General features: G+C 44.6%; 1 protein-coding gene and 1 pseudogene across 1 annotated transcript; both read right to left on the bottom strand.

The window, feature by feature from the left end:
* Positions 1–18,865: 18,865 nt before the first annotated feature.
* LOC132344433 (zinc finger protein 280B-like) lies at positions 18,866–32,382 on the bottom strand. Its single transcript, XM_059884007.1, is given in 6 exon segments — positions 18,866–18,877; positions 20,856–20,945; positions 21,682–21,754; positions 21,756–22,450; positions 22,453–23,039; positions 32,376–32,382. Coding segments are annotated over 6 exon segments (1,464 nt in total).
* Positions 32,383–40,171: 7,789 nt separating this feature from the next.
* Positions 40,172–53,984, bottom strand: LOC132344434 (zinc finger protein 280A-like; annotated as a pseudogene).
* Between the last annotated feature and the right edge of the window lie 18,105 nt (positions 53,985–72,089).

The raw sequence follows: 72,089 nt of genomic DNA on the forward strand, positions 1-72,089 counted from the left end.
ATCACATGGTCCTCAGCTCTATGAAGGGCCATTAGGGCAACAAAAGCACAGGTCCAGGAAAGTTCATTGTTAACACCTGCAGCCCTTCAAAGGACATGTAATAAAAGCAAAAATAAACAAATGGGACCTAATTAACCTTAAAAGCTTCTGTACATCAAAAGAAACTATTAGCAAGGTGAAAAGACAGCCTTCCGAATGGGAGAAAATAATAGCAAATGAAGCAACTGACAAACAACTAATCTCAAAAATATACAAGCAACTCCTACAGCTCAACTCCAGAAAAATAAACGACCCAATCAAAAAATGGGCCAAAGAACTAAATAGACATTTCTCCAAAGAAGACATACAGATGGCTAACAAACACATGAAAAGATGCTCAACATCACTCATTATCAGAGAAATGCAAATCAAAACCACTATGAGGTACCATTTCACACCAGTCAGAATGGCTGCGATCCAAAAGTCTACAAGCAATAAATGCTGGAGAGGGTGTGGAGAACACTCTTACACTGTTGGTGGGAATGCAAACTAGTACAGCCACTATGGAGAACAGTGTGGAGATTCCTTAAAAAACTAGAAATAGAACTGCCTTATGATCCAGGAATCCCACTGCTGGGCATACACACTGAGGAAACCAGAAGGGAAAGAGACACGTGTACCCTAATGTTCATCGCAGCACTGTTTCTAATAGCCAGGACATGGAAGCAACCTAGACGTCCATCAGCAGATGAATGGATAAGAAAGCTGTGGTACATATACACAATGGAGTATTACTCAGCCATTAAAAAGAATACATTTGAATCAGTTCTAATGAGGTGGATGAAACTGGAACCTATTATACAGAGTGAAGTAAGCCAGAAGGAAAAACATAAATACAGTATACTAACGCATATATATGGAATTTAGAAAGATGGTAAAAATAACCCGGTGTACGAGACAGCAAAAGAGACACTGATGTATAGAACAGTCTTATGGACTCTGTGGGAGAGGGAGAGGGTGGGAAGATTTGGGAGAATGGCATTGAAACATGTAAAATATCATGTAAGAAACGAGTTGCCAGTCCAGGTTCGATGCACAATACTGGATGCTTGGGGCTAGTGCACTGGAACGACCCAGAGGGATGGTATGGGGAGGGAGGAGGGAGGAGGGTTCAGGATGGGGAACACATGTATACCTGTGGCGGATTCATTTTGATATTTGGCAAAACTAATACAATTATGTAAAGTTTAAAAATAAAATAAAATTAGAAATAAAAAATAAACAGATGCTAGATGGATGGGAAAAAAAAAAGGACATGTCCCAGTAATTGATAAAGAGTGTAGATTGTAAGTCCTCTACCAACTTGAGAAACTGTGTCAACAAGATCTCTGAACCTCCCATCTTAGCCAAGCCTAAAAGACAGAATATGTGCATATCAGGCCCAAGACACATTCAACGGAATATTTGGAGGTAACAATACCAGGTATAGAAAAAACTATCATGTAAGAAATGAGTTGTCAGTCCAGGTTCGATGCACGATACTGGATGCTTGGGGCTAATGCACTGGGACAACCCAGAGGGATGGTATGGGGAGGGAGGAGGGAGGAGGGCTCAGGATGGGGAACACATGTATACCTGTGGCGGATTCATTTTGATATTTGGCAAAACTAATACAATTATGTAAAGTTAAAAAAAAAGAACACTATAGAGAAGGCATACACAAAAATGAAGTAATTAAAAAAAGCCTTTTGTGCCAGTTTCAGACCGAAAATGTGCATTTCCCAGATGACCAAGTTGATAGTATTCAAGTCACTAATAACACTCAACGTAGCCACATGTCAGTGCAGATTCCCACTAGGTAACTTCAGAAGCTTCTATGCAGGCCTGTCTTCAGCCTCTGCTTTCCATTCATAAGTTGTGTTCATTCAATCAGCAGACAGAATGAAATATAGGCAATGGGTATATGCACCTGAGGAAGATGATGAAGACTGTAAGAACAAAGTATCTTTCCAGGGCAAGGGACAGACAACACCACAGCTTGGTGATAAGATGGAAGAAGTTGGAGAGGAGAAGGAAGGGCAGATTTCAGATCTAGCTTCTGGACATTTAGGGTGATGGCAGCTGCTCCAGACCTGGCTGCAGGCCTTGAGGAGATATTTCCAAATGTAATAAATTAATGTGGTCTCTGTCCTCTATGAGCTTTTACAACCTTAAAGCCTCAGCCTACGATACTATACCAAGTATGGAGACATAGCTTAGAAATTCAGGAGATGTTAATTTAGGGAGGGTGTGTGAGACTTGTAGATGTGTTCTATCAGACGTGTTCTAACATTTAGCATAATTAATTGGGCTCAAGCCAGGACTCACTTATATGCATGTAGACTGTTCTCTTAGGAATATTCCAATTATGAGATCATATAACCTCATATGTGGGATTTCACTTTCTTGGTGAGTACTTCTTCACTTATAAAAAAGGAAGATAGCACTAGTTTAGAAGATACATATTTATATTAGGACTTTATCAATTTCCCAACTCTACCAATTGTTCTAGCTAACTTCCTGCCACTACTAAATATGGCCAACTATGTAGTATCTCCTCCTGCCATACCAGAGGCATTACAGTAAGTGTAAAGGCAGATAACATACAAAAGCACATTTACAGCTCATGATTCTCTGCTAATTTTCTTTTCAGTTGATGTATCCATAGGTGTGAGTGGGGTATTAAAATTCCCCATTATAATTGTGGTACTGTTAACTTCCCCTTTCCTACTTGCTTGCATTTGCCTTGCATCTTGAGGTGCTCCTGGATGGCACAATGGACTAGTTACACCTAATGGTTATGTGTAGGTATTACACTCATTAGTAATGAAATCATCTTTTTTCCAGTGAAGTCCTCAGCCCACATCTCAGTCCCTGCACAAAAGCAGGCTGGTCCTTCCCATGTTCAAGCCCCGAGAAACACTCCTGAGCCCACATCTCGGTCACTGCACTGAACTAGGCTGGGTCCAGCACTTGCTCAAGCCCACAGTAAATACTTCTGAGCCCACATCTTGGTCACTTCAGTGAACCAGTCTAGGTTCTGCCCTAGTTAGTCCCCGAACACTTACCTCTGAACCAACATTTTGGTTCCTGCACTGAAGCAGGCTGGTCCTTCCCATGTTAAAGCCCCGACAAACACTCATGAGCCAACCTCTCGGTCACTGCACTGAACTAGGCTGGGTCCTACACTTGTTCAAGATACCGACAAACACTCCTGTGCCCACATCTCTTGCCCTGCACATGATCCAGTCTGTGTCTTGCACTTGATAGATCCCCCAACACATACACCTGAGCCCACATCTCGGTCTCTGCCCTGAAGCAGGCTGGGTCCTGCCTTTGATCAAGCCTCTGACAAATAATAGTAAGCCCACAACTGTCTCCCTGCCCCTGAAATTAGGTGTGTCCTGCCCTAGTTCAACCGCCCAGGAAACACTCATGATCCCGCATCTCACTCCCTGCCCTGAACCCGCCAAGGTCCTGCCCTTGTTCAAGACACCGACAATTACTCCTGAACCTACATCTCGGTCCCTGCACTGAACCAGTCTATGTCATGTCCTTGTTAGATCCACCAATGCATACTGCTGAGCCCACATCTCGGTCCCTGCACTGAACTAGGCTGGGTCCTGCCCTTGTTCAAGACCCCAACAAACAGTCCTGTGCCCATATCCCATTCCCAGCAATGAACCAATCTAGGTCATGCCCTTGTTGGATGCCCCAACACATACTCCTGAGCCCACATCTCGGTCACTCCACTGACCTAAGCTGGGTCGTACACTTGTCCAAAACCATGACAAACACTCCAGAGCCAACATCTCATTTCCTGCACTGAACTAGGCTGGGTCAAGCACTCGCGCAAGCCACGGGCAAATGCTCCTGAGCCCACATCTTGGTCAAGGCACTGAATGAGTCTAGGTTCCATCCCTTGTGAGATCCTCCAACACATACTCCTGAGCTCACATCTGAGTCCCTGCACAAAAGCAGTCTGGGTCCTGCCCTTGTTCAATCCCCCAGGAAACACTCTTGATCCCACATCCCACTCCCTGCCCTGAACCCACCAGGGTCCTGCCCTTATTTAAGACCCTGACAAATACTTATGAACCTTCATCTCTGTCCCTGCACTGAACTAGGCAGGGTCCTGCCCTTCTTCAAGACTCCAACAAACAATCCTGTGCCCATATCCCATTCCCGGCAACGAACCAGTCTAGGTCATGCCCTTGTTGGATGGCCCAACACATACTCCTGAGCCCACATCTCGGTCCCTGCCCAAAAGCAGTCTGGGTCCTGCATTTGTTCAAGACCCTGGTAAACACTTCTGAGCCTGCATCTCAGTCCCTGCACTCAACTAGGCTGGGTCCTAGTTCAAAACCCAGACAAACATTCCTGAGCCAACATCTCCATCCCTGCACTGAACCAGGATGATTCCTGCCTTTGTTCAAGACCCCGGCAAACAATCCTGAGTGAACAACTTGCTCCCTGCTCCTGAACTAAGGTGTGTCCTCCCCTTGTTCAACTCCCTCAGCAAACACTCCTGATCCTGCCTCTCACTCCCTGCACTGAAGCCGCCTAGGTCCTACCCTTGTTCAAGACCCCAACAAATACTCCGGAACCCACTTTTCGCTCCCTATATGGAAGTAGGCTGGGTCCTACACTTGTTCCAGATCCTGACAAACACTCCTGAGCCAGCATTTCAGTCACTGCACTGAACACGTCTGCTGCTACTGCTGCTAAGTCACTTCAGTCGTGTCTCACTCTGTGTGACCTCATAGATGGCAGCCCATGAGGCTCCCCCGTCCCTGGGATTCTCAAGGCAAGAACACTAGAGTTCAAGGGTTGCCATTTCCTTCTCCAATGCATGAGATTGAAAAATGAAAGTGAAGTCTCTCAGTCGTGTCCGACTCTTAGCGACCCCATGGACTGTAGCCTACCAAGCTCCTCCATCCATGGGATTTTCCAGGCAAGAGTACTGGAGTGCGGTGCCATTGCCTTCTCAGACTGAATGAGTCTAGGTCCTGCCATTGTTTGATCCCCAACCCATACTCCTGAGGCCACATCTCGATCCCTGCACTGAACTAGGCTGGGTCTTCCCCTTGTTGAAGACCCTGACAAACACTCCTGAGCCAACATCTCATTCCCTGAACGAGGCTGGGTCAAGCACTTGCTTAACTCACCAGCAAATGCTCCTGAGCCCACATCTCGTTCCCTGCACAGAAGTAGGCTGGGTCCTTCCCTTGTTCAAGCCCCGAGAAACACTCCTGCGCCTGCATCTTGGTCCCTGCACCAAACTAGGCTGGGTCCTGTCCTAGTTCGAGCCCCAAGAAACACTCCTGAGCCCACATCTCTGACCCCATACTGAACTAAGCTGGGTCCTGCCCTTGAAAGACTCCTGAGCCCACATCTAGGTCCCAGCACTGAACTAGGCTGGGTCAACCCTTGCTCAAACCCCTGACAAACACTCCTGAACCTGTATCTCTGTCCCTGCACTGAAGTAGGCTGGGTCCTGCCCTTGTTCAAACCCACGGCAAACACTTCTGAGCCTTCATTGCGGTCCCTACACTGAACCAGGAAGGTTTCTGCCTCTTTTCAAGCTCCGGCAAACAATCCTGAGCCGACACCTCGCTCCCTGCCCCTGAAATAAGTTGAGTCCTCCCTTTATTCAAACCCCAAGAAACAGTACTGAGCCCTCATCTCACATGCTGCACTGAACTAGGCCAGGTCCTGCCCTTGTTGAAATGCCCCCAAAATACTCCTGATCCCACATCTCGGTCCCTGTACTGAACGAGTATAGGTCCTGCCCTTATTAGATCCCCCAATACATACTTCTGAGCCCACATCTCGGTCCCTGCACTGAACTAGGCTGTGTCCTGCGCTTGTTCAAAACCCTGACAAACACTCCTGAGCTAACATCCAGGTCCCAGCACTGAACTAGGCTGGGTCCTGCTCTAGTTCAAGCCCCAAGAAATACTCCTGAGTCCACAGCTCGGTCCCGGCATTAAACTAGGCTGGGTCCTGCCCTTGCTCAAGCCCCCGACAAACACTCCTGAGCCCATATCTCGGTCCCTGCACTGAACAAGTCTAGGCCAAGCCCTTGTTAGATCCCGCAACACATATTCCTGAGCCCACATCTTGGTCCCTGTACTGAAGTAGGCTGGGTACTTCCCATGTTCAAGACCTGATAAAAACTTCTGAGCCCACATCTCGCTGCCTGCACTGAAGCAGGCTGGTTCCTGCACTTGTTCAAGACTCTGACAAACTCTCCTAAGCCCTACAGTGCAGCAGGCTGGGTCATGCCTTTGTTCAAGACTCTGGCAAACAATCGTGAGCCCAAAACTAGATCCCTGCCCCTGAACTTAGGTGTGTCCTCCCCTTGTTCAACCCCCCAGGAAACACTCTTGATCCCACATCTCACTCCCTGTCCTGAACCCGCCAGGGTCCTGCCTTAATTCAAGACTCTGACAAATACTTATGAACCTACATCTCTGTTCCTGAACTGAACTAGGCTGAGTCCTGCCCTTGTTCAAGCCCCTGAAAAATACTCCTGAGCCTGCATCTCTGTCCCTAAAGTGAACCAGGCCAGGAACTGCACATGTTCAAGTCCCCGACCAAGACTTCTGGGCCTGCATCTGACTCTTAGGCTGGTTCTGGCTTTATTTAAGCCCCCAGCAAACAATATTGAGTCCACAACTCGCTCCCTGCTCCTTAACTAAGGTGTGTCCTCCCCTTCTTCAACTCCCCAGGAAACACTACTGAGCCCATATCTCGGTCCTTGCACTGAATCAGGTGGGTCCTGCCCATGCTCAAGGTCTTTGTAGAATGCACATATTGTGTATCAGGACTATAGGATGGCTGGCTTAGTGTGATCCTGTGCTGCTCCAGGCACCACAGGGCAGGCTGGGATGTATTCTCACATGGAGAACAGAACCACTTTGAAAGGGCCTCAATATGGTAAATGGCAGACATGGATGTCTCCGACACAGGTGAGTCGTGGAACTTAATGAGGAGCTGTCCTTAGCATCTCCCTGGCAGGCATGCTTCGCATCTCTTCTGAGCGCTGGTGTCCAGAAAGTGGCAGATGGCAACAGTACTACTTAGAGAGATGGAGACACAGACACCAGCACCAGCTACACACACAGAAGGATTGCCCAAAACAGTGCTATGCCAGAAGCAAAGATAAAGAGACACAGAGCGAGCTCTGTACCCTAAGGCTCTAGTGTCCCCAAACAGTGGCAATCAACTGTAGCAAATGGTGGGGTTTTTCCCTACTCCCCTAGCATCCGGGCAGCAACAGGCTCTCTGTCCCATGAAGAAAAGTATCAGACACTTGGCACCCCTGTGTATCCTTTGGATACTCAGGGAGAGCTCCCAGTTATTGCCAGTCACAGGGGACACAGGAGTGTGCTGTTTGGATTGCGGAGCAGGAACCTGTGGTTGGAATTTCCAGAGCCAGGTCAATGACAGCACCTGGGGCTACACCAGTTCAGTTCAGTTCAGTTGCTGAGTCATGTTCGACTCTTTGGAACCCCATGAATCGCAGCACACCAGGCCTCACTGTCCGTCAGCAACTCTCAGAGTTCACTCAGACTCATGCCCATCGAGTCAGTGATGCCATCCAGCCATCTCATCAGCTGTCATCACCTTCTCCTACTTCCCCCAATCCCTCCCAGCATCAGAATCTTTTCCAATGAGTCAACTCTTCGCATGAGGTGGCCAAAGTACTGGAGTTTCAGCTTTAGCATCATTCCTTCCAAAGAAATCCCAGGGCTGATCTCCTTTAGAATGGACTGGTTGGATCTCCTTGCAATCCAAGGGACTCTCAAGAGTCTTCTCCAACACCGCAGTTCAAAAGCATCAATTCTTCAGCGCTCAGCCTTCTTCACAGTCCAACTCTCACGTCCATACATGACCACAGGAAAAACCATAGCCTTGACTAGATGAACCTTTGTTGGCAAAGTAATGTCTCTGCTTTTGAATATGCTATCTAGGTTGGTCATAACTTTCCTTCCAAGGAGTAAGTGTCTTTTAATTTCATGGCTGCAATCACCATCTGTAGTGATTTTGGAGCCCATAAATATAAAGCCTGACACTGTTTCCACTGTTTCCCCATCTATTTCCCATGAAGTGGTGGGGCCGGATGCCATGATCTTCATTTTCTGAATGTTGAGCTTTAAGCCAACTTTTTCACTCTCCACTTTCACTTTCATCAAGAGGCTTTTGAGTTCCTCTTCACTTTCTGCCATAAGGGTGGTGTCATCTGCATATCGGAGGTGATTGATATTTCTCCTGGCAATCTTGATTCCAGCTTGTGTTTCTTCCAGTCCAGTGTTTCTCATGATGTACTCTGCATATAAGTTAAATAAACAGGGTGACAATATACAGCCTTGACAAACTCCTTTTCCTATTTGGAACCAGTCTGTTGTTCCATGTCCAGTTCTAACTGATGCTTCCTGACCTGCATGCAAATTTCTCAAGAGGCAGATCAGGTGGTCTGGTATTCCCATCTCTTTCAGGATTTTCTACAGTTTATTTTTATCCACACAGTCAGAGACTTTGTCATAGTCAATAAAGCAGTAATAGATGTTTTTCTGGAACTGTCTTGCTTTTTCTATGATCCAGTGCATGTTGGCAATTTGATTTCTGGTTCCTCTGCCTTTTCTAATACCAGCTTGAACATCAGGAAGTTCACGGTTCACATATTGCTGAAAAGCCTGGCTTGGATAATTTTGAGCATTACTTTACTAGTGTGTGAGATGAGGGCAATTGTGCGGTAGTTTGAACATTTTTTGGCATTGCCTTTCTTTGCGATTGGAATGAAAACCGACTTTTTCCAGTCCTGTGGCCACTGCTGAATTTTCCAAAGTTGCTGGCAATTGGCAGGCTCCAAAGGCACAGCTGAGTAGGTTCTGGGCAGGGCCACACATGTACATGTTGCAGCCATGCCTTTAAGTATCTCCTTCAGGTCTGCATCTGAGGAGGAGCAGCACCCAAGGCCTCTGAGTCAAGAATGACCATAGATGGTACACCAGAGCAGCATCGGCAGACAGTTGTTATTGTAAATATGGGTGATCCCAGTATATCTTTGAGACATGTGAGTCATTCACATACACACACACCACAAAACACACACACACGTACACACACACACACACACACACACACAAGAACCCCTTTGCTTTCAGACATGGTTTGTCACAAGGACTGCAAGTCTGAACCATGTAAGCAGTGACATGCCACTACCCAGCATACACAGGTCTGGAGGAAAACAGTAGTGGTCAGAAACAGCCCCTGCTTGGGGAATGAAGATGCACAACACCACAAGGAGCCCAGAGCCATTAGTGTGTCTGATGGTATGGCAGGGCCTGAGGACATCAACAATGGCCGGGCAAGAGGCAGTGCCCAGCTCCTTGCAGATGCCTGTTCCAGTGTCCTTGTTACACCCCCAGACTAGGGCTGATGCTCCTGGCTCTTCTTGGCCTGGCATGTGGCCTGAATGGCTCCTTGACCTAAAGCGGATTATGAGCCACCCTCAAGTTTCCATCATGATCAGTGACCAAGATCAAGACATGATCGACTTGAAGGTCAGTGAGGGAGATTGAGAAAGGGTGGTTATGGGTCCTAGCGGGGAGTGGGAGTATCGGGTTAGCCATGTTCCTGCACTGTGAGACTTTGGAGAGGCATTGTGGAAGCTGTTAATGCCTGTTTGGGAGGCAAGCTGAGGCCCCTACAAGCTTGCACCTTTTCCCTCCTTCCTATCCTGGCAGATGCTGGTGCGGAGCCACCTGCAGTCCCGCTGCAAGCTAATATTTTCCTTTTGGGACAACCCCTACTTCTTGAACACGGTGATCATTAAGGAGTATTACCTTGACATCACTGGTAAAACATGGCTCCCGGGGTGATGAGTGTGGGTGTGCAAGCGTGTGGATGATCCATCTACGGAGCCTACCCCAGTCTCCCCTGTCTTTCTTCAAGGTACAGGGCACGTCTTTCCACTACAGCCCACTTATTCTGGGACTTTGAATGGGGGAGCACGCAGCCGCAGGCTGGATTCCAGCCTTAACTCTCCCAAATGGCTGTCAGGCCACAATGCCCAGAATCGAACAGGTTTGCTGAGGTGGGATTGCTGAGTGGGGTTGCTGAGGTGGGCCTGCACACAGTTTGTGATGGATGTTGGAGTTCTGGGCTGCTCATGGGAGGGTTCGGGGCCTGGTCAGCCCCAGGCTGACCTTGCTCATGTTGCCAGCAGATCATTGGCAAGACATGTGGGATGATCCCTTGAAGTACTACCCCAGGGAGGAAGGTTCTTCCATGAGAGTAACTGACAGATACATATGTGGAGAGGGGGTCTGGAAGTGAGCCCTGAAGGGACAGTTGTATAGTATCAAGGACACTGTCCTTTTCCAATTGGAGATGCTCAGAGTCACACAAGTTGGCTGTGGAGCCTGATTTTGGGTCATGCATGTAGCAGGTGACCTCCTGAGACTGTGGATTTGGGGACTTGGTGTTTCCGTGAGTGAAGCAAGTCTACCTCTATCTAATCAGCTGTGGTTGCATCACAAGAGTCTAGGTGATACTACCAGAGGCAGGGTTAATTATCTTTTTCAGAATCATCCTTCCATGGGTCCTGCCATCCCCCGGTGCCTGCTACTCACTGATTTTGAGATTGCCTGGGCAGTTCACTCCTGCCCTTTACCCTGGGAAGGCCTATCATTGAAAGGGTGTCCTCTCCAGGGTCCCACTGCACCTGTGTGCTGACTTTGGGATCTTCTGTGAATTTCCACATTCATATCTTGGCATCTCACCACCACCAGAAATGCTGTGCTCAAAGCAGCTTCAAGCTGCTTTGGGAAAATACGGCAGAATTCAGGGAGGAGGTGGACAGGGAGCCCCAAGGGCAGGAAATGGTGCCTACTGTTGCCATCTCCAATATTGATGGACTTGGTCATCTTCACCTCCTGAAACACCGGTGTTCCCTGTTTACATTTGTGTCCCATGCTGAGCATGTTTGTGTACACACGCATGTGCTTGTGTCAACTGTGTTTATGTGTGTGTGTGTGTGTGTGTGTGTGTGTGTGTGTGCAGCCCAGGACAGATGCAGATGAAGGCGACAGGAGAGGAGGTGCTGAACAACCAGAAGAGGAGGCACGAGGCTTCCCCATTCTGAAGGTGGTTTGTCGCCATACCTCTGCAGTGACCCTGTCCAGGATGGGAATGAGGAAAGGATGGCCAGTGATAACTCTCGACCTTGGCTCCAGATATCTGCAGTTAGACCAAACACAAAACATACTCATCATTTCTACTGTGTTGTTGTGTGTGTTTGGACTGGGAAGAGGGGGCTCATGGTCTGAACAGGGCAAATCAGGTGGGGTGGGGCTTTGAAACCACTGCCTGTGGAGCCCTCAGTCTGGGAGTTCGTGACAGGCCAGTTGAAATGGTGGACGTGGCTATGGCAAGACCCGGGATGGTGAGGAGGCTAAGGTCCTGCTGAGTTGGGCAGAGACCCGAAAGAGAGAGAGGCACAGATTGCCTGCTGCACTGGAGACTTGCTCCACACACATGAGAAGGAGAACTGGGAATGTCCTGGGCCAGTGCTGTCCAGGAGCAGCCCATCAGCCAGCACACTCCCTCCCTGAGGGTGGCACACACTGGGACACAAGACATGAGACATGCTAAAGTAAGCTGTACCTTCAAAACCACAGGCATCCTAGGAGAGACAGGATGTGTGCATGGCATGCCTCCAGGCACTTCCAGCCTGCCTCCCTGGCAATGCAGAAAGGCGAGGAAAGCGTAGGTGGGTGTACGTGTGTGACCCTCTACCCAGATGAGCCTGTGAGGGAGGGAACAGGGAGGGAGCAAGGAAGGTGGGCTAACTGCATGTCCCAAGGGACCTCAGAGAGTGGGAGACAGGGAAGCCCCTGGGGCAGTTCGGGGCATGCTGGTTTTCAGGGTCCAGGGTCTAGGCAATAGCTGTCCTGCCAAAAATACCCCATGGTTCATGCTGAAAGTCCTGACGTGAATTCCCTCTTTCTTCTGGGGTGTTGCCCCTGGCTTTGGGGGCCTGAGGGGCAAAAGTGTGCATCTGTATCTGAGAGAGGATTCTGGCAGTCTTGCTGCAGCAAAATCTTTGATTTTGTCATAGGGGATCTGCACCAGGTGACACTCAGAGGGAAGCTGTCTTCCAGGTGACAATCTTGGATGCTCCCGGGCCCAACCCAGGGCTGGCTTCCTTGGCACGTGGGCTGTGTAGGCAAGCAGAGATGCATGACTGTAGGGAGTCCTACCCGGGCATAATGAGAGCAACTGAAAGAGAGTCTTGGCATTTGGCCTGGGTGGTTCAAGCCCTCTTGGTGCATTTGTGATAGAAAAGCTGCTTTCTGCCCAAGGGAGGCATGAACTGTGGGCCCAGAACAGGAAGGTTTTCCAGGGCATCCTCTGTTCAGGGACTCTGTGTGCATGGGTAGTGTTAAACAGAAGGGACAATGTGTAGGGATGCCACCTTACCTTTATGGCCTCAGGTACGATTCTTTGTATCAGAAGAGACCCTGTATCCATGTGCACCTTCTTCACAACATTGGATCAGGTCCAGGCCTATCACAGTCTCTTGGGGCTCTTGGAGGCTCAGGGGTCTCTTTGGCCTTTTCCTGCTACATGGACATAGCACTTGGGGGCACAAGTAGACAGGTGCACACAGAAAGCTACACAGATAGGAAGAACAAGGGGCCTCACTCAGAATGTTGTGGGCCATAAGGAGTGCTAGGCTAGCAAGAGGGGCATAACATTGACAAGGAATGACTTAGATAGGTGCACACCGATAAAGCGGTTCTCCAAGTCAGCTGAGCCCAGAGGTCCTTGTCTTCTGGTCCCCTTAAGGAATGCACAGGCAATGGATCAGGCCAACGTGACTGGTACTGTGACCCTGTCCACGGTGATGGGAGAATGCAGAACGCAGGCGCATGTCATACAGCTGTTCATGGCGAGCACTTCTAACCCTGCCCACTGCTCTGCAGGTCGGTCCGTGTCACTAGCAAATGCCAAGATTTTGTAACCTTTGAGGATAAGTCACAGAGTTAGATGGAGAAGGCAATGGCACCCCACTCCAGTACTCTTACCTGGCAATTCCCATGGACAGAGGAGCCTGGTAGGCTGCAGTCGTGGGCTCGCGAACAGTCAGACACGAGTGAGTGACTTTCCTTTCACTTTTCACTTTCATGCACTGGAGAAGGAAATGGCAACCCACTCCAGTGTTCTTGCCTGGAGAATCCCAGGAATAGGGGAGCCTGGTGGGCTACCATGTATGGGGTCACACAGAGTTGGACATGACTGAAGTGACTTAGCAGCAGTAGCAGCACAAAGTAAGAAGTGCAACTTGACATGATTAATGAGCAAGTGAAAGAAAACAACCAGGACAAGGAAAGTTGGGTGCTTACCAAAATTCATGTACCTGGAGAAGAAAGCTTGTAGTTCTGTATATTTGCAAGTTTCCTCTCAGGGATGTTACTGTGTACACACACATGTGTGTGCACATGTGTGCATAGAAGTCCCTGCCAATACGCTTGTGAGTATGAGCTGTCGGAATTGACCTAGTCAGGTGATGGAAGTTGGATAGCGAAAATATGAATGTCTTAGGGAAAAGTACATAGACTCTGGACAGCAGAAGCACTGAAGCCAGGCAATCGATCCCCGTTATCTCACTGAGCAAACTGGTTCTAAGTGGAATCACAGTGGTGCACCCAGGATGCCTGGTAGAAAGGAAAGGCAGGAGGAAAGATCCTGGGGAGTGTGCAGAGGAAAGTCCACTACACCTGCAGTTTATGAAAAGTAGAAACTGTACCTTATTAATTGAGATATCTAGCTAAAGAGACTTCCAGCCAAACAGCCAAAAGTGCTTCCTGGTTTCTTCTTGCTGCCTATAGTAAAATATGAAGGGAGATTTAAAAAAGTTTAAGAGAAAGACTATTAAAATAGAAGACAGAACTTGTTGATTTGGAAATTTTCCAGTCTTTTAAGATGACAGAAGATGCTAAAGTTAATGGCTCTCAAGCAAGGTCATATCCAGGGCATTGAGATAAGGTGGTCTAAATATAACATTTTATGTCACCTATATGTCAATTCTTTTATTTTTTAATAAAGATGGTCTAAAGATGAGTGTGACTGTAAAATTCTTTGTTAAGCCTCAGAAAGCTGGAAGTGGATGCTTCATGGCATTATTTAGGCAGGCCAATGTCCTCCAAAGAGTTTAGGGGTATAACTCAGAGATCATTTCAGTCACACAATAAGACTTCTACCAAGTTTCAGGATGTTATCCCTCAGCTATCAAAGCAGAAACCCAAGACAGAGTAGGCCTTATTATGAAGACATGTGATGGTGGCTTTGGAGTGGGGTGCTTTGCCGTGAACACAAGCAAGATTATCAGGAGACACACCAAGTTTTTAAGATAACATATTTAAATTCAGCTTGGACTGAAAGGACCAGCAATAGTACAAAATAAGAAAGCTCTGGACTTCTACCTTCGACAAGCAGGAAGCAGGCTAGGGAGACTGTTTCACTATAACCATATACTACCCATCTTTCATGCAATGGAATCATGTCAGAGGGCAGAATTAAAAATTCAGAGGCTGAAGCCTAGAACTTTCCAGGCCTTAAATCCTAATCAAAGGACTGCCAACAAGAACCCGTGGGATTTCAGAACGGCTACTATTGACTCCCATCTCCCCTCCCCGTTTTGGAACAGGAGTGTCTAGAAGGTTATCTATGCCTGACCCACCACTGTATATTAGCTGTGAAAGTGAGCAGATTAACTCATCTCTTTTTTCCACAGATCATCAGGTCTAGAAGAACCACACTTGTATAATTTGAACTGATGTGTTGGAGAAGAGTTGAGAGTCTAGTAGACTGCAAGGAGATCAAACCAGTCAATGCTAAAATAAAGCAGTCCTGCATATTCATTGGAAGGACTGATGTTGAAGCTGAAGCTCCAATACTTTGGCTTCAAAGTATTGCAAAGTATTTGCAAAGAACTGACCCATTGGAAAAGACCCTGATGTGGGAAAGATTGAAGACAGGGGAAGGGGACAGCAGAGCATGAGATAGTTGGATGGCATCACCAACTCAATAGACTTAAGTTTGAGCAAGCTCCTGGAGTTGATGATGGACAGGGAAGCCTGGCATGCTGCAGTCCATGGGGTCGTGAAGAGTAGGACACAACTGAGTGACTGAACACTTGAGATTCTGCACAAGTGGACCCGTATCCATATCTGGACCTGACTTAAATGACAAGGTCCTGAACTTCAAGTTAATGCTATAGTGGATAAATTATTTGAAAGAATTGGCAGGAAAATGCATTTTGGACATAAAAGTATGTAAACAATTTGTGGCCATGTGTGTACCACGTGGTTTTAAAGTATGTCCATAAATCCTTTCCTTCAAGGGTGGACCTTATACTCCCCTTCACATGTGGGCTGGATTTAGTGGCACACTTCTAATGTTAGAATAATGTAGAAAAGAAAATGAAGTGTCTGATACTAGGTCATAAAAGGCAATGCAGCCTCCTTGCTCATTCTCTTGGATCACTCACTCTAGAAGCCAACTTAGTCGTATCTTAAGAACACTCAGGTAGCCCAGTAGAGAGCCAATGTGAAAGAATTGAGGCTTTCTCCCAATAGCCAGCAAGGAAACTGGTTTCAACCATTATGTGAGTAAGCCATATTGGAAGGAAATCCACGAGCCCATGTCAAGGCTTCAGATGACGACAATCTCATGAAACCCTGAGCCAGAACACTCAACTGAATTACTCCTGGATTCCCAACCTTCAGCAGCAGTATGAGATAATATTGTTTTAAGCTTTTAGTTTGGGGTAATTTGTTATGCAATAGTAGTTCATTAATGCACTGCCAACTTGGACAATGTCTTTATCCTGGGGTGCCTGTCCATTTAGTCCAACTAAGCCAGAATCTTCTACTTCAGTTTAGAAAACATACCTCACCCTTAATCTGACCACCCTCAGTATCAGATCAAATTCCTTATCATTCACCTCAATATCTTACCAGCCTTGCCTAGCCTCAGCAACGATCCTCTCAGTTGAGCCAGAATCCACCCTCACCCTTATGGTCCTCTTAATAAGTTTCCATCCACTGACACCCACTCTATTGTTGTTGTTAATTGCTTTTCAATCTCCCAGTCTCTCTTTGCAATTGCATGGACCCACCGTGTTCCTTAGCTATAAATCCCAGCTGTATCCCTGCTGGAGTCAGACTTAAGCTCAATCTCTCTCCCATATTATAAAACCCTGCTGTTAGTACTCTTACCTTGAATAAAGTTTTTCTTACCACCTTTAGTAAGTGTTATGAATAAATTTTTTTTAACATTTCCAAGTTCTGTTAGTAGGGATTATTCTCAAAGGAATAGTTTTATACCTTTACTTTTTATACTATATTCATTTGGGGCAACAAATTTCTAGAATTAAAATATTTCATGTTTTTTCCATACAAACAGAAAATATCTTTTAAAATATATTTATATATCCTAAAAAATTGTAGTAATCTGAAAAAGATGTGCATATAGACATGTCAGTGTATATATACAATACCCTCAGAGCTAAAAGGAAAACTTTTTTTTTTAATTTTATTTTTAAACTTTACAATATTGTATTAGTTTTGCCAAATATCGAAATGAATCCACCACTGGTATACCTGTGTTCCCCATCCTGAACCCTCCTCCCTCCTCCCTCCCCATACCCTCCCTCTGGGTCGTTCCAGTGCACCAGCCCCAAGCATCCAGCATCGTGCATCGATAAAAGGAAAACTTTATTCTCAGTAAACTAAATTGAAACATTCAGCCTGCAAGTAGTGAATTCTTTGGAATTAACTTGCCAAAAAGTCATAGAGAATGAAATTTTAATTAAAAAATGTATACATAAAAATATTTGGGGTTAAGACAAAAGTTGCTATTTAAATAAAATTAGGTCAAACCCTAAACTGTCTATAAAAAAAAAAAGAAAGAAATACTCAGTAACATGTAATAACCTATAATGGAAAAGAACCTAAAAAAATAGATATGTATCTGCATAACTAAATCACTCTGATATACATATGAAACACAACATTGCAAATCAAATATATTTCCATGAAAGTTTGCAAATAAAACTTTTAAAATACAAGGTTATAAAGAAAAAATTCTAAAGAAAGTAGAAGGCATATATAAATTGAAACAAAAATAGAAAACAACAAAAATAAAACTTGTTGAGATAATAAAACAAGAGCTGCATTTTGGAAAAAGAAAATCAGAAACATCGATACAACTGTGACGAATCTAGTAAGGGGAAGAGGAGGTTAATTCCAATATTAGAAATGAGACACGGAATGGGATTCTGAGAGGAAAATATTCAAACAGGAGTGCAATTACTTTTGCTTCGAGAAAGGTCCAGTCAAGCCAAAACTTGGGGAAAGAAAGGGAAGGAAAGAAAGAGGAAGAGAGTCAGGGGAAGAAAGGAAAAAAAAGGAAAGGAAGGGAGAAAGAAAGAAAAGTAAATGTCTCAACAGATGTTGTAAACTATCCAATAAAACAATTCTCTTTAAAATCTAAAAACAGAAATAGAAATTCATTAAGCCATATCCTCATTGCCTTTGATGGTACTAAGAATAAGAAAACCCATTTACACATCACTGTTTAGAATTTCTGGCCAACATAATAAGATTATTAAAAAAAAAGGAAAGAAACAAAAATATGCCATGTTATTTGTAAAAAGATGGACAACAGAAATAATTTTTAAAAACATTTTATTTCTATAAATAGTAATTTTACTTACAATGTTTTGGTAACATTAATAAAATAATAAATTTTACCTGAAAGAACAAGCAAAGTAGACAAGGAAATTCACAAAAGGCAATAACAAAATAGTAATCTTGACAGATATTCAATACATTCGTAAACAAAACAAAGTGTCATTGCCTGAAAAAACATAGACGTATCAATAGAAAAACAGAGGAAGTGCCTGAAAGATCTCAGCTCACTAGTACCTATCTTTAATTTTCAGGCACAGAAACTGATTCAAGTTAATTCTAAGACACAAAGCCCTGATGTTATTATCTCTTCTCAGTTTTGTGTGTGTGTGTGTGTGTTTGAAAATCTAGTCATTTCAGGCTGGAGAGTTAAGAGGGTAGAGACTTAAAGTGTCTTTAAGGAGGAGGAGGAAAGGAAGGGGGTTGAGGGTTTCATTGTGTGATTTGAACAGCACTGGTGAAGCTCAAACAAGGGAGGTAGCAAGCCATGCAGGCCTACGGGAAGAGCATTTCCAGAAAAACAGCAGTTGCAAAGTTTTTGGATCGGGAAGAAATGGAATTTGCTTGAGGAAAAGCAAGGCCAGTATTGTCAAAAACAGGGCACCAGTGGGGAAAATAGTAGAGTAGAATGATAGAGAATGGAAGAGAGGAAGTAGACAGGGACCATATCACTGGAACCTTTTTATTTGGCAATAAATACAACTTGTACTCCTTAGGAGCATTCAACGGAGCAATGAGCAGTAACAGTGTTGATAATACTAAGCAGCAATAAAAAAACATATAAATAAAACATTTCATATTTTTACTATAGTAGAATAAAGCAGATAAGAATGCGAAAGTCTGCACATTTATTTATTCATAGAGTTTTTACCTGACTTTTTTACACACACACACACACACACACACACACACACACACACACACACTTTATACACCTAAAAGTGGTATAAGCTGAAACATAGCCAAGTGCTTTGGCCCAAGCAAACTAACTGCAAAGGCCTAGTAAGATATTCAAAGTGCAAATCAATCAATCAAGCCTTGAGTAAATAAATACAATTTACTTGTATTTGAATTTACACTCAGGAAATTACCTAAAATTGAGACAATAGACTCACTACAGCTTAGTCATCTGTAGTCCTTCCTCTTCAGTTCTGAGAGGGATGCTAACCCCTTGGTGATTAACACTTTCCAGCATTTTGTGAAAGCTTAGAGGATTTAAATACTTTGTGGAGGGGGGAAAAAGGAGTGGGGAGAGATAAAGAGGAGGAGAAAGGAAGAGGAAACAGAGAGATTTCTCCTGTCATAGGTCTACAGCCAGGATCCCAGTTTCCTTGAATGGTGCAGAGATTGCTAGGTATCTGTGCCAAAAGTGGAGAAGGTATGGCATTCAACTCCAGGAGGAGACTCAACTCCACAAACCCACAGAGGAAGCCAAGTTTGCTGATATTCAGGAACCAATACTTAGAAGGTACCCCGCAGGGCTGTGAAAGAGCCCTTGGAGACCACAAGTAAAAAGGTTTCTACAAGTATAATCACAGACTAGATAGTTGGATAGAGTAGAGGAAGAATAATAACTCTGTGACCTGATAATTACTGAAATAAACGAGACAATTCCTGCACATCAGACTGTGTCAAGTAAGACTAAAAATCAGTATTAGTTTGATAAAATGGGAAATTACACACACAAAGAATTAGCTGTTAACTGTAATACATTTGTGTCCAAGGCAAGATAAGATACAAAACTGAAATCTTCACATGTTCAACTAGAGTAAGACACATGTAACTGGAAAAGGTAAGGAAAAGTTCTATAGAGGGTTTAATCACCCTGGACCCTTTGTATCCACTACAATTACTATTCTTGGACAACTCCATTGTAGCTTAAGGGTAAGAGAACTAAATTTAGCCCAATTCATAAACTGAAGTTTCCCTTTGTTTGATCCTTTTCAGTTAAAACTATGGGTCCAGTACAAATCAAATCAAGGCTTTTTTCCTTGGGAATCTTAACTTGCTTTACTACTGTGACTGAGACAGATATGGCTACTTCACTGGGACCAAAGGCTAGCCAAATGGGAAAGGGGATGTATTGAATCAAATTCCCCTTTTGATCACTCAGCAGAAGGTCCACAGGCACCAAGCCTCATTCTATTAACCATCTCTGCTTCTCCAACTGCAGTCATGGTACACAGGGCCTGCTTGATGCTTGCAGGGGCCTCTCACCAAACACAGGAATTTTAACGGTTGGCTTCCTTAAGATGTCCCTGGACTAGGTAAAGACACTCTGAGACAGTGTTCCTTCTGCCTTGGCTCCATGCCTGGAGTGAATGCATGCCTCTTCCTCAACTGGGACAAGAAGCCACAGCTCTCCACTGACTAAATCCCGTTTCTGGTCCAAACTCACATCATAGCTTCTCCATCAACTTCTCCACACCAGGCTTTCGGAGCCAGGTTATCTTAGATCAGCACAACAGAGGCACTGATAAGAGTTCAGCAGCACACGGGACCATATCATAACAAAGCCATTCCAATCTGGCTATATAGTTAATACTGAGATCTTCAAGGCATGAAAACAGTTGAAAATCACATTGCTAAAACACTCTACGGATTACATGTATAGTTGAGCTTTCGAACTTACAAATAACTTGAAATATCAAAATAGGTTGTTACTTTTCCTTTCTCCACCTCTCTCATTCTCTCTCTCTCACACACACACATATGCACATACTTTTCACATGTTAAGACAATTGTATGAAAAGCAGGTAATATATTTTTAAATAACATCTCAATATTCAAACAAAACTGTACCTCATGTATTTAAAACAAAAACACATAAATTACACTTTGGTTTCCCTGTACTTGGTATTATTGAATAATGCTATAATTTGAATTTTTGTTTTTAATAGGGTTTTTAACTTTGACAGAAATATTTGCTTCAGACTTACTGAAAGTAGAATTAATGGGGTTTTTTTACTTCCTACTTTTAGATTTGGGGGGTGGTGGTTCAGAATTAGATGTGTTCACAGTAATGGATGCTACTTTCAACAATCCTGGTTGAAGGGGTTCCAATGATACCTGAATAACAACTTTTGCTTCAGGAAGTAATCCTTCTAGCTGCTTAGGCTTCTTAAACATTTGATGACACTGGGTCTTGTGCTCCCTTTTCTCTCTCTCTTTTTTTTAATACTTTATTTTTTTAATTTTATTTTTAAACTTTACATAATTGTATTAGTTTTGCCAAATATCAAAATGAATCCGCCACAGGTATACATGTGCTCCCCATCCTGAACCCTCCTCCCTCCTCCATCCCCACACCATCCCTCTGGGTCGTCCCAGTGCACCACCCCCAAGCATCCAGTATCGTGCATCGAACCTGGACTGGCAACTCGTTTCATACATGATATTTTACAGGTTTCAATGTCATTCTCCCAAATCTTCCCATCCTCTCCCTCTCCCACAGAGTCCATAAGACTGTTCTATACATCAGTGTCTCTTTTGCTGTCTCGTACACAGGGTTACTGTTATCATCTTTCTAAATTCCATATATATGTGTTAGTATACTGTATTTATGTTTTTCCTTCTGGCTTACTTCACTCTGTATAATAGGCCTCTTACACTGTTGGTGGGAATGCAAACTAGTACAGCCACTATGGAAAACAGTGTGGAGATTCCTTAAAAAACTGGAAATAGAACTGCCTTATGATCCAGCAATCCCACTGCTGGGCATACACACTGAGGAAACCAGAAGGGAAAGAGACACGTGTACCCCAATGTTCATCGCAGCACTGTTTATAATAGCCAGGACATGGAAGCAGCCTAGATGTCCATCAGCAGATGAATGGATAAGAAAGCTGTGGTACATATACACAATGGAGTATTACTCAGCCATTAAAAAGAATACATTTGAATCCCTTATCTCTTTAAAAGTTAAAAACTGTAGCCGACATTTGGAACACTGGTGAAAACTCTTCTCAGTGCCATCTATAATGACGCATGTATGGTGTTGCAGTTTTAAAAATTTTGAGACAAAACAGGCAAAGTAAATTTTTAGTGTTACCATGGTGTGTTCTGAAATGTGCATCCACATCTGCAAAGAATGATGATCTGTAACTGCAAACCTTGCATACACAGGGCATTTCACCAGGCTTATGATTGTCTTTCATGTGCTGTAAGAGAACCTGCTCTGTCTCAAAAGACAAATCACAGATTTTACAGACGGTGGAAGGCTTCTGGGAATTGTGGACACTTTCAATGTGAAACTGCAGCTGGAAGGGAGTGGCAAACTGGCTGTGGCAGTGCTGGCAGGTGGTGTGGTATTTCCAGCTGTCACCTCTCTGCCTCTCAAGTTCCAAATGGTGCTTCATGTGATTCATAAACTTGAAATTTTTTAGAACTTTCAAGCAGCTGAGCCATTTAAAGGCTGTGTGAGTTTTCGGTTCTGGCTGCCCATCTCCTATATGCTGTCCAGAGTAGAAGTCATGAAGTAACACAATCAGATTGCCTTCTGTGGGATCAACAATCTTGTTTTGACTTGCTATAGTTGGAAAGTCCATTTTTGTCAGCCCATTTTCCCTTAAAGGACTTATAGGCTTGCAATGAACATCGTCCTTTGGAAAAGCTGTTGGACAAGGTTCTCCATTCTGAACATGGCTTAATGAGGTATGAACACTGTTTGGTGTGCTTTGCTGGTAGTCACTGTATAAAATATACCTGAAGGGAACAAAGCTAAAGAATGTTCTCCTATAGTTCCATCACTGAGTTTAGGCCTTTGGGGATTTGTGCTATTTGTTTCAGAAGTGGAAAGTCGCTTTGATACATGAGGACTTTTATCCATATCTCCTGCAGAAACTGCTGTTTCTACTAGATGCTGCAATGAACTTGTAAAGGTAATCAAAGGAGAACATAACTCTGAAAAGCTATTAGGCACTAATTGTGGTGAAATATTTTTATAATCCACTTTGGACAAAGGCTCAATAATAATAGGACTATCTGTTGATCTTGATTCAGAGACAGAAACTGGCAGGACAGACTTAGCTTCTGATGTAGGAGTCACATGACTAACAGGCTGTAATTTCTGAGCATTACCTTTCCTGAAGTGACCATACCTTTTTCTCCTTGAACAATAACCTGGGGTAACTCTGTTCAGTATGTTTGAAATGACTGGTTTTGAATTTGAGGTCATCCCAACAAAGATCACATCAGCATCTTCATTTACATGTTCCACTCCAACCAAGATCAGTTCAGCATCTTCATCATGTACTCATTTGGTTTCTCCCTGGCTTTTCTGTGGTTCTGGCTCTTGTTCTTCTTCACATAACATACATGGTGGTTCCATATTTTAAATACCTTTTTTTTCTTGGAGGGTGTGGCCACAAGTCCCAGTGCTTCTTTTAAATAAAATGCCACCTAAGTATAAATATACTACATATTAGTTAAGTACAGGAAAATGTGCTATTTGTTTATCTCCAAAATTCTAGGGTCATTATAAACACCCTTATCTTACAGATAAAGACACTGAGCATCAAAGAGACTAAAGGACAGCTGAAAAACCTATGACTACAAGTCTACATGACTCAAGAATCATAGCTTCATCCCATGTTGATTTTAATTTCTATTTTAAAAAGAAATAAAACAACAACAACAACAACACTGATCATTAGGTGAAATCACATGTAAAGAATGAGTATTTTTACAAAAGCACTATTGTACAGGGTTTAGAAACATGGACTTCAGATTCAAAGAAGATTAAGCTGGAATTCTAAGTTAACCGCACACCAGCTGCATCTTTTTAGGCAAATTTGTAACTTTTAAATGTGTTTCTGCACCTTAAAGACAAACATGCTTATTTCTTAGACTTAAGGTTAAGCTCTTTTTAAAAAGTGTCAGCTATTTAAGGGCATCTTGTTTTGTAGTAAAACTGGGAAAAAAGTTATCTTAAATGCACATTAAAACTGATTCACACATACTAATTTCATAAATGTTAATACAGAAAATAGGTAGCAAATTCAAATATAAAGTATTTATACATAGTTAACAAACAGCATAATTCAATGTCAAGCACTTTACACAGGCCTAAGAAATTGAGAATGAACTCTCTTGATAATCTCACTCCAATTCCACACTGATATATCCTAAATTTCTGCCTCTAATCCTGGCTAAACTTAAATCCAAAAATGCTTCATCCTTCACTCCACATGTCTCTTCCCCATATAGCAGGCAAAGTGATGCGAGTATTTCTCTAATACCAATATCAGATACAGACATCACACACACACACACAACCGATATCCTTTATGAAAACAGATGCAAGAGTCCTCAACAAAATCCTGGCAAACAAAATCTAACTACATAAAAAAAGATTATATACCATGACTATGTGGGATTTATGGAGGTATACAAAGTTGGTTCATTATATGAAAGTCAATCAACATTATGCCATTTTAATACAGTAAAGGACAAAAAACACATCTGCCTGCAGAAAAAACAGTTCCCTGAATCTAGCACCGTTTCATAATAGGGGTTAAAATAAAACACTTAATAACTAAGAACAGAAGAGAACTTTCTCAGTCAAAAGGTACCTGTAAAAGACCCACAGCTAACATCATACTTAACAATGAAACACTGAAAGCTTTCCCTCTAAGATTGGGAACACCACAAGGAAGTCTATTCCACACTTTGGTTCAATATTATACTGGCAGTTCTATAACCAGAGCAATCAGGTAAGAAAAAGGAATTGTTGTTGCTGTTTTAAAAAAAAATCAGCTTTCAGAATGGGAAGGAAAAAGTCAAAATATATTGGAGATAACATAATTTTATATATAGAAAAAACACAAGCATTAGAATAAAAAGCTTGCAGAATACCAGATAAGTATTTAAAAAATCAATCACATTTCTATAGAGTAGCAACAAATGTTCTGAAAATGAAGTAAACACTTGACTCTACACTAGCATTAAAAAGAATACTCAGGATGTCAGAAAGAGAAAGACAAATATCATATGGTATCATGTACATGTGGACTCTAAACTATGACACAAATGAACTTATCTATGAAACAGAAACAGACTCACAGACATAGAGAGCAGACTATGTGATTACCAAGAGGGGAAGGGTTGGGGAGGCATAGATTGGGAGCTGGTGATCAGCAGATGCAAACTATAATGTTAATACATAGAATAGATAAAAAAGTTCCTACTGTATAGCACAAGGAACTATATTCATAATTTGTGATAAACAATAATGGAAAAGGATATGAAAAAAATTGTGCGTGCATGTGTGTGTGTGTTTACATATGAAGGAAAGGAAAGGCAAAAGGAAGGAAAGGAAAGAACAACTCTTGGCAAGTATGTACAGAAACTGGATCCTTGTGTGTTATGGCTAGACTTTATAATGGTGCAACTGCTGTAGAAAACAATATAAAGGCTTCTCAAAAAATTAAAAATAGAACTATCACATGATTCAGCAATTCCACTTCTGGATACAAATTCAAAAGAAGTTAACATGGGGTCTTGAGATATTTGCACAGCCACGCTCAAAGCAGCACTAATCACAACTAAGAGGTGGAAGCATCTAAACGTCCATCAAATGTGATATATACATACAATGGAACATTACTTAGCCATATAAAGGAATTCTGCCACATGCATGATCCCTTAAGACATCAAGCCAAAGGAAATAAGCCAGTCATAAAAAAGACAAATACTGTATGTCTCCACTTATATGTAATATCTAATATAGTCAAGCAACAGAGAGGTAACAAAGAAGAATGATGGAGTCCAGGGTCTAGGGAAACAGGGAAGAAAAGAGGAGTTGTTGTTTAATGGGACAGGTGATGGGTACAGAATTTCAATTTTGCAAGATAAAAAGGTGTAGAGATCTGCTTCATAGCAATGCGATAAGGAATTCCATGGTAGTTCAGAGGTTAGGACTCCAAACTTTCCTATCAGGAGCCTGGGTATGATTCTCAACCAGGAAACTGTCATTCAAGCCACATAGCACAGCTAAAACAATGACAACAATAAGAAAACAACATTGTGACTGTGCGTGTGTGGGTGTCAGTTGCTCAGTCATGTACGACTCTTTGCGTCCCCATGGACTGTAGCCCACCAGGCTTCTTTGTCCATGGGATTCTCCGGGCAAAAATACTGGAGTGTGTTGCCATTTCTTTCTCCAAAAAGGCTGATTAAAGTGTGTGAAATATTTATCATGTAAAAATGGTTACTATGGTAAAAATTTATTAGATGTTTTGTACATTAAAAAAAACAACAACCAGGAAAAGAATTTGAATATACATTTCACCAAAGATGATATACAAATGGCCAACAATCACAAAAAATACTGCTTAACATGATTGAAAGTGAAAGAAAGTGAAGTCACTCAGTCGTGTCCGACTCTTTGCAACCCCATGGACTGTAGCCTATCAGGCTCCTCCATCCATGGGATTTTCCAGGCAAGAGTGCTGGAGTGGATTGTCATTTCCTTTTCCAGAGGATCTTCCCAACCCAGGAATCGAACCCAGGTCTCCTGCATTGCAGACACTTTACCTCTGAGCCACCAGGGAAGCCCCTAGCAAAATGTAAATCAGTCTCAGTGAGATACTACTTCACACCCATTCAGTTCAGTTCAGTTCAGTTGCTCAGTGGTGTCTGACTCTTTGCGACCCCATGAATCACAGCACGCCAGGCCTCCCTGTCCATCACCAACTCCCGGAGTTCACCCAGACTCTCGTCCATCAAGTCAGTGATGCCATCCAGCCATCTCATCCTCTGTTGTTCCCCTTTCCTCCTGTCCCCAATCCCTGCCAGCATCATGAGTCAACTCTTCACATGAAGTGGCCAAAGACTGCAGTTTCAGCTTTAGCATCATTCTTTCCAAAAAAATCCCAGGGCTGATCTCCTTCAGAATGGACTGGCTGGATTTAGATCTTCTTGCACCTAAGGGACTCTCGATAGTCTTCTCCAACACCACAGTTCAAAAGCATCAATTCTTCGGCACTCAGCCTTCTTCAGAGTCCAACTCTCACACCCATACATGACCACAGGAAAAACAATAGCCTTGACTAGACAAACCTTTGTTGGCAAAATAATGTCTCTGCTTTTGAATATGCTATCTAGGTCGGTCATAACTTTCCTTCCAAGGAGTAAGCATCTTTTAATTTCATGGCTGCAATCACCATCTGCAGTGATTTTGGAGCCCCCCAAAATAAAGTCTGACACTGTTTCCACAGTTTCCCCATCTATTTCCCAAGAAGTGATGGGACCAGATGCTATGATCTTCGTTTTCTGATTGTTGATCTTTAAGCCAACTTTTTCACTCTCCATTTTCACTTTCATCAAGAGGCTTTTTAGTTCCTCTTCACTTTCTTCCATAAGGGTGGTGTCTGCATGTCTGAGGTTACTGATATTTCTCCCGGAAATCTTGATTCCAGCTTGTGTTTCTTTCAGTCCAGCGTTTCTCATGATGTACTCTACATATAAGTTAAATAAACAGGGTGACAATATACAGCCTTGATGTACTCCTTTTCCTATTTGGAACCAGTCTTTTGTTCCATGTCCAGTTGCTTCCTGACCTGCACACAAATTTCTCAAGAGGCAGATTAGGTGGTCTGGTATTCCCATCTCTTTTACACCCATTAGGTTGGCTATAATCAAAAAGCGGAATAATAACAAGTGCTGCAGAGGATGTGGAGAAAAGGAATCTTCATATATTGTTGATGTAATTGCTATAAAATGGAACAACCACTTTGGAAAAGTGGTTTGTCAGTACCTCAAAAATTAAATATAGAGTAGCCATATGATCCAGAAATTTCACTCTTTTGTATATATCCATAAAAACTGTAAATATTAAGTCCATGCAAAAACAGTGTTCACAGCAACATTACTCACAATGGCTACAAAGAATACACCATCCAAATATTATCCATTAATTGACGAATGGATAAATAAATGGTGGTACGTGCTTGCAATGGACTACATTTAAACCATATACCATAGTGATATACCATATTCCCAGGGACAGGGGAGCCTGGTGGGCTGCTGTCTCTGGGGTCACACAGAGTCAGACACGACTGAAGCGACTTAGCAGTAGCATAACATATTCAGCCATAAAAAAAAAAATGCACTGCTATACAGCCATGAAATGGATGAATCTTGAAAATACACAAACTAGGGGACTTGTCTGGAGATCCATGTTTAAGACTCTGCATAGGTTCCATCCCTGGGCTGGGAACTAAGATCCCACATGCCACATAGATAAATAAATAAATATTTGAAAAGAAAATATGACATCTGAGTAAAGCCAGACACAAAGGTCACACATTGTACGTGGGAGAACTGTAGGTAGAAGAGAAGCAGGAAAGAGAAGCATTTTGTAATCCAAATGAAACATTTTTTACAGGGAGGAGGAAATGAACTGCTCTGATAAAGGCTTCCAATAAATTAAATAAAATAACAACCTCAGTCTCTACTACAAAGCCACAGTCATCAAGACAGTATGGTACTGGCACAGAGACAGAAATATAGATCAATGGAAAAAAATAGAAAGCCCAAAGATAAACCCACGCACCTATGGACACCTTATCTTTGACAAAGGAGGCAAGAATATACAATGGAGAAAAGACAATCTCTTTTTAACAAGTGGTGCTGGAAAAACCGGTCAACTACTTATAAAATAATGAAACCAGAACACTTTTAAACACCATACACAAAAATAAACTCAAAATGGATTAAAGATCTAAACATAAGACCAGAAACTATAAAACTCTTATAGGAGAACATAGGCAAAACACTCTCCGACATACATCACAGCAGGATCCTCTATGAACCACCTCCCAAAATGTTGGAATAAAAGCAAAAATAAAGAAATGGGATCTAATTAAATTAAAAGCTTCTGCACCACAAAGGAAACTATTAGCAAGGTGAAAAGACAGCTTTCAGAATGGGAGAAAATAATAGCAAATGAAGCAACTGACAAACAACTAATCTCAAAAATATACAAGCAACACCTGCAGCTCAATTCCAGAAAAATAGACGACCCAATCAAAAAATGGGCCAAAGAACTAAATAGACATTTCTCCAAAGAAGACATACAGACGGCTAACAAACACATGAAAAGATTCTCAACATCACTCATTATCAGAGAAATGCAAATCAAAACCACAATGAGGTACCATTTCACACCAGTCAGAATGGCTGCGATCCAAATCTACAAGCAATAAATGCTGGAGAGGGTGTGGAGAAAAGGGAACCCTCTTACACTGTTGGCGGGAATGCAAACTAGTACAGCCACTATGGAGAACAGTATGGAGATTCCTTAAAAAAAAAAAAAAAAACAACTGGAAATATAACTGCCATAGAACCCAGCAATCCCACTGCTGGGCATACACACCGAGGAAACCAGAATTGAGAGACACATGTACCCCAATGTTCATCACAGCACTGTTTCTAATAGCCAGGACATGGAAGCAACCTAGATGACCATCAGCAGATGAATGGATAAGAAAGCTGTGGTAAATATACACAATGGAGTACTACTCAGCCATTAAAAAGAATAAAATTGAATCAGTTCTAATGAGGTGGATGAAACTGGAGCCTATTATATGGACTGCAGTAAGCCAGAAAGAAAAACACCAATACAGTATACTAACGCATATATATGGAATTTAGAAAGATATTAATGACAACACTGTATGTGAGACAGCAGAAGAGACACATGTATAGAGCAGTCTTTTGGACTCTGTGGGAGAGGGAGGGGGGAATGATTTGGGTGAATGGCATTAAAACATGTATAATATCATATTAGAAATGAATCGCCAGTCCAGGTTGAATGCAGGATACAGGAGGCTTGGGGCTGATGCACTGGGATGACCCAGAGGGATGGTATGGGGTGGGAGGTGGGAGCGGGGTTCAGGATGTGGAACACATGTACACCTGTGGTGGATGCATGTTGATGTATGGCAAAACCAATACAATATTATAAAGTAAATAATAATAATAATAAAATTTAAAAAAATTAAATAAAAATTGACCACTGAGTTAAACATTTGGAATTCACTGGTGACCTTGACAAGAGTGGATTTAAAGGAAAATGAGAAAAATGGAGATAACAAATTCTACAAACAACTCTGCAGAAGTCTACAATAAGCAAACATTAAATAAAAAATGGCAGAAGCAGGATGTGTCACAAAAGACAGATTTTTAACGAGAGGTGACATTATAGTCAGTCTGTTTGCTGATGGGAACCATCCAGAGAAACAGAAAACTTAATCCAGGACAAAGAAGAGACTAGCTAGAATATCACTGAATAGACAAGAATAGAGTAGATCTAGGACGCAAGACGAAGAAGGCAAAGGCAACCCACACCAGTACTCTTGCCTGGAAAATCCCATGGACAGAGGAGCCTGGTAGGCTGCAGTCTATGGGTTTTCAAAGAGTCTGACACGACTAAGCGACTTCATTTTCACTTTTCACTCACATGCATTGGAGAAGGAAATGCCAACCCACTCCAGTGTTCTTGCCTGGAGAATCTCAGGGATGGGGGACCCTGGTGGGCTGCTGTCTATGGGATTGCACAGAGTCAGACACGACTGAAGTAATTTAGCAGCAGCAGCAGCACACAAAAATGTACACAAGCCAAATAATTCGCTTACAGTAACAGAACTGAGATCATATGAAGAAAGGTTGGCATGGTGGATTAGTGGGTATGGTAGCCAGCCTTCAAGATGACCCCAAGTGAATCACATCTCCTGATATTCCCACCCCTATGTAGTTCTCTCGCAAACTATCACAGGGTTGACCTGTGAGACTAAGCAAATGCAGAAGTGAAGATGCGTAACATCTCAAAAAAGACTGCACTTTATCATGGGTGCAAGTTCTTTCCCGAATCACTCATTCTGGGAAAAGACAGCAGCCTCCACACGAGCAGCCCCTTGGAGAGGCACACAGAAGGAGGAACTGAGGCCTCATGAGTACAGCCAAGTGAGATAACTTGGATTCAATAAGCCAAGTCTTCAGAGGTTGCCAAACCAGATAAAAGCTTGACTACCACCTAAAGAGAGACCCTGAGGCTAAACTACCCAACTGGATTCTAGACCAAGAGATATCAAGTGTAAGTTCTTTCTAACTATTCAATTTGAGATAATACATACAACACAAACATTTCCAGTTGTAATATCATTCACATCATACTTACACACAGAAAAGTTCTCCTATAAATATGGCAAAACTTAAAAATCACAAAACAGACCAAAACACCTAAAAACAGGAGTTGCCTGGCAGTCCAGTGATTTGGTTAGGACTCAGCCCTCTCACTGCCAGGATCCTGTGTTCGATCCCTGGTTGGGGAACTAATATCCTATGAAGCCACACGTTGTGACCAAAACAAAACATCTATCAAGTTCAAAGCTGTACCGGCAATAGATAACTATATATAACAGAGCTGTAGGCACAAGTTGCTGGGCATAGAGCTACCTATCATCTTGTTTACTGGCATGAAATGAACTCAGATGCTCCCCCGCCCCCATCCAGTGGAGTTCAATTACTTAATGAACTAAAGCCCTTAAGGGTACAAAAATGAGCAAGTAATCCCATGTAAACATGTTAAATCACAACACATTTTCTCTCAATGAACCACTTTATTCATTTATTCATTTGGCCATGCTGCTTGGCTTGTGGGGTCCCAGTTTTCTGACCAGAGATTGAATCCAGACCACTGCAGTGAAAGCCAAGAATCCTAATCACCAGGCCACCAGGGGACTCCAACACCTTCATTACTTTGCTTTTGTAGTTAAAACCTTAGGGTATGAGTATTGCCCCATTTTAGCTTCACCAAGTGGTAGGAGTCAGCTCTACACAGCTTAAAACCCATGGTGCTCTTACTTTTTTTTCTTTCAAGAAGGCAGGAGAAAGCATGCCAGCAGCCTCCCTGCCTGTTTTTAACATTGCAAATCAGAGAGCTTCAGAGTGACCTGAAACCATGATTGCCCTGAAAAGTCACCACCCACAATCAGGGTCAGCTAATCCCCAATCAGGAGAATTCTCTCTCCACAGCAACGTGTCAACCCATGAATGAAAGGAGAAAACAGAAGGCAAGAAAGACACAACTTTGTTCCTTATTGTAAAGATGTCTGTCACCTTATCTCAGGGGCACACTCAAATCTGAGTGTTTGAGGCTTCCCAGGCAGGAGAAGGTCACATCCTGGGGGTGGGCAGAGGGAAAGGTCAGGGTGAGTCACCTGTTACGGGAACGTTCTATCCCCCAGGCCCTACCTGGTCCTACCCTACGGATGCTGACCAGGCGTCTCACACTCAACCAGAGCAAGTGATTGAACTCCTCTTCCCTGAGCTTCTTCCTCCTACCTCCCTTCTCTAAGTAACAAACACACAAATACATCATCTGCCAACTTCCCGAACCAAAGGCCTGAATCTCGGGGCCCCCAGGGACAGGGGCAGCCCTGGAGTCCGAGGAGAGGCAGAGCAAACAGGAAAACAACCAAAGTCCCGTGGCACTGAAAAGGCCACTAGATAGATTTTTTTTCTTTTTTTGCTGCGCCTGCCTGACTGTTCCTGGTTGCAGAACCTGGTTGGGCCCAAGTCACAAACCCGCCATGAAGGGGGGTGTGTGTGTGCGTGTGCGTGTGCGTGTGCGTGTGCGTGTGCGTGTGCGTGTGCGTGTGCGTGTGCGTGTGCGTGTGCGTGTGCGTGTGCGTGTGCGTGTGCGTGCGCGTGCGCGTGCGCGTGTGCGTGTGCGTGTGGGGGGGGGGGGGCTGCCAGGTGTCGGCGTCTGCAATCTGATTGGCCGCCAGGCAGAGTTGGGCGCATGCGCGCGGTGTCTCCTCTGAAGGCAACCGCTGGGGGCGTGGTCAGGCTGAATGAATCTCAAGGGTCTTGGGTCTGTCAAGATTGCGCAGCTCACCAAAGGGGAAAAAAGAAAAAAATAGATTGCACAGTCGCCAGGGCACAGGACTGAGAACGGCCCCCGAGTCTACCAGGGGAGTTCAGTGATGGTGTCCAGCACTCACAGCCCTCAGGGGTGACCTGCTCCTTGCTTAGGGAACTTGACAATACACCTGGATCTTGAAGCCCCTCCTTTTGGAATTCCATTTCGATCAATGCAGGGCAGCCTGCCCCTATTTTTGCACTGCCTGTAGTGAGATGAACAGAGAAGGCAACGGCAACCCACTCCAGGATTCTTTCCTGGAAAATGCCATGGATGGAGGAGCCTGGTAGGCTGCAGTCCATGGGGTCATTAAGAGTTGGGCTCGACTGAGGGATTTCACTTTCACTTTTCACTTTCATGCATTGGAGAAGGAAATGGAAACCCACTCCAGTATTCTTGCCTGGAGAATCCCAGGGACAGAGGAGCCTAATGGGCTGCTGTCTATGGGGTCGCACAGAGTCACACCCGACTGAAGCAACTTAGCAGCAGCATAGTGAGCTGAGAATGAGCTTTACTTCTTCTTCTACTTTTAATTTTAGAGCCTTACACTTTTTAATGGCTGAGGAAAACCGAAAAGAATATTATTTTCTGACATGAAAATGGTGTGAAATTCAATTTTTGGAGTCTTTAAAGTTGGATCTGGGACTTGCCATTTCCTTTGGTTCTTGTCTATGGCTGAAAACTTGATCAATCGCCAAAGACCATATTCACAAAGCCTAAAATATTTCTTTATGGGCCTTTTACAGAATCATTTTTAAATGCTCTGTTCTGCTGGAAGTCTCCTAGTAGTCATATGGGGGAAAAAACTTTTGGTTTTGTTACAATATTTTCTTCTCTATTATATTCATTTTTCATTCTTTATTAATTTCATTCCTTCTTATCACTGTAAGTTTGTTCTGTTGCTCATCTTTATAACTTTTTGAGATACTTATTTGTAACTCTTATTTCTCTTTTAAGTATTGCTATAAGTTTACCTTAACTTGTTGTTGTTGTTCGTTCCGTCAGTCATGTAGGACTCTTTGCAAACCCATGGGCTGCATGCAGCACACGAGGCTTCCCTGTTCTTCACTATCTCCTGGAATTTGCTCAAACTCATGTCCATTGAGTTGGTGATACTATCCAACCATCTCATCCTTTGCTATCCACTTCTTATCCTGCCCTCAGTCTTTCCCAGCATCAAGGTCTTTTCCAATGAGTTGGCTTTTCACATCAGGTAGCCAAACTATTGGATCTTCAGCTTCAGCATCAGTCCTTCCAGTGAATATTCAGAGTTGATTTCCTTTACGATTGACTGGTTGGATCTTGCTGTCCAAGGGACTCTCAAGAGTCTTCTCCAACACCACAGTTCAAGAGCATCAATTCTTCGGCACTCAGCCTTCTGTATAATCCAACTATTACATCCATACATGACTGCTGGAAAAATCATAGCTGTGACTAGATGGACTTTGTCAGTAAAGTAATGTCTCTGCATTTTAATATGCTGTCTAGGTTTTTCATAGGTTTTCTTCCAAGGGACAAATATCTTTTAATTCCATGGCTGCAGTCACCACCCACAATCATTTTGGACCCCAGGAAAATAAAGTCTGTCACTGTTTCCATTATTTCTCCGTACAACTTTAACTGTGTCCCACAATTTTTGCTGCATGGTATATTCATTATCATTCGCTTCCAAGTATATCCTAATATTCTTTTCTTAAGACAAAGGTTATGTATTGTATGGGCTTCCCTGGTCGCTCAACTGGTAAAGAACTTTCAAGCCAATGCAGGAGACACAAGAGGCCCGGGTTTGATCCTGGGTCAAGAAGATCCCCTGGAGAAAATAATGGCAATCTGCTCCAGTAGTCTTGCCTGAAAATTCCATGGAGATATATATTATGTATTAATATAGTTACTGATATTTTCCAAATGAATGACATTTTAAAAGATATTTCTTTGTCAATTTCTCATTATTGCATTATGGTCAGATCACACAGTATAAATATTATGGATCCTTTGTATTTGAAGATTTCCATTCAGTTAAGTATACCATCGGAGAAGGCAATAGCAGTCCACTCCAGTACTCTTGACTGGAAAATCCTATGGATGGAGGAGCCTGGTAGGCTGCAGTCTATGAGGTCGCTAGGAGTCAGACATGACTGAGTGACTTCCCTTTCACTTTCCACTTTCATGTATTGGAGAAGGCAATGGCAACCCGCTCCAGTGTTCTTGCCTGGAGAATCGCAGGGACAGGGGAGCCTGGTGGTCTTCTGTCTATGTGGTTGCACAGAGTCGGACACGACTGAAGTGACTTAGCAGCAGCAGCAACAAACTCTCCTTGCTTTTCATGACTTTTGATAATTTTCATGAGTCCTTCAGGGACAGGTATTTTGCAGAATGACTCTCAATATGGGTTTGATATGTTTCTTCTGGCTGCACTGGGGTTTATATATTTTTAGAACTATACCTCCAAGGAAAAATATCTTTCTCATCACTGCCCATCAAGGATTCATACTATCAATATGACTTACCACTAGTTCCTCTGCTATAAAGTTATCTCCTTCTCTCTGACATATTCTATTCTTTGGAAACAAGTCACTAAACCCAGCCTATATTTAGGGAGGGGCATGGACTCTCATCTTGAGGAAAATATCTAAGAGATACACAAATTACTGAGTATACAAATTAATTGAAACTGATTTATAAGGAAGATCTGGTTCTTCTAGCCATATCTTTTAATTTTAAATTAATTAAAGTGAAGTAAAGATTTAATAGGTTTCCCAGGTGGTGCTAGTGATAAAGAACCTGCCTACCAATTCAGGAGATGTAAAAGACAGGGGTTCAATCCCTTGGTCAGGAAGGTCCCCTGGAAAGGGAAATGGCAACCCACTCCAGTATTATTGCCTGGATAATCACATGGACAGAGGAGCCTGGCAGGTTACACTGATGGGGTCACAAAGAGTTGGACAGGACTTAAGCGGCTGAACACACCCAAAGATTTAATACCTCAGTCACACTAGCTACATTTTAACATCTCCAAAGTGGCATATTAGACAAGGACATAGAAAACATTTTCATTGAGAATTCCCTAGTGTTCTGGTTGTTAGGGCTTTGTGCTTTCACTGCAGGGGGCAGAGATTCAATCCCTGGTTGAAGATCTAAGATCCCTTAATTCTCACAGCAAGGCCAAAAAAAAAAAAAAAAAATTCCTACCAGATGAACACTCCATCTGAAAATTCAAATAAAGGATATAAACAGGTCACCTCACAGAAGAGAAACATGTATTTATATATGTGAAGGCTGATCATCCTTGTTAGGGCATACATGTAACAAATATTTAAAACTTTTCTATTGCTGCAGAAACTTCTGGAAATAGCACTGACTTAGGTCATTTTTTTGCCAACCTTTCTTCTTTTCAAATGTAATGCACATTAACACATGAAACTGCTTTAGCTCTGTCTCAAAAATTTGCTATTTTCAATATCATTCAGCTTAAATATTTTATTTTTCCCATAACAATATCTCTTAGGAGCAATAAGTTATTTAGGTTCAGGAGCAGGAGTAGGAGGAGCCTAAACCACAACATTAAAGAGGCTTGTGAATTACAGATGGAGAAGGTAATGGCACCCCACTCCAGTACTCTTGCCTGGAAAATCCCATGGGCGGAGGAGCCTGGTAGGCTGCAGTCCATGGGATCCCTAAGAATCTGACATGACTGAATGACTTCACTTTCACTTTTCACTTTCATGCATTGGAGAAGGGAATGGCAACCCACTCCAGTATTCCTGCCTGGAGAATCCCAGGGACAGGGGAGCCTGGTGGGCTGCTGTCTATGGGGTCTCACAAAGTTGGACAGGACTGAAGTGACTTAGCAGCAGCAGTGAATTACAGAGGTGCCACTTTTGCACTTTGGGTTCCTGGCAATCCTTAATCTATCCTCAGCCTGGGTCCAGTTATATTGCTTCATTTTCAAACTTTGGAAATTCTTCCCTCCTCAATTATCTTTCTGGGTATTTGTTTGGCCATGCCACGGAACCTGTGGGATCTTAGTTCCACAGCCAGGTGTTGGACCTTGGCCATTGGCAGTGAAAGCATCAAGTCCTAACCACTGAACCACCAGGGAATTCTCATATCTTTTTCTTTCTTTCAAATATTTATTCATTTACTTGGCTGTGCTTGGTCTTAGTTACAGCACAAGGGCTCTTCAATCTTCATTTTAGCATGTGGGAGACAGGATTTTTAATTGTCATATGTGGTATTTTTAGTTGCAGTATGTGGGATCTAATACCCTGACCAGGTAATGAACTTGAACTCCCTAATTTGGGAGCACCAAGTCTTACCACTGGACTACAGGGATGTCCTTCCCATGGTCGAACCCAGGTCTTCCACATTGCAAGTGAATTCCTTACTGTCTGAGCCACTGTAGCTTTGACTATAAGAACTTCAGTCAGCAGAGTGATGCCTTAGCTTTTTTTTTTTTTTTTTTAATGCTGTCTATGTTTGTCATAGTTTTTCTTCTAAGGAGCTAGCTTTTTAAAATTTTGTGCTTACATTCACCATCCACAGTGATTTTGGAGTTCAAGAAAATAAAATCTGCTGTTATTTTCACTTTTTCTCCATTTGTTTGCCATGAAGTGATGGGACCAGATGTCACAATGTTCATTTTTTTGAATGTTGAATTTTAAGCCAGCCTTTTCACTCTCCTCTTTCTCCATCATCAAGAGGCTCTTCATTTTCTGCCATTAGGGTGGCAGCATCTGCATATCTGAGGTTGTCGCTATTTCTCCCAGCAATCTTGATTCCAGATTGTGCTTCATCCAGCTCAGCCATCCATTATTTTTCATGATGTACTCTGCATATAAGTTAAATAAGCAGGGTGACAGTATACAATCTTGACATACTCCTTTCCCTAGTTCCTGGTTCCTTTGGAACCAGTCTCTTGCTCCATGTCCAGTTCTAACTGTTGCTTCTTGACCTGCATACAGATTTCTCAAGAGGCATGTCAGATGGTCTGGTATTCCCATCTCTTTAAGAATTTTCCAGAGTTTGTTGTGGTCCACACAGTCAAAGGTCTCATCACTTCATGGCAAATAGATGAGGAAACAATGGAAACCGTGACAGACTTTATTTTCCTGAGCTCCAAAATCACTGCAGATGGTGACTGCAGCCATGAAATTAAAAGATGCTTGCTCCTTGGAAGAAAAGCTGTGACAAACCCAGATGGCATATTAAAAAGCAGAGACATTACTTTGCCAACAAAGGTCAGTGGAGTCAAGGCTATGGTTCTTCCACTAGTCATGTTCGGATGTGAGAATTGGACCATAAAGAAGGCTGAACACCAAACACTTGATGCTTTTGAACTGTGGTGTTGGAGAAGACTCTTGAGAGTCACTTGGACTTCAGTGAGATCAAGACAGTCAGTCCTACAGGAAATCAACACTGAATATTCACTGGAAGGACTGATGGTGAAAGTGAAGCTCCAATACTTTGACCACCTTATGGGAAGAGCCGACTCATTAGAATACACCCTAATACTGGAGAACATTGAAGGCAGGAGGAGAAGGGGATGACAGAGAATCAGATGGTTGGATGGCATCACAGACTCAATGGACTTGAGCTTGAGCAAGTTCCAGGAGATGGTGAAGGACAGAGAAGCATGGTGTGCTGCAGTCCATGGGGTCGCAAAGAGTGAACACGACTGACCAACAAGTTTGTCTTGCTTGATTTTTTTCTTGTTTCTGCAGTTTTTCACTTCCAATTAAATTTGTTCTTTGAAATTCATGAAAAGTCTAGAACCTAAAGTTTTTCTACAAATAAGAGACAGGGTACATTGGTGGGGATGGACGGGGGGTGGTCTCCCTGGGAAAACCCTGCAGGGTCCTGCTCAGTTATATGATGAAACAGACTGACAGTGACAAGTGTTGGGTAGAAATGGAAATGCAAATACTGTTAGTGGAAATACACATTGCTTCAATGAGTTTGAAAAAGCACTTGACTGTACCTTCATATTAGAATGGCTCAGTCAGTAACAAATCTGCCTGCAACGCAGGAGCACAGGTTTGAACCCGGGGTCAGGAAAATCCTCTGGAGAAGGAAATGCCAACACATTGTGTTATTCTTGCCTGGGAAATCCTATGGACAGTGGAGCCTGGTGGGTTAGAGTCTATGGGGTTGCAAGAGTTCAATACCACTTAAAAACTAAACCACTACCACATGCATTATCAGGAAATCTCATGCCTAGACATAAAGATATGGCTATCCTAGAGAAATTACTATGAAAGACACACACAGGTTCATAGGCAGCTTGTTCAAAAAGGCAAAAGAAGAGCCTCAAATTTCAGGCAATGTAAAATGGACATATAAGACTATTCCCATTCATCCAAGGGAATTCTACCCAGCAATGAAAGAGAATGTTCCACAGCTACATACAGTAAGAATGCATCTCACTTATTTAAAAGAAAACTAAGACCAAGGGAACAGAAACTCTATTGTGTGATTCTATTTATTTAAAATTTGAAACAAATAAAAATGAATCCCTGTATTGTGCATCAAACCTTGGGGATGGTGCACTGGGATGACCCAGAGGGATGGTATGGGGAGGGAGGAGGGTTCAGATTGGGGAACACATGTATACCTGTGGCGGATTCATTTTGATATATGGCAAAACCAATACAATATTGTAAAGTTAAAAAATAAAATAAAAATAAAAATAAATGAATCCCTTGTGCTAGAGGTCAGAGAAGTGGTTACTTTGGGGAGCAGAGAGGGGCCAGGAAGGAACATGGAGATTTCAAAGCTACTTGAGTAGAGAGATGAAGCAAGTACAATCTCAGGTACAGTAAGGTAGACTTTATTTTCTTGGCTCCAAAATAACTGTGGATGGTTACAGAGGCCGTGAAGTTAAAAGATTCTCTCTTTGGAAAAAAAGCTGTGACAAACCTAGACAGTATATTAAAAGACAGAGGCATTTACTTTGCCAACATATGTCCATAAAATCAAAGGTATGGTTTTCCCAGTAGTTAGATACAGATGAAAGAGCTGAATCATAAAGAGGGCTGAGTGCCAAAGAATTGATCTTTTCAAACTGTGGTGATGGAGAATGGAGAAGACTCTTGAGAGTCCCTTGGACTGCAAGCAGATCCAAACAGTCAGTCCTAAGGGAAATCAACCCTGAATATTCAGTGGAAGAACTGATACTGAAAGTCCAATACTTTGGCCTCCTGATGGGAAGAGTCAACTCATTGGGAAAAAAAAAAATGTGATACTGGGAAATATTGAAGGCAGGAGCAGAAGGCGTGACAGAGGACGAGGTGGTTGGATGGCATCAGCAACCCAATGGAATGAGTTTGAGTAAGCTTCAGGAGATGGTGATGGACAGGGAAGCCTGGCATACTAAAGTTCATAAAGTCACAGGGAGTCAGACACGACTGAGAAACTGAACAACAAAAGCCAGGCAGAGTCTTTATGTACAGCTGGCTGAACCTCAACAGGGCTTTTTTTCATTTCTGGAGGTGGGTAGAACATAATTTTTTAGCCAGATCACTTGCTGCAAAACGTCTGGAATATTTTGTGTTTGTAGTCAATCTTCTTTGTAGTTTTTCTGGGTAGCACTTGGGCGGCAGTGTTCCTCACAATGATGGATGCTGTTTCTCTCAGTCCCAGCTGAACTGAAGTTTGGATCATGACCTCTGTTTCAGGAGGTAACCCCGACAATTGCTCTGGCTTTTTGAATGACTGATGATTCTTGATTTGGCTGTCTGTCTTTTCCTTCATTTTCAAACACTGTAGCCAGCACTTGGAACATGGAAAGACCCTCTTGTTTCAGTGCCTCCAAGCGTGATTTACAAAGGATGTGGCCAGTTTGAAAATTTCGAGGCAAAACAGACAAAGCAAATTGTTCATGTTTCCATGCCACTTTCTAAAATGTATCTCTACATCGGCCAAGGCTGACAATCTGTAATTGCAAACATGTCACATATAGGGCATTTTGCCAGTTTTGTGACTGTCTTTCATGTGCTGTAAGAGAACCTGATCTGTTTTGAAGGACAATTCACAGATATTACAGACCGTGGAGGGCTCCTGGGAAGCATGGACATTTTCAATGTGACACTGCAGTTGGAATGGGGTGGGAAACTGGTGGTGGCAGTGCTGCCAGGTAGTGTGGATTTCCCAGCTGTCACCCTTCTGCCTCTTAAGCTCCAGATGGTTCCACACGTGGGTCATAAGCTTGACATTTTTTAGAACTCTCAAGCAGCTGAGGCATTTAAAGGCTTTGTGAGTCTTCTGTTCTGGCTGCCAATCTCTTGTATGCTGTCCATAGTAAAAGTCATCAAGTAACATGATCAGATTTCCTTTCATGGGATCAAAAGTTTTGCTCTGACTTGCAAGAGTCAAAAAGTCCGTTTTCTCCAGCCCTTCCAAACTACATGTTCTGTCTGGATCTATAAGACTGAAGCATGATTGGTCATTTGCCTGAGTCCGTGAAAATGATGCCCCGCTGTGAACATGGCTTGGTGAGGTTGGGAGATCTTCCAAGGTCATAATTGTGTCCTTTGTAGGAGAGATACCAGGAGGGGCCATGGTGGAGGCAGGTCCCCCCGGGATTCCATCGCTGAGTTTGGGTCTTTTGGGATTCCCACTGTGACATTTTACATCTGAAGTGGGACATTGCTTTGAATTAAGAGGACTTTCATCCTTGCCTCCTAATAGAGACCAGCTCCAGATAGACAATGAGGCCACAGAGAGAGCAGTTCTGAATTTGAAGCACAGCTTCCAGAGAGCGTGTTTTATAATCAGGTTTAGATGAAGGCTCAAAAACAATAGGACTGTCTCTTCTTCCACATTCAGACTGAGAAGCTGGTGATACGGCCGCTGGCTCTGATGCTGGGATCCTGAGATTTGTAGGTTGCAACGTGCAGGAGGGATCTTGACGCAAATGGCCCTTCTTTCTTCTTAAAGATGAGTCCCTGGTCATTCTGTTCAGAATGTTAGAAATGACTGGCTTTGAACTTGAAATCACTCTGATAAAGAGGGTTTCAGCATCCTCATTGATGTGCTGCACTCCAACAAAGATGACCTCAGCATCATCATTGTCCTCATCTCTGGATTTGGACCCTGTGGTCTTTTTCTTGGGTTGTGGTGTGCTTGTGCTTCCTCACACAGGAAGAAATGGGCCACTTTACAATCACTTTTGGCTTCAAGTGGCCCCTTCTAGTGTTTTTTCCACCTAAAGGCAACCACAGAACAAGGTCATCCTATCTGATCTCAGGTGTCACTCTCTGTGGTTTCAGTTAACCCTCAGTTGTTCACCGAAAATATTAAGTGGGAAACTCCAGAAATATATAACTCATAAGTTTTAAATTGAATGTCATTCTGAGGAGTGTGATTGGAATCTCACACCATCCTGCTTCCTCCTGCCCAGAATGTGAATCGAACTTAGGCCTGCACATCTCACTCATTTGTAACTCGGTTACCACAATGACTGTTGAGATGTCACAGGGCTTGTGACCAAGTCATCCTTATTTTACTCAATAATGGCCCCAAACCATAAGTGGAGTGATGCTGGCCATTTAGATATGACAGAGTGAATCCATTAAGTGCTACCTTTAAGTGAAAAGATCGAAGTTCTCAATTTGATATAAAAAGAAAAAAATTGTATGCTGAGGTTGAGAATATCTGTGGTGAATGTGAAACAGAGAAAAGAAATCTGGATTATTTTTGCTGTCAAACCTCAAACTGCAAAAGGTATGGCCACAGAGCATAGTGCTTAGTTAGGGTGAAAAAAAAAATCACTAAATTAGTACAGTAATATATTTTACATAGAGACTACATTCACAAAACTGTTATAAAATATATTGTTATAATTGTACTATGTTATTATTACACCTTCCCTGGTGGCTCAGATGGTAAAGTGTCTGCCTACAATTTGGGAGACCTGGGTTCGATCCCTGGAGAAGGAAATGGCAACCCACTCCAGAATTCTTGCCTGGGAAATCCCATCAACAGAGGAGTGTAGTAAGCTGCAGTCCACAGGGTTGCAAAGAGTTGGACACGACTGAGCGACTTCACTTTCACTTTCCTGTTATTATTAGGCAGTTGCCAATCTCTTACTGTGCTTTTATAAAATAAACTGCTTCACAGGTATGTTTGTATAGAAAAACCATTGTGTATATAGGGTTTGATACTATGTGAGGTTACAGATGTCCACTGGGGGTCTTGGAACTTATTCTCTGCAGATAAGTGGTGATGATTATATTTCTTTCAAAAGACAAAATTAGTACCTGACTTAATCATCGGCTGAAACATTGAGATAACTATTAACACCCTTAGACATAAGGAAACATCTCAAACTCAGTTAAGTGACATGACTGTTTTAAACTTCCTTCTCCAGCTCCTACTTTTGCCTTGTCTCCCCATGGTGACCCCAGTGCTCCTGTTAAACTCTACAGGAGAGCTGGTAGGCACCATTTTCCTTATAGATCTCCAATCTCACTCTGAAATGCTGACCAACATAAAATGTCCAAAAGAGCCCCCAGCTGTCCCTTGGGGGTGCCCCTCACTCCCTCCACTCTCTGAGTCCAGAAGGCACCAGACTCTATACATGGATCAAAAATATTTTTTAAAAAATTCCAGAAAGTTCTGATAGCAAAACTTCAACCTTTCTCATGCTGGCAACTATGTATACATATACATTGCTACTACTGCTGCTAAGTCACTTCAGTCGAGTCCAACTCTGCCCAACCCCATAGATGGCAGCCCACCAGGCTCCCCAGTCCCTGGGATTCTCCAGGCAAGAACACTGGAGTGGGTTGCCATTTCCTTCTCCAATGCATGAAAGTGAAAATTGAAAGTGAAGTCGCTCAGTCATGTCCGACTCTTATCGAATCCATGGACTGCAGCCCACCAGGCTCCTCTGTCCATGGGATTCTCCAGGCAAGAGTACTGGAGTGGGGTGCCATTGCCTTCTCTGACATATACATATATATACATATACATACATATATATATATGTATATATATATATATATGTATATATATACACATATATACTGGCATATACATATATGCTGGCAACTATATATACATATATATATATATATATATATACACACACACACACACACATACAAGTATATGAATGTACATATATGTGTATATATATAGCATTTACAATGTACTTGAAACTATTTACACAGCATCAGCATTGTATTAGGTATTACAAGGAATGTGGAGATGATTTAAAGCATGTGGGATCATCCCCTTAAGTTACATGCAAAGACTACACCATTTTATTTAACGAACTTGAGCATCCATGGATTTTGGTATCTGCGAGTGCAGGGTTCCCAGACCCAATCTCCCAAGGGTACCGAGGAGAGAAGACAGGGCCTTCTCAGGACTTCTGCTGCTCCCCCCTGCCTTGGACACTGTCTCAAGTACCATCACCCAACTCCTGACCTGCCTCAGTCCACAGTTTCTGTGCCAGGCTTCGCTGACCATGGTGTCAGAAATCACAGCCTCCCCCAACTCACATGCCATATTCACCTCCAGAGCTATTGGGTTGCTGTATTTTCGTTCCTAGAACAACATGTGGTGTCTGTCAGTGCTACATGTCTGCTGCATAAATAAATAGTAACTGTTATTAATACAACCATTTATCTGCACCACAGGCTCGACCCACTAATTCCTGGCTCCCCAGGTTCTTACACTTGATCTTAGAAAAAAGCTGAGAAGCAATTTCTCCAAGCATTTAATGAAGTCCAGATCTTAATGAATTAAAACTATCATGCAAGGGAGAAAGTTAGTTGGATGCTGACAGGGGCAGTAGTGGTCATTGAAATAAAGGGTTTGTAACAAAATTTCTCTTCATATAATACATTTGTTGATAGCTTCCATGCCATTAACACGTTTCATTTACATTAAGGGACATTCTAAAGTTTACATTTGACCATTTCTGATACCAGATCACATTTCATTAGTAGCATATCATAGTTTGTTTGGTTGTATGTAAATGAAGCCCTAGTGGTAAAGATCCCCCCTGCCAATGCAGAAGATGTAAGAGATGTAGGTTCTATCTCTGGGTCAGGAAGACCCCCTAGAGGAGGGCATGGCAACCCACTGCAGTATTCCTACCTGAAGAATCCTATGGACAGAGGAGCCTGGTGGGCTACGGTCCATAAGGTTGCAAGGAGTCAAACATGACTGAAGCAACTGAACACACACACATACATATGTATGTAAATAAATATTTTATAGTGGTATGAAAAATAATGCTGTGTGACTTCCCTGGTGATCCAGTATTTAAGACACCTCACTTTCAGGCCAGGGTCATGGCTTCAATCCCTGGTCAGGGACCTATGATCCCACATGCCACTGCGTGTGGCAAAAAAAAAAAAAAAAGAAAAAAAAAAAGGAATACTGCTGTATCTTACAGCTGATGTCATCTTAGATTGAATGGAAATTTCTATTTTTCATAAGCAGAATCCAGCCTACTAATTTCATGTCACAAGTCACTAATGGGATGTTAGCTGCATTATATAGGCAAATGGTTTAGACAGGAATTTACAAATTGGCTTGCTTTCTGTTTGCTTTTTCTCCCAACCAACAACCTAAGAATGATTTTTATTTTTCAGTTTTTTTAACTTTAAAAAATATGTTTAGTATTTTTACTTTTTTTTTTTAATTTGAGGGGAAACAAAGGAATATTTTGTGACATGTGAAAACTATATGATATCTAAATTTCAGTGTCACAAATAAAGTTTTATTGGAACACAGCCGTGATCATTTGCCACTGCCGGAGGCTATTTCACACTGATAATGGCAAAGACTGCATTGGCCCTTAATGGCCGGTTACTCGCTAGCCCTTTACAGAGAAATTTTACAAACTCATGGCTGCAGAGAACAAAATGAAGCATTCCAAACCCCATGGCTCATCAGCTCCTGAATTCCAGTTGACTTAGTGCAGCTAAACACTTCCTATTCTGAGCCCCAGTGGAGGGTGAAGCTGGAGTGTCTTTTTCGCCACGCCCCAGAAAGATTTCTCTGGAAATACCAGCACCGCTTCCTGTGTCCAGGGTCCGTGAAACTCCTACCTGGCTCTCCAAAAGCCTTTTCTCAGTGAGGCTGGATCAGGAGATTCCAAGCCTTTGAAATCCCATTCTAATCCAGTCCATAGTATCCAAATGGGGCTCCAATCAGGTTTCTGAACCAGTTTTTCCCCATGGGATCTTTCAACTAGAAACCTTTCTACCAAGTTGTTAGAGAGACTAAAGAATGTGGGTGGGACTTCAGGGCCCCGCCCAGGGGCTGTTTGCCAGGTCTCAGTGTAGTGAGAATCCCCACTTCCCTCTCTGGCATCCAGAGGCCCACCACCTTATCTCCGGTTTGTCTGCATCTTTAGTTATTTGGGGTTCAATAGCTTAAGGGCAGGGGAAGGTGGTCCACACAGCTCTTCCAACAGAGCTCGGGAAGATGTCAGGAACCTAAAAAGGCAGGGGTTCTCTTCCAATACCAGAAAATTCTCCAGCTGCAAACAGCAAACCCCTGTCCTCTTCTGGGAGCAAGAGTGGTGGGTTGGGGCTGGCGGGTAGGGTGAGGAGGGCAGGAAGCAAGCTTACTCCCAAATGATCTGCACTTGAAGACTCAGCACCCACTGAATTTCCAGGGTCCTCACTGTGGATCTTCATGCTGAACCCCAGGAGCTTTTTCTAGGCAGGGGCTCATGCTTTCTTAAACCAGGTCAGGGGTGTCAGGTCACACCCTGGTCCCCATCCTTCTGCCTTCCTTCCTCACTCCTCCTCTTCTCTCTCCTTCCCCTTTGCACCACCAAGATTATATCTCAAGCTTTCCCTCCCACTGCCTTTACAGCCCTGTGCACACAGATTCTTAGGCAGAGGGAAGATTTCAGAGAAGAAATATGTGTATTTCCATTCCTTATAAAGTAACAGAGTCACTGAATTAGAAGAAGAACGAAGTTCACTGATGAACATGATCTCAAGTGTTGTAACCAGATATAACATCAAAAACACCGTTCTTATCAAATCAACATGTGTTCACCTTAAATTTACACAATATATGTCCATTACATCTCAATGAAGCAGGGGGAAAAAAAAAACTGACCATTAGAAACAGCTCTTTTTATACTCTTTTAAGATGGTTGATGGTGAGTGCTGTGCCTAGTTGTTCATTTGTGTCTGACTTTTTGTGACCCCATAGACTATAGCCAGCCAGGCTCCTCTATCCATGGACTTCTCCAGAAAAAAATGCTAGAGTGGTTGCCACGTCCTTCTGCAATGTTGGTGAGTATCAAAACCCAAGGCTAGGGACTTCCCTTGTGGTCCAGTGGTTGAGAATCTGCCTTTCAATGCAGGGAATGTGGGTTTAATATGTGGTGGTTAAGATCCCATGTACCAGAGGGGAGTAGAAAGGATGAAGGATCCTGCATGTCACGACTAAGACTTGAGGCAGACAAATAAATGAATAAAAATATATATTTTTAAAATTCCATGCTCTTTACATTCTTCTGGATATATTTGAAAGCATGATATTAACAGTTTTATTTATTTATGGACACACCATTAGACTTCCTGCAGGATCTTAGTTTCCTGACCAGGGACTGAACCCAGGTCATCAGAGTGAAAGCATTGAGCATTAAATGCTGGTTTGCCAGGGAATTCCTAGTTCGATTTACTTAAAAGGTTTATTTTTATTGTATGCCAAAAGGTACATCCTGTAATGTGTTTATACTTACAATAAAAACATTTTGGATGTCAATTTTTAAATGTTTGCAAAAACTTAGGGGAAAGGAAGGAAAATGTTGACTACGTATTTATGCTTCTAGGCTTCCCTGATGGCTCAGACAGTAAAAAGTCTCCCTGAAGTAGAGGAGACCGGGGTTTGATCCCTGGTTCAGGAAGATCTCCTGGAGAAGGGAATGGCTATCCATTTCAGTATGCTTGCCTTGAGAATTCCGTGGACAGAGGATCCTGGGGAGCTACTATCCATGGGTTTGCAAAGAGTCAAACACAACCGGATGACTAACACTTTCACGTTCATATGCTTCTAAAGATTGCTCAAATCTCAGAATCACCTGGGACATTGTTAAACATAGAGATTCCAGGGCTGCATAACACACCTAAGAAACTGAAATTGCCAGAGGAGGGGTCCTTGGAATCTGAAAGTTCAATGTTTGCCTTACTTGATTCTGAAGTAAAGTGAGTCCCAGGGTGTACAATCATCCAATACTTTGGGAAAGATTAATCTCTGGTGGTTCAGCAGTTAAGAATCCACCTGTTAATGCAGGAGACCTGGGTTCAATCAATGGGTCAGAAAGATCTCCTGGAGGAAGAAATGGCAATCCACTCCAGTATTCTTGCCTGGGAAATACCATGGACAGAGGATCCTGACAGGCTACAGTTTATGGTGTCAAAAAAGACTCAGACACAACATAGCAACTAAACCGCAACAGTGAAAGTGAAAGTCCCTCAGTCGTGTCCAACCCTTTGTGACCCCATGGACTATATACAGTCCATGGAATCCTCCAGGCTAGAATACTGGAGTGGGTAGCCTTTCCCATCTCCAGGGGATCTTCCCAACCCAGGGATCAAACCCAGGTCTCCCACATTGCAGGCAGATTCCTTACCAGCTGAGGCACAAGGGGAGTCCAAACAACAATAAAAAACATGCTTAAAATATCCAAGAATCTACTCCTTCAGGAGACCTGAAGTTTGAGGGTCAGGAATTCATTTTTTTCTTCATGTGACACACTGAGCACCTGCCTTGGGAGGAGCGTATTATTAGTAATTCAATAAACCAATCTGATGTAGCTTGAGCTGGGGGCTTCATCCTCCCCACCACCCTTCAGAGATTCTAGGACCTCCACACTCTCTCTTGGGGCTTCTGGCTGTCTTTCGTATTGAAGGAAGTTGGGGTATAAGCAAAGCTCAGAGATCTGGATCCAAGCATCTCAGTTTGGGCCACACTTGCAAATCTCCTGGGCTGTGCTTCTTAACCCTCAGTGAATCTAAGGAATTGCCTACATGTCTTGTGCAAAAACACATTCTCATCCAACAGTTGTGGGTGGGGCCTGAGAGTCTGAGTTTCTCACAAGCTCCAGGTGTTGCCCAGGCTGTTTAAGATGTGCATATTAAACAGTGAGTACTAGAGAGCTTTTCAAAAGTACTGATGTTCTGGTTGATTCTGCCGATCTTACTCTATACCCACAAAATCAGTATCTCCAGGAATGGGACCAGGGAGTCAATGTTATTAAAGGTCTCAGATATTTCTAAGGAGCAGGTAGGGTGCAACGTGTAGCTACACCTTAATGTGTAGCCAGGCAAATCACCCTACCATCAACTCTGTTTTGGGCTTCATTGTGTCCTACAAAATCCTATGTTGAGGGTACTTTCCCAATGATCCAGTGTCTAAAACTCTCCATTCCCAGTGCAGGGGGCTGGGATTCGGTCCCTGGTCAGGGAACTAGATCCCACGTGCTGCCAGGAAGTCCAAAGACCCCACATGCCGCAACTAACATCTGGTGCCATCAAATAAATTAATTCATTTAAAAATTATCTGTAGAAGCCTTAACCCCCAACACTTTGGAATGTAACCATATTTGTAGATTATATCTTTAACAAGGTGATTAAGTTAAAATGAAGTCACTAGGGTAGGCCCTAGTCCAATCTGATGGTTCTCTATATAAAAAGAGAGAAGGGAATTCCCTGAAAGCCAGTGGTTAGGGCTCAGAACTTTCACTGCCAAGGGCCCAAGTTCAATTCCTGGTCTGGAAACTAAGTCCCAGAAGTAAAGCAGCACAGCCAGAAAAAAATAAAAAAAGAAATTAGGACACACAAGACATCAAGGATGCATGGACATAAAGGGACAGGAGGACAGGAGAATGCAGCTGTCTGTGCATCAGGAAAAGAGATCTCTGGAGACACCACACTGTAATCACCTTGATCCTAGACTTCTAGCCTCCAGAACTGGGAGAAAACAATTTCCTGTTGCTTAAGTCTCTTGTATTTCTTGTGGTCCTTAGTACATTAATGTGGGCTTTAGATCAGGAGTCCCTAGAGAGGGCTCACCTCAAGGACAGGTAGAGGGTATGCAGGTGATGACTCGGCTCCCAGGTGACTCCTAAACATCAACAAATGCCCACCCATCCAGATTTTCCAGCACACAGCCTGCTCCTATAGACCCCTTCTTGCAGACCACTGCTGCTAAAAGTCCCCACCCAACTCTCGTTCTGGCCCCAACTTTCTTTACTTCTCTCCTAAACTGTGAGGGACAGAACCTTGAGAACAGAGCGAGGCCTGTGCTCAAATCATCCTGGATGTGAAGGGGAGTATGTGTTTTAACGGAAAAAAAAAAAAAAGGAATAAAACCCATAGCTGTCTAGCAGAAGCTTATCACCGGATATACAAAAAAGCCTTCACATTTTAGGTTAGGAAGAAGCAGAGGACATGATTTAAACCTCTTCTTCAGGGAAGGTTTCCAGGAAGGAGGACAGCATGCTTTCTGTAGATGGGTTGAGAGCAGATGAATTTATTGGAAGGCCTTTGGGTCTGTAGCCAGGAAAGGAATATGAGTGGGGAGTGGGTATGTTGTCCTTCAGTTCTCTCAACCTCCAGAAGTTTCTATGATATGGGCCATGGTCACAGAGCTCCCAGAGGTCAGGGAGAGAGGGATATTTGGTGACTTCATCCAGCCTGACCCATAGAAGGCTGCCTCTCAGCAGCCAACGTCAGACTCCTGGGCCATCTGCCAGGCTCAAGAAATGGCCTACTGGGAGCTCTCTGGTAGTCCTGGAGTGGTTAGGACTCTGCACTTTCACTGCTGAGGGCATGGATTCTATCCATAGTTGGGGAACTAAGATCCAGCAAGCTGCGTTGGCTGGCCAACAAAAGAAACAAAAAAGAAAGACAGACATGACCTTTCCCACCTTTCCTTCCATGGACACCCCCAAGGCCAAGTCCAGTCCAGGTCCATTGCTGCGGTCAAGGAGGAAGCTCCCTTGGGCTTGTGGCCATGGGGTGACATGTGGTCAGCCTGAGTGTCCACCAACAGGGCTGGGCATCTCATACCAACTGAGAACCTGGTACCCAGGAGGAGGTCAGTCCCTCAGGACACAGGTTGGTGCCTGCTGACCTACAAATCAGGGCTGTGTGAGAAGTGGATTCTACAAGGTGGCCAAAAGGCACACCTTTCAAGAGAGCACTCACCCATTTGGGCAGCCTCTACCCACTTCCTCCATCTCTAGAGGAGAACTTGGCACTTCCATTGTTCTCACAAACATTTTCCTCTTCTACTGTCCCTGGAACAGCTTTATCTCAACAGATTGTTATTGTTCATTTGCCCAGTTGTATCTGCAACCCCATGGACTGCAGGGCAACAGACCTCCTTGTCCCTCACCATTTCCTGAAGTTTCCCCAAGTTCATGTCCATTGCATTGGTGGTGCCACCCAGCCATCTCATTCTCTGTTGTCCTCTTCTCCTTCTGCCCTCAATCTTGCCCAGCATCAGGGACTTTTCCAGTAAGTCAGCTGCTCACATCACATGACCAATAGAGTGGACCTTCAGCTTCAGCATCAATCCTTGTAACAAGTATTCACGGTTGATCTCCCTTAAGATTGACTGGTTTGATCTCCTTGCTGTTCAAAGGACTTTCAGGAGTCTTCACAAGCACCACAACTTGAAGGCAACAATTCTTTGGTGCTCTGCCTTCTTTGTGGTCCAGCTCTTACAACTGTACATGACTACTTGGAACACCATAACCTTGACTATGGAGACCTTTGTCAGCAGAGTAACGTTTCTGCTTTGCAACACACTGTCTAGGTTTGTCATAGCTTTCCTGCCAAGAAGCAACCATCTTTTGATTTCATGGTTGCCATCAACATTACAGTGATTGCACATCCCAAGAAGAGGAAATCTGTCAGTACTTCCACACTTTCCCCTTCTATTTGCCATGGCGTAATGGGGCCATATGCCATGATCTTAGTATTTTTAATACTTAGTTTTAAGCCAGCTCTTTCACTCTCCTCCTTCATTCTCATCTAATCAGTGCAGAGCTTCTGGCTTCTTGCTGCTTCTGCTCTCAGTTCTAATTCCCTGAGTAAGAAATCATAAAAGGATGGTTTTGCAGCTTAGATCAAGGGTGGGACAGAGAGGGGCCAAAATATAAGGGACCATGACCCATTGAAAAACTCAATCAATGACGACTTGCACCACCTGCTTACCCACAGGATTAAAGGTGAAGTGAAAGTGTTAGTCCTGTCTGATTCTTTGTGACTCCATGTACTGTAACCCAACAGGCTCCTCTATGGAATTCTCCAGGAAAGAATACTGGAGTGGGTAGCCAGTAACTTCTCCAGGGGATCTTCCCCATTCAGGGACTAAGCTTGAGTTTCCTGCATTGCAGGTGGATTCCTTACCATCTGAGCGACCAGGAAAGCTCAAATCAAGGTGATGCTAATTTCCAGGACATTCCTAGATCAAAATTTTGGTGGTCCATGCCTGTCCCAACTCCTTCGGTCACAAAAAGTGGTATAGTTGGAGCCCTCCACTCTGAAGGGGTGTTGTTATTTTGTTTAGTTGCTAAATCTTCTCTGACTCTTAGAGGACTTGGTCTCAGCAAAGAGCTCTGATGGGCAAAGAGAATTAGTTAAAAGCCATAGTGTGGCCAGGTTGGCAGAGAACCAGGATTTGGAGGAAATTTTATCTTTACCATGTGGCTTAAGGTAAAAACTTAAGGATTAAGGTTTTGTAAAAAAAAAAAAAAAAAAAAAGTTACAGATGAATCACACCAAGGAGAAAAATGCCAAGTTACCCTCAACACTGAAATACTGAACTAGGAAGTGACATTTTTTGATGATTGGGAATGGATTTCCATCAGCCTTTGAATAAATAATTGTGTGTGAAGGTTTTTATTAATGTAAAATCAAAATAAAACGTGTAAGGATATTAGTGGCATAAAAGCACACTTAGACAATGGATTCAGGGATGTTGGGTTGTCTCTCAGAAACTGGAGGCTTCCCTGGCTTCTCAGATGGTAAAGAATCTGCCTGCAATGCAGGAGACCCCAGTTCAATCCCGGGGTTGGGAAGATCTCCCAAAAGAGAATGGCTACCCACTGCGGTATTCTCACCTGTAGAATTCCATGGGCAGAGAAGCCTGGCAGGCTACAGTCCACAGGGTCCCAAAGAGTCAAATACGGCTGAGCAGTAGGAAAGTGGACACGGGCTGGTGGGTCCCAGAGGCTCCAGATGGTCTTTGGGTGAATATCCCCCAGGACTCCGGGCCTGATTTTGCACAGTGAATCCGTCTTGGCACTGCCCAGGGTCCATTATGAAGGCTTTGCATCTACTGAATCCACTGGGGAAAATGCTCCAGTCCACGGTCTGTGTGGGGTTAGCAGCGAGGGTCCCTTGGCAGAGGGTTCTCTCCAGCAGTGCTCACTCCTGGACACTTAGTTCACTCCAGGCCCTGAGAACACCCCTTATATTTGATGACTGATTGAACGGCCTCAGAAATAAGTGAGGAGGTGGATGCCCTGGAAATGAGAACCACAGGGAGTGGGTAAATGGTGCCCTGAACTCCCGTAGCCAATCCTTGCCTATCAGAGAGCATCTAGGTCCCACTCACACTCAGGCCCTTTTATTTAACCACTAACAGGAGAGTCATGTGTTGAAACGGGAGAATCATTGTCACAGATCACAGAGGACACCAAATAATTGACACTGAAGTTCACTTTATTTCTTTGGACAATCCAACACAGGGGTAATGACACCATCAACCTCCCAAGCCCAAAAATCCCCCTCCAAAATTCAGATTCACATTTCTAACTTTGTAGGAACACGTCTCTCCAAAAATCCCACCAACCCCTCCCCACTGACCTACTGTAAATCACCTTTCTTTTTCCCACATGCACTGAACAATTGTCTGAAACTGTGGTTTCTGTTCCTTCTAGATGCAGTGAGTCTGGATGACAGTGTCCCAGTGCGGGGGACAAAGCCTGCAACTCGTGAGCTGGCCTAGGCAGGCATGTAGCAGGGGCATAGGATGGTCTCAGTGTCATAGAAGATCTGGTCACTGCAGTGTGGACAGGGGTGGGTGCTGAACCAGACCATGCTGGTCTTCCCAGACTCACACAGCAGCTGCATGAGTCGGGCATGCAGCTGAGCCAGGAGGCCAAAGTGCAGGGTGCTGCACACATCCTCATAGCTCTCCAGGGCTGCAGGGTACAGCAAGTGGCTAAGCTTGCTCAGCCCCACAGTGTGGTGCAGCAGGCTCTCCAGCATGGCCATGGAGATGGGGTTGCCACAGAATCTGAAGGTGGTGAGCTAGGAGCAGTGGCTCAGGGAGGGCAGGAGGGTGCTGAACTGGGTGTCCATGATGCCACATTCATCCAGGTCCAGGTCCTGCAGGGTGGCCGAGGTCCTCTCGATCAGGACCTGCAGGGGCTCCAAGCTGAGGTTGGTCAGGTTGACCCCGCTGAGGCCCAGGTCCTTCAGCAGGCTGACACTTCAGGTCTCACTCCTAAATCTGGCAGTTAGTGATCGACAGGGTCTCCAGAGGGGTCTTCAGGAACCTGGGGAGAAGCAAGGCAGTCAGTCCCAGGGGCAGAGGTGGCAGGTGGCGGGATGTGGGGAAGAGAGGTCTATTTCACTGAAATACAGGGCATCTCACTGGCTTGGAGCTGGCCTCTCACCTTCTTGATGGGAAGGCAGGGGTCTTCCAGTGGGAAGGTCATGCTCATATGGGTATGACCTCCCCCTGCACAAAATGAGAAACTATTTTCAATGTGGGAAACAAACAGTAAACAAATGTTATTTGCCTATTTCAGCTTACTAGTATTTGGTTAGCAGGAATTAAGATGTTTTTACAGGACAAAACTAGTTGAATTCAATGGCAGGATGGATGCAGTGGACATGGGCTCCTGGGTCCCAGCAGTTACAGACGATCCTTGCGTGAATATCCCCCAGATATTCGGGGGCCACAAACCGTCCATCACCACCTACAATTCTTTCTTTCTTCTTTTTCTTTCTTTCTTCTGTTTTCTCAGTGAACATATTTATTCATAATGTTTGGAGTTTGCAGCTGCCAAAAAGGGAATCAATGCAACTCATTCATACAGACAGACTAGGCTGCATCCTCTCAGCTTTTATCACTGTGTTCAAGGCAGAATGATAACCTGTTACTGAGGATTTCCTATGTATTCAGAAGTCTTAGAGGAAAATAATAATTGTAATTTGGACTTAGAGAGATTGGAGCCACTTCAACAATGATGCTTATTTGACTTTTTCTCTTCTCTGGACTGCTTAGGAACTGCAATTTTCCCTCCTAATCCCTCCTTTTCATCTCCAGAATCACCCACTTCCCACAGCTCACCTGGAGCCTAAAACAGTTCAGAACAGAAGCAGCAGGTGGGAGGGAGAGACAGAGCTTCGACTTCAAAACTTACACCTGATGGACCAATGTCCTCCACGCTTAGTTATCTGTCATCACCTCAGCTAAGACATCACTCTATCGGAAAGAATTCCCAAAGGCATCACACCTGACCCCAACCATGCGGACTGCCAGCAAGAAGTCCCCTTTCACAGCATCTAACCTAGCCCACACCTCTGACTCTCATCAGGGAGGTGACCCGACAAGATGCCCAGGGGCAGAGCCGGGGCATCATGAAGACTTCTGAGTGGTCGGGACCCCCTGGCAATGTTCCCAGGGGGCACAGAGTAGAAGCCCAATGGTAACAAAATAAGAGAGGCCTGTTCTGTTCTGTGGAGCTGGCACCACACCTTACCTGAGCACCTGGTGCAGGCAGCCATCGAGGAAGGAGATGGAGTCCAGGTAGAGCTCCTGCAAGTGGGGCAAGTTCAGGAATTGGCCGTGAGCTGACCGACACAATGCTCCTCCTGGTTGAGGGCTGTGTCCAGCAACACATGGATGCACCAGAGCAGCAGCCAGCACAGGTTGCCCATCCAGTCCAGGTGCAGCATGAACCTGCCCAGCGTGGTCAGCTTCCAGGTGCAGTTCACCTCCAGGTCCTGGACGGATTCCAGCTGCACCACCTTCAGGATCCCCCTGATACTCTGCATGGGCATGGCAAAGATCCTCAGCTTCTGGCAGCACAGGTGCAGCAGGCTCCTCCTCTGTTTGGCCTTTTTCAGCAGGTAGCAGAGGGTCTGGTCCAGGGTATCCTCCTTGAGGCACAGGTTGACCAGCACCTGCACAGGGGCCCATGCCAGCTTCAGCCCCGCCTGTGCCTCCTCCCTGTGCCTCTTCTGCATGGGCTGGGCTGGCTCAGGCTCCAGAAGCGAGCAAACGCTGGCCGTGATGCCGGACGACGTGGTCCAGAAGTTCTGGTAGGAGTTCTGGCCCAAGTCCAACAGCTGAAGCTTCCACCGCCTGCAGGGCCGCAGGGGACATGCTGAGCTGTGCAGAGGCCTACAGGCACCAGGACCCCGTGAGGGCTCTGCACTCCACACACCACAGCTCCTCCAGCTTCAGGAGCCCCCTTGTTCCCCACTTTAAGAGACACTGCGGGAGCACATGCCTTTTGTCTCCTCTGCCCCTCAACCAGTCCTGTTCACCCGAACGCCTGTTCCCAGGTGACTGCTCATCATCCTGCCCTGGCTGCATCTTGCTCACACCCCCAGGCCCCACCACTCTGCCAGGTCGACCTCACCTGGGCCGGACCTCCTGAGCAAGTAGGATGTCCAGGCCATCGAGTACAGCCTGGAATGTCTCCACATGAGGCTGGTGGTCCTTCATCAGGGTCCCCAGCTGGAGGCAGGGGAAGGGCCAATCCTGCACCATCCAATTCAAGGCCTGGGTGTGTCTCCCGGAAAAGGCCACCATAAACAGTGGTGGGAAGAGCACTATGGGCAGCTCCTCCAGAGCCACAATAGCCAAGGCCTCATTCTGCAGCAGGCTCTGGTCAGCCAGCTCCAGCAGTTGGGTTGGGGCTTGGATGCCTGTCCTGAAGAACTTACTCTGCAATAAGTCCTGGGAGATGTCAGAGAGCAAGGGAAGTGGTGGTGGGGGGAGAGAAACCTGGGAGACCCTGCTGTCCCTCCATCCAAAGGAAACCCAAGGCAGGATCAGAGACATCCTCTGGCCGCAAAGTCAGAGCTTTGGCCCCACTGGTACAAGGACAAGCATCTCTCCAGGAAGCAACAAAGTGACAAGGTGACGTCTTGCCCCATCCCATATCTACTCACTGCTGCATTTAATCCCAGCCCTGCTGGCTGGTAGATATCTAGGAGTCTGACAGATGACCCCACTCTCTTCAGAGAAAGCTTCTGATTATTACTCACATGCTGAAAACATAAATAAGGAGTTTAGCCCAACACAACCTGTCTCTAAACTCCAACCAATAACTCATGCAATAGGTGCTGTTATGTCATTTAATAAAAAGATGTACCTCTCACTGTGTGTCTCTTCCACAAATTTTCTTACCATTTGGTTCCATGGAGCAAAGTGCTTACATTCAGAACAAAGCCACCATTATTTAAACTATTCTACAGATTTTTTTTTTTTGTATTCCATGGGATTAAAAAACAGTTTTTAGCTTAAAAAAAAAAAAAGAAAATGGAAGGAAACCCCCAAAACCCTTTAAGCTAGTAAAATGACAAAACTATAAAGTGATATGAACTATAATCACTGGTCACAAACTAAAATGTAAAATGTCACCCCAAAATTCCTCCTAATCAGATGTCTGCCATTAAATCAATTCCAGGAACTTCCCTGGCAGTTTAGTGAGGAGGACTCTGTGCATTCACCACAGGGGCAAAAGGTATATCCCCATCAGGGAACTATGATCCCATATACTGTTCGGTGTGACCCCATGCCCTCACTCTCACCCCACTCTACCCATCTCCCCTCTATGCACCACCCCCTGCCAAACTTTATTTGGTTAAGAAATATTGTAACAGTCTGTACAAGTGGTGAAAATCAGAGAAGAAACCAACTGTCTGGGATAAAGGTAAAACTTCATGTAGAAGCAAAAGCAAAGCATGCAATTGCCAACGTGATAGAAAGGCAAGAAACTTCTCGACAGGATTGTGGCCTGCATGGCCTGTCCCATGAAGACCCCGGCAGGTACAGCTGACAGAGCCCAAGGCTCCAGCATGGAGCAGTGTGCTCAGGCCTCAGTCCCTCTTCTGCATCCAGGACACACTTTTCAGATTCTGGCTGAAATTTCCATTTCTGACTAAAGTGCTATCTTACTACTAGATCTCCATCCATCCATCTAAGGCTGAGTGGGTGTTTTTTTTTGTTTTTTTTTTTTTTTCTTTCTCACTACATACAACTTATGGATGTGCCAGAGCAGCAGCCAGCACAGGTTGTCCATACAGCCCAGGTGCAGCACGAACCTGCCCAGCGTGTCCAGCTTCCAGGTGCAGTTCACCTCCAGGTCCTGGATGGAGTTCAGCTGCACCACCTTCAGGATCCCCCTGATGCTCTGCCTGGGCATGGTAAAGATCCTCAGCTTCTGGCAGCATAGGTGCAGCAGGCTCCTCCTCTGTTTGGTCTTCTTCAGCAGGTAGCAGAGGGTCTGGTCCAGGGCATCCTCCTTGAGGCACAGGTCGACCAGCACCTGCACAGGGGCCCGTACTGGCTTCAGCCCCGCCTGTGTCTCTACCCTGTGCCTCTTCTGCATGGGCTGGGCTGGCTTGGGTTCCAGCAGCAAGCAAACACTGGCTGTGATGCCAGACCACATGGGCCAGAAGTCCATGTGGGAGTTCTGGTGCAAGTCCAGCAGCTGCAGCTTCCACCACCTTCAGGGCCGCAGGGGACATGCTGAGCTGTGTAGAGGCCTACGGGCACCAGGACCCCGTGAGGGCTCTGCACTCCACACACCACAGCTCCTCCAGCTTCAGGAGCCCCCTTGTTTCCCACTTTAAGTGACACTGTGGGGTCACATACCTTTTGTCCCCTCTGCTCCTCAACCAGTCCTGTACACCCGAATGCCTGTTCCCAGGTGACCCCTCATTCTCCTGCCCTGGCTGCATCTTGCTCACATCCCCAGACCCCACCAGTCGGCCAGGTCGACATCACCTGGGTCAGACCTCCTGAGCAAGTAGGACATCCAGGCCGTCGAGGGCAGCACTGAAAGAGTCACACACACACACACACTGAAATATAGAAACACACACAGCAACACAAATGGACAGAGTGAGACACACACACACACTGAGAGAGACACACACACACTGATAGACACACAGACTGTGAGAGAGACACACACACATGTGCACTGAGAGAGATGCACACAAGGAGAGAGGAACCCTCACACTCTGATAGACACATACACATACTCACACACACACAGACACACACTGAGAGAGGCAGACATACACACTGAGAGAGAGACCATACACACACACAGACACACAGACACACAAACAGTGGGAGAGAGACACACACAAACCATGAGAGACACACACACAGAGACACACACAATGAGAGAGAGGAACACACAGTGAGACAGCCAGACTAGCACCCTGAGAGAGCCACACACACTGAGAGAGAGACACACACACACTGAATTGGATGGAAACACTGAGAGAGTGACACAGTCTGAGAGAGAGACCCACACACTGAGGAAGACACACACAGACACACACATACAGAGAGAGACACAACACACACTGAGAGACACACAGACACTGAGATAAACAGACACACAATGTGAGAGAGACATGCACACTGAGAAACACACACTGAGAAAGAGGAACACAGACTGAGAGATACACAATGACACAAACTGAGAGAGATTCACACACTGAGAGTCAGACACACACACTGAGACAAACACACACACTCTGAGAGAGTTATACACACACACAGTTACAGAAACAATGAAAGACATACATACAGAGAGCGAAACAGACACACCAAGAGACATAAACACACACTAAATGGGATGGAAACACTGAGAGAGTGACACACACCTTGAGAGAGAGACCCACACAGGGAGAGAGACACACACATTGAGAGAAACAAGCACCCACCTTGAGAGATAAACATACCCACTGAGGGAAACACACACAATGAGACACACACACACATTGAGAAAAACACACAGAGAGAAAACACACACAGACTGAGAGAGAGGCACACACACACTGAGAGTGAGACACAAACACTGAGATGCACACACACTGAGAGAGACACACATTCTGAGATACAAACAGACACTGAGAAAGAGACACATAGAGACACACATACTGAGAGAAAGACACACACACACAAAGAGAGAGAAACACACATTGAGAGAGAGGCACACACATGAGAGAGACACACACACACTGAAAGTGAGACAAACACACTGAGAAAAAGACACATACTGAGAAAGAGACACACACACTCAGAAAGACACATACAAACTCAGAAAGAGAAACACACACTGAGAGAAATTCTCACACTGAGAGACACCAACACTGTGACAGTGACACACACACCGTAACAGAGACACACACACTGAGAGACACACACTGAGAGAGAGGAACACACTCTGAGAGATAAACATACACACTGAGAGAAACACACACGATATGAGACACACACACAATGAGAGACGCACACACTAAGAGAGACAACACACAATGAGAGAGACACTACAAGCATTGATAGAGACACACATACATTGAGAGACACACACAAACTTAGAAATGGAAACAAACATACTGAGAGAGAGAAACACAAACGGAGAGAGACACACACACTAAGAAAGATACACACACACTGAGAGACACGAACACCCACACACAGAGACACACATTGAGAAAGATGCACAGACACACTGAGAGAGAAACATACACACCGAGAGACACACACACACACTGAGAGACACACACATATATAAGGAGATACACACACACACACTTTGAGAGAGACATACACACTGTGAGAAACACACACTGAGCGAGACACACAAACAGTGAGAAATTCACACAACGACAGTGATACACACACTGACAGACACACATATTGAGAGACAGACACTCACACACTGAGAGAGACCCACACACAATCAGAGAGAGACACACACACACACACACTGATAGGGGTGCACACATGGAGAGAGACACACACTGAAAGAGAGTCCCACAAAATTAAATAGAGTAACACACACACTGAGAGTCACACACACTGAGTGAGATGCACACACATACTGAGAGAGACTCACAGAAACAATGAGTTACACACTCTCAGAGAGACATACATGCACATCCTGAGTGAGAGAAACACACATGGAGAGAGACATACACATATTGAAAGAGAGAGACACATACACATTGAGAGAGACACCCACTGAGACAGGGACAGACACACATACTATGAGAAGGACCAACACACTAATAGAGGGAGACACACACACACACTGAGAGATACCCACCCACACATACAGGGATACACACACTGAGAGAAAGACACACACACAAAAAGAGAGAAACACACATTGAGAGAGAGGCACACACATGAGAGACACACACTGAGAGAGAGACACACACACTGAGAAAGACACATACAAACTCAGAGAGAGAAACACACACACTGAGAGAAATTCACACACTGAGAGAGAGACACCAACACTGTGACAGTGACACACACACCGTAATAGAGACACACACACTCTGAGACAGTCACACACACAGTGAGACAGACACACACACACTGAGAGACATCCCCCATACAAAGAGACACACAAAGACACACATATTGAGAGAGAGACATTCACAGACTGTGAGATAAACATACACACTGAAACACACCCAGACTGAGAGACACACATACATAGAGAGAGAAACACATACACACACTGAGAGACACACACACACAGTGTGAGAGAGACACACAGACTGAGAAAGACACATACATGGAGATACCCACACACACTGAAAGATAACATACACACGTTGAGAGATAAACATACATGCTGAAAGAAAAACACACAATGAGATACACACACAGACAATGAGAGACACACACAGACTGAAAGACATCAATGAACACACAGAGACACACAGAGAAAGACATATTCAGAAAATCACACACACATGGAGACACACACTCTGAGATACAAGCAGACACAAACCCTGAGAATGAGACACATAGAGCCACATGAGAGACACATAGACAGACACACAAAGAAACACACACACTGAGAGAAAGACACCCACACACGAAGAGAGAGAAACATACATTGAGAGAGAGGCACACACAATGAGAGAGAGACACACACACTGAGAGAAATTCACACACACTGAGAGACACACACATACAGAGAGAGACACAACACACACTGAGAGAGACAAACACACAGTGATATATTCAAACACACACTGTGAGAGAGACATGCACGCTGAGAGACACACATATTGCACTTATCTCACACGCAAGTAAAATAGTGCTCAAAATTTTCCGAGCCAGCCTTCAAGAGTATGTGAACCATGAACTTCCAGATGTTCAGGCTGGATTTAGAAACGGCAGAGGAACCAGATATCAAAATGCCAATATCTGTTTGATCATCAAAAAGCAAGAGAATTCCAGAAAAACATCTAATTCTGCTTTATTGACTGTGCCAAAGACTTTGTGTAGATCACAACTAACTGTGGAAAATTCTTCGAGATGGGAATACCAGACCAACTGACCGGCCTCTTGAGAAATCTATATGCAGGTCAGCAATCAACAGGTAGAACTAGACATGGAATACACTGATTCCAAAGAGGGAAAGGACTACATCAAGGCTGTATATTGTCACCCTGTTAGTTAATTTATATGCAGAGTACGTCATGAGAAACGCAGGGCTGGAGGAAGCACAAGCTGGAATCACGATTGCTGGGAGAAATATCAATAACCTCAGATATGCAGATGACACCATCCTTATGGCAGAAGGCAAAGAAGAACAAAAGAGCCTCTTGATGAAAGTGAAAGAGGAGAGTGAAATTGTTGGCTTAAGGCTCTACATTCAGAAAACCAAGATCATGGCATCTGGTGCCATCATATCGTGGCAAATGGATGGGGAAATGGTGAAAACAGTGACAGATTTTATTTTTGGGGCTCCAAAATCACTGCAGATGGTGACTGAAGCCATGAAATGAAAAGATGCTTACTGCTTGCAGAAAACGTACGACCAACATATATTAAAATGCTAGACAGCACATTAAAAAGAAGAGACATTACCTTGCCAACAAAGATTCGTGTAGTCAAAGCTATGGTTTTTCCAGTAGTCATGTGTGGATGTGATAATTGGACTACAAAGAAAGCTGAGTGCTGAAGAATTGATGCTTTTGAACTGTGGTTTTGGAGAAGACTCTTGAGAATCCCTTGGACTGCATGGAGATCCAACCATTCCATCCTAAATGAAATAAATTCTGAATATTCTTTGGAAGGACTGATGCTGAAGCTGAAATTCAAATACTTTAGCCACCTGATGTGAAGAACTGACTCATTTCAATAGACCCTGATGCTGGAAAGATTGAAAGCAGGAGGAGAAGGGGACAACAGAGGATGAGATGGTTGGATGGCATTACCAACTCAATTAACATGAGTTTGAATAGACTCTGGGAGTTGGTGATGGACAGGGAGGCCAAATGCACTGCAGTCCACGGGTTCGCAAAGAGTTGGACAAGACTGAATGACTGAACTAACTGACTGAGGAGAGCTGAGCTAATGATAGCTATCCTAAGGAGGAGATAGCTATCCTATCCTATCCTAAGTATAGCTACCCTAAGGAGGAGAGTTGAACTATGGAGAACTAAGATAAGGAGAGCTAAGCTAATGAAAGGATAGCTGTGTTAAGGAAATCTAAGCTAAGGAGAGCTGAGCTAATGAAAGCTATCCTAAGGATTGCTCTGCTAAGGACAGCTTGGAGGGCTGAGCTTAGGACAGCCAAACTAAGGAGAGCTAAGCTAAGCAGAACTATGGACAGCTGAGCTAAGGACAGCCAGGCTAAAGGGAGTTAAGCTAAGGAGGGCTGAGCTAAGGAAAGTGAGGAGACACCAGGTTTGGTAGCTTCTCTGGCTCATTCTACTCCAATATACAACCAAGCATGACAAAAACACTAAGACAACAGTAGCCATCCTAAAAGAGGAGGGAATATACCTTGCAGCATGGAGGCTTTTCTCTGTAACTACAACCTTCAAACTACTGCTGATGTTCCACTGATATTCACAAGGCCGCTGGATTCAACATGATATCTACCCTTCAACAAGTCAGGAGTCACACATCAAAAATAATAATAATAATATTAAAAATAAACAAAAGCCAAAACAAATTGGGGACACACTCAGGAAGTAAACATCACCAGGTAAATACAACTCCAAGTACTTTCAAAAACCAAAAACCCCTATGAATTGTGTAAATATCCCATGAATAGTACTCAACAGGGTTTCTTACCAGAGATAGAAAATTTACACTGCCACAAGACATCACATCTGAGCACTGGAAAAGGCCACTATGGAAAATGGTCCAGACCAGAAATGGTAGATTAACATTAGTGAGGCAGATCCTTTTATACTTGTGAGGGCATATCAATGGGAAGAGCCAGTATAAAAATTAATGTCCATGTGACTTTACAGAAATGAAAGACACAGTATGACTAGGCCTCTCCACTCCTAGGATACTTCAGAAATACACAGATTTTGAAAACCACATGCAAGAGAGCATGCACTGCAGCAGCATTCACAATGCCCAGAGATTAACGTAAAGAGAGTACACAGGATGCAGAGATGAATGGATCAAGGAATGGAATTTGGGTTCATGATGGAATATGACTCCGGCATTGAAACAAAGAAATAATGTCATTGTCAGAGGTAAAGAAAAGTATGATGATAATCAGACTCAGTGAAGAAGGGCAGATGAGAGCTGTGTCACAGCATTTACCTTTCAAACAGGACAGACAATATTGCTGACAGTGAGTACACAGACTGAGGTAAAATGGGTTCTCATCAGTGCTGGGAACACCCTGATGCTTAGCAAAGGGGATGGGTGAGAGGAAGGCTTACATTGGCAGGCTGAAATTCATGGATTCCCAAAAATACCTGTCACATACATAATCTTCAGGGACCGACTTAGCAAGAGTGATGTACTATACAATTTCTGAGAGCAGGTCAGAGGAAATAACCACTGCTGAATGCCTCTGTGTATTGGTGTAAGGGAGCAAGACTTGATACAGCCACAACAAAAGTAAATCAAACAAAAAATATGAACAGCAAATCTGCTGTTCAAGAAACAACAAACTCAAACAAGAAATATGAATGACAATAAAAACTAGAATGAAGTAGACACAAGCTTAAGTGGTGGGGGGCCAAGCTTCCTTTAGCTCATTCTACTCTAATTTACAAGCAGAAATTGCTCACAGCTCTAAAGATGCAGTTACCATACTAACAAGAAGAGAGCCCCCAGAAATGCTGCCATCTGGTGGCCCATTTCTGGAGCAGCAACCACAAACCCTAAGCTGATAGACACTGGTTATTCACAAGGCAACTAGGCTCTAGATGACACCTACCCTTACAAAATGGCCAGGGGTAGCACTCTGAAATAAAAACAAGAACAAGCCATACGATCAGAAAGGAAACTTAAACAGCTAAATGCCAGTCAATGCTTAGAAAGAAGCCTCTGGAAATGCACCTCATTTGCTTTATTATCAGTGATATGAAAAATTAAACTGCAATGCAATATCGCTAGTGAGAAATGAAACAGGCCATTATCAAAAACTCTATAGACAAGAAAGAGTAGAACAGTATTAGTAAAGGCGTACCTTATATGCCACTGGTGGTAGATAAGCGATCAGAACATTCATGGGCAAGACTGTCAAAGTGCCTTGGACTCAAAAAATGGGACAGATGATGTCATGTGGCACTTCCAATCCCAGAGAATTTGAGAAACCAACAGACCATGGAAAACACATGCCCACACCCCCACCCCACAAACATGCACTGCAGCAGCATTCACAATGCCCAAGAGATGAAAGGAAAGAGAATTGTTGGCTGCAAACGAGAAAAGAAAGATATTGGACATAGAGACAAAACAAAATATGACTCTGACATTATGAAAATGCAAAAAAATGCTATTTTCAGGGATACGCAGAAATCTAGAGCGAATCACAGTAAGTAAAGAAGGGTGGATTAAAGACAAATCACAACATATGCCTTCCAGAGGGTATTAAAAAAACATATTGATAGTGATAACTACCCAAACAAAAGTGAAATGGACTTACATTCATGGTAAGAAAATTACAGTTAGCAAAGGCTGAGAGGCCAAAAGGTGAGGCCTGGAATAAAGTTGTACCCACAACTACCTATGTAATTCATAATCCACATAGACCTCCTGTATCAAGAGACATGTACTCAGCAGATTCTAAAAGATAGCTCTGACAATAACGACAGTGAACACCTCCAGTTATCTGTTGAAAGGAAGGAAAAACTGTTTCTCTGCAACAACTACACTGGTGTAAACGGTCTTAAATAAGAAATAAAGTTAGACTTACACCTCAAAGGCTAAAGAGACAAAAACTTTTGATGTCATCCTGTGCCTCATTCTACTCTCATTTACAACCAGGCCTGGGAGTTGGTGATGGAAAAGGAGGCCTGGCATGCTGAGATTCATGGGGGCGCAAAGAGTCGGACACGACTGAGCAACTGACTGGACTGAACTGAAGTGGGATAACCTCCCAGGCTGCTGTTACCATAGTAACAAGAGAAGGGAATGAAAAAATGCTGCCGCCTTGTGGACATTTTCTCTAACAGCAACCTTAAAGTGCTTGCTGCTGCTGCTGCTGCTGCTTAGTCGCTTCAGTCTTGTCCGACTTTGTGCGACCCCAGAGACGGCAGCCCACCAGGCTCCCCAGTTCCTGGGATTCTCCAGGCAAGAACACTGGAGGGGTTGCCATTTCCTTCTCCAATGCATGAAAGTGAAAATTGAAAGAGAAGTTGCTCAGTCGTGTCCGACTCTTTGCGACCCCAAGGACTGCAGCCTAACAGGCTCCTCCGTCCATGGGAATTCCCAGGCAAGAGTACTGGAGTTGGGTGCCATTGCCTTCTCCATCTAACTCTGTGACTTATCCTCAAAGGTTACAAAATCTTGTCATTTGCTAGTGACAGAGATCAACCTGCAGCACTCGCCATGAACAGCTGTATGATATGCACCTGCATTCTGCATTCTCCCATCACCTTGGACAGCTTCACAGTACCAGTCTTTACGTTGGCCTGATCCATTGCCTGTGCATTCCTTCAGGGGACCAGAAAACAAGGACGTCTGGGCTCAGCTGATTTGGAGAATCGCTTCCTCGGTGTGTACCTACCTAGGTCATTCCTTGTCAATGTTGTGGCCCTCTCGCTAGCTTACCACCCCTTATGGCCCACAACATTGTGAGTGAGGCCCTCTGTTCTTCCTCTCTGTGTAGCTTTCTGTGTGCACCTGTATACCCGTGCCCCCAAGTGCTATGTCCATGTAGCAGTCTCCAAGAGCCCCAAGAGACTGTGATAGGCCTGGGTCTGACCCAATGTTGTGAAGAAAGTGCACATGGATAAAGGGTCTCTTCCGACACAAAGAATGGAACCTGAGGCCATAAAGGTAAGGTGGCATTGCTACACATCTTCCCTTCTGTTTAACACTACCCATGCACATGGAGTCCCCGAACAGATGATGCCCTGGAAAACCTTCCCTTTCTGGGACCACAGCTAATGCCTCCCTTGGGAAGAAAGAAGCTTTTCTATCTCAAATGCACCAAGAGGGCTTGAACCACCCAAGCCAGAGTGATTTGCTAAATGCCAAGACTCTCCGTTGCTCTCATTAGGCCCAAGTAAGACTCCCTACAGGCATGCATCTCTGCTTGCCTACACAGCCCACGTGCCAAGGAAGCCAGTCCCCAGTTGGACCCCGGGGTATCCAAGATGGTCACCTGGAAGGCAGCTTCCTTCTGAGTGTCACCTGGTGCAGATCCCCTACGACAAAATTAGAGATTTTGCTCCAGCGAGACTGCCAGAATCCTCTCTCAGATGCAGACATACACTATTGCCCCTCAGGCCCCCAGAGTCAGAGGCAAGACCCCAGAGGAAAGAAGGAATTCACATCAGGACTTAAGTACACACCATGGGGTATCTTTGGCAGGACAGCTATTGCCTAGACCCTGGACCCTGAAAACCATCAGGCCCTGAACTGCCCCCAGGGGCTTCTCTGTATCCCACTCTCCTGAGGTCCCTTGGGACATGCAATTAGATCACCTTCCTTGCTCCCTCCCCGTTTCCTCCCTCACAGGCTTATCCGGGCAGAGGGTCAGACATGTACACCCACCTGCACTTTCCTCACCTTTCTACACTGCCAGGGAGGCAGGCTGGAAGTGCCTATAGGCATGCCACACTCACACCCTGTCTCTCCTAGGATGCCTGTGGTTTTGCAAGTACAGCTTACTTTAGTATGTCTTGTATTTTGTGTCACAGCATGTGTCACCCTCAGGGAGGGAGTGTGCTGGCTGATGGGCTGCTCCTGTGCAGCACTGGTCCAGGACCTTCCCAGTTCTCCTTCTCACATGTGTGGAACAAGTCTCCAGTGCAGCAGGCAGTCTATGCCTCTTTCTCCTTCAGGTCTCTGCTCAACTTGGCAGGACCTTAGCTTCCTTGCCATCCTGGGTCATGCCATAGCCACGTCCACCATTTCAACAGGCTGTCCATGGCCCCTCCAGACTGAAGGCCCCACAGGCAGTGGTTTCAAAGCTCCACCCCACCTGATTGGCCCTTTGTGAATCCTCAGACCATGCACCCCCTCTTCCTGGTCCAAACACACCCAACAACATGGTAGAAATGGTGAGTGTGTTTTGTAATTGGCCTAATTATAGATATTTGGAGCCACGTTTGGGAGTTATCACTAGCCATCCTTTCCTCATTCCCATCCTGGACAGGGTCACTGCAGAGATCCGGCGACAAACCACCTTCAGACTGAGGACGCTCATGCCTCCTCTTATGGTTGCTCAGCACCTCGTCTCCTGTAGCCTTCATCTCTGCATCTGTCCTGGACTGGACACACACACACACACACACACACACACACACACACACACACACACACACACACATAAACACAGCCGACACAAGCACATGCGTGTATACACACACATGCTCAGCACGGGACACAAACACAAACAAGGTACACAGGTGTTTCAGAAGGTTAACATGACTGAGTCCTGCAATGTCGGAGATTGTGACAGTAGGCACCATGTCCTGCCCTTGGGCTCCCTGTTCACCTTCCCTGAACTCTTCCGTATTTTCCCAAGGCAGCTTGAAGCTGCTTCCAGCACAGCATGTGTGGTGGTGGTGAGACGCCAAGTGGTGAATGTGGAAATTCACAGAAGATCCCAAAGTCAGCACACAGGTGCACTGGGACCCTGGAGTGGACACCCTTTCAATGATATGCCTTCCCAGGGTAAGGGGAAAGAGTGAAGTGCCCAAGAAATCTCAAACTCAGTGAGTAACAGGAGCCAGGAGATGGCAGGACCCATGGAAGGATGATTCTGAAAAAAGATACTTAATTCACCCTCCCTCTAATAATATCACCTGGACTTTGGCACTGCAAACACTGCTGATTTGAGGTACACTTGCTTCACTCATGGACACACCAAATCCCCAAATCCACAGTCTCAGGAGTTCACCTGCACATACTCGACCCAAATTCAGGCTCCGCAGCCAGCTTGCATGAGTCTGAGCATCCCCATTTGGGAAAGGACAGTGTCCTAGATACCACACGACTGTCCCTTCAGGGCCCACCTCCACACCTCCTCTCCACATATGTTTCTGTCAGTTACTCTCATGGAAGAACCTTCCTCCCCAGGGCACTACTTCAGGGGATTATCCTACACATCTTTGCTGATGATCTGCTGGCAAAACGAGCAAGGTGAGCCAGCAACCAAGAATTCCATAATCAATCGTTAACTGTGCACATCTCAAGCCACCACATCTCAGCAATCCTGTTCAATTCTGGGCAGTTGTGGCCTGACAACCAGCTGAGAAAGTTATGGCGCCTGGTGTCCAGCCTATGGCTGGGTGCTCCGTGTCCGAAGCCCCAGAATCAGTCGACAGGAGTGGAATGACGTGCCCTATACCCTGCAGAGAGACAGGGGAGATGGGTGCGGATCCCACAGGTGGATCATCCACACCCTTGCACACCCACACTCTTCACCCCAGGAGCCATGTTTTACAAACGTTGTCAAGGTAACTATACTTAGTGATCACCGTGCTCAAGAAGTAGGGGTGGTCCTGAAAGGAGAAGATCACCTTGCATTGGGACCATGGATGGCTCTGCAAGTGCACCTGCCAGGGTAGGGAGGAGGGAAAAGGTTCCTGCTCCTCCTCCTCCTGAGCAGCGGACTCCAAGGAGCAGCAGAAAGGATACAGCTATGGCCCAGAAGCAAGGGATGCCCTGGATGATGGCGCTCCTCCAAGCCAAGTCAGGCTTCCTCCTCTGATGGTTCTTGCGCATGAACCGAAAGTAGGCCCTCCAGTTTTTCTCATGCTCAGACCTCAGTTCCACCTTCAGGGCGGCCAGTGCCTGCAGTGCATCTTGCCCCAGAAGCTCAGTCGATCTCCCGGGCCTTTCCTGGCCCTGCTCTTCCACTATCTTCTCTTCAGCTCCTTGGAGGACCCCTATTGCTTCTTTTCATCTGCCACAACCTCCACCTCCTCCATGATGTCTTCTGCAGGCAGCTGAAACCCCCACCCGATCCCTGCCGAATCTCCATCCACCAGGGGCTCACTGTCGTCCACCGCCTCCAACCTGATGAGGGTGGCCTCTTTGCCTGGCATTACAACTAGTGGCTCCAAGGTCCCAGCCGCGCAAAGCATCAGGATGGCAGGCCGCGGACCCCAGCACCTGAGCACCAGGGCTTACAACTAAGAAGGTCTGGGGTCCCAGGACGCTCCCGCATTCCTCTGACTGCCTCTCACACTCCTCTTGGCCCTGGTCGCGAACCCAGGCTGGGACAGATACGAAGGGATGGGTCATAATAGCACAACAAGTGGTGCACAAATGTGGCTCAGGCTGCAGTAATCCTGTGGGACCCACTAGCTCTTTGGAGGCAGGGATTGAGGGGGATGGTAGGGAGATGGGAGCTGGTGTGTGTGTGGGTGGCCTGAGGCTGAAGAATGGGTTGGTGGACAGCACAGGACATGGTGAACGGTCCCTGGGGAGATCAGCCAAATAGGCGGGGCCCTAGGCTGTGAGCCACGCTCGGGCTCTTGGCCCAAATTAGTGCAAAGGCTGAGAGCATGGTGGGCAGCACCCTTATGGACACGTCCCTAGACCAGATGGCATCTTTGACGGTTCCTGGGCTCCAGCCCACACATGTGGCATATTCTGCTCCAGGGAGGTAGTGGGTTTTGCATCTGCCACTAGCCCAGGCGCAGTCATTGACCGGGCTCTGGAAATTCCAACCACAGATTCCTGCTCCACAGTCCAAACAGCACACTCCTGTGTCCCTCAGGCCCGTCAATAACTGGGAACTCTCCCTGAGTATCCAAAGGATAAGCAGGGGTGCCACGTGGCTGGATACTTTCCTCCATGGGATAGAGAACCTGTTGCTGTCTGGATGCTAGGGAAGTAGGGAAAAACCCCACTGTTTGCTACAGTTGATCTCCACTGTTCAGGGACACCAGAACCTTAGGGTACAGAGCTCAATCTGTGTCTCTTTATCTCTGCTTCTGGCATAGCACTGTTTTGGACAATCCTTCTATGTGTGTACCAAGGGCTGGAGTCTGTGTGTCTCCGTCTCTCCACGTGGTGCTATTGCTGTCTGGCACTCTCTGGACACCAGCACTCATATGAGAAGCTTATCCATGGCATGAAGGCAAGCCCTTCTCCTCCTTAGTGAGTTGCACCAATGGGAGATCTGATTTTTTTAGTCCACGCGTTCAGATAGTGCTTTCTCAAACTTGAAAGCCAACAGTGGGTGGTCACTGCTGAACTGCAGAAGGGGCCTGGCGACCCTCCTTCCATTGCTGGACAGATGTAAATGCTGCACAGGCCTGAGGTGGCTTGGCCACACTGCACAGATGGAGAAATGGGGGCATGCTGTCCTGGCATAAGGGAACTCCCTGAACATTACTCGAATACCTGCCAGGGAGAAGGTAAGGACAGCTCCACTTTAAGTTCCACGACCCACCAGTGCCAGAGACGTGCAGGTCTGCCCATTTACCCTATCGAGGACTTTTCAACATGTGCCGGGGTCCAGCCCCAGCACCATCCAGGGATACCCTCAGGAAAAACGGTGTTGGCAAGAGAGAAAAGTAAAGGAGAGAAAAAGAGGCTGATATTCCCTGGTTTACACAGAAAGCCAATAAAGCCCCTGACACGGGACTTGCTCTGTTCACAGAGGCCACAGGTGCCCTCTGAATGGAGTGAAGATGCAGAGC

This window comes from Bos taurus, chromosome Y, assembly GCF_002263795.3.
Source record: "Bos taurus isolate L1 Dominette 01449 registration number 42190680 breed Hereford chromosome Y, ARS-UCD2.0, whole genome shotgun sequence".
Classification (NCBI taxonomy): Eukaryota; Metazoa; Chordata; class Mammalia; order Artiodactyla; family Bovidae; genus Bos; species Bos taurus.